At 53.4% G+C, this 60,948-nt stretch overlaps 3 protein-coding genes across 5 annotated transcripts; 2 read left to right on the top strand and 1 right to left on the bottom strand.

Moving 5' to 3' along the window:
* The first annotated feature begins 9,268 nt into the window (after positions 1-9,268).
* THRA (thyroid hormone receptor alpha) lies at positions 9,269-19,259 on the top strand. 2 transcript variants are annotated; one of them, XM_065897257.1, is made up of 8 exons: positions 9,269-9,457; positions 12,260-12,327; positions 12,877-12,977; positions 14,895-15,042; positions 15,654-15,859; positions 16,868-17,014; positions 17,612-17,870; positions 18,461-19,259. In XM_065897257.1, exons 1-8 carry the CDS (start codon positions 9,405-9,407, stop codon positions 18,709-18,711), a joined length of 1,233 nt encoding a protein of 410 aa, XP_065753329.1. In that variant the 5' UTR covers positions 9,269-9,404; the 3' UTR covers positions 18,712-19,259. The 2 variants fall into 2 exon arrangements, with proteins under 2 accessions (XP_065753329.1, XP_065753330.1); XM_065897258.1 differs by having other exon boundaries at positions 9,405-9,457; positions 12,266-12,327; positions 18,461-18,711.
* A 2,801-nt stretch (positions 19,260-22,060) lies between these two features.
* Positions 22,061-29,870, bottom strand: NR1D1 (nuclear receptor subfamily 1 group D member 1). Its single transcript, XM_065897256.1, has 8 exons — positions 29,308-29,870; positions 26,239-26,574; positions 25,854-25,942; positions 25,612-25,756; positions 24,623-25,266; positions 24,146-24,331; positions 23,201-23,411; positions 22,061-22,548 (listed from the first exon to the last, which is right to left on the bottom strand). Exons 1-8 carry the CDS (start codon positions 29,336-29,338, stop codon positions 22,349-22,351), a joined length of 1,842 nt encoding a protein of 613 aa, XP_065753328.1. The 5' UTR covers positions 29,339-29,870; the 3' UTR covers positions 22,061-22,348.
* Positions 29,871-49,899: 20,029 nt separating this feature from the next.
* Positions 49,900-59,578, top strand: MSL1 (MSL complex subunit 1). 2 transcript variants are annotated; one of them, XM_065897710.1, is made up of 9 exons: positions 49,900-50,667; positions 53,270-53,493; positions 54,794-55,176; positions 57,079-57,126; positions 57,579-57,643; positions 58,287-58,354; positions 58,749-58,873; positions 59,015-59,087; positions 59,488-59,578. In XM_065897710.1, the coding sequence occupies exons 1-9, from the start codon at positions 49,900-49,902 to the stop codon at positions 59,576-59,578; spliced, it is 1,845 nt and encodes a 614-aa protein (XP_065753782.1). The 2 variants fall into 2 exon arrangements, with proteins under 2 accessions (XP_065753782.1, XP_065753783.1); XM_065897711.1 differs by lacking the exon at positions 57,079-57,126.
* The last annotated feature ends 1,370 nt before the right edge of the window (positions 59,579-60,948 follow it).

Here is a 60,948-nt window from a genome sequence, read left to right as displayed (position 1 = left end):
GTCAAACGCAAATGCATTTACACATCAACACACGGATACACAACTTAGCAACAAGTATTTTCCTGGACTCTTACTGTGGCTCTCTGAGGTTCTGTATACCACAAAACCCCTGCTCCCATAATGGTGTAAGGCATGCATTCGCGATAACATTTTCCGCCTCTTTCGCTTGTCATCCCCCCCGCCCTCCCCCAGATGGTGAGCTCCTTGAGACCTGGGAGAATCTCTGGAATTGCTCTGGATCCCACCCAGAGCCTAGCATAGGAAGTGCTCTGTAAATACTCGTTAATTGATTGACTGTGGGAACTCCGGACACAGGTACACTCATTTGCACACAGTCCCAGGGCCTCAGGTGCAGAAGGCACTTACAAGGCTCAGGCCCACACAGTCACAGGTCTACAACTCTGGATGCGCACGGTGTAGCTGTGCAGTCAGGCACACCCCTAGATGGACATACAGTCATAGACTTTTCCCCTCAAGCTTCCTCCTGTCTTCTTTTTTGAAGTTCTTTTTTTTTTGAGGGACAGAGATATTAGAGCAAAGAGAGTAGGGGGTAGGGGAGTTCTAGAGGGCCGAGTCATGGACCTGAAGCAGTGCTCAGTGACTTCAGGGGCTGAGGTGATCCTGGCTGCTGGGGGGAGGGGGGTCTTGGGGAAGCCTGGCTCCTAGGAAGCAGCCTCTATCCCCACCCCAAAAGCAAATAAGGAACCTAGCCGCCCCTGCTGGGGTTGTTTGAGCCATTCCTGGGGATGCTCGTGGGCCCCCAGCTGAGTTCCTGCCTCCCACCGTGAGTCTGGCCCCTTTACCCACCTCTGCCCTCCTGTCTAAACTTGGAAGCCTGCCGTAGGAGGCAGTATGTTGGTGAGTGTCTGGGTGAGTGATGTGTATTTTTGACTTGGAATTTCGCTCCAACGCTCTGTCTCCGCTGTGTCTCCTCCCTCCTCGCTTCTCTGCTAGTCTGTAACTCTCACCTGTCCCTGACCCCGTCGACCCCTGTTCTGATCTCCGTTTCTGCCTCAGCCTCCTTGCTCAGAGCTGGGAACTGGTGGTGAGGTTCTTCATTCTTCTCCAGTTGTTCATACTCAAACCCCGCCCCTCGGCCCGCCTGCCCTGCCTCTGGGGTCAGCGGGAGGTTGGGGTGGGGGGCAGGGGGCTCAGCTGGCTGCTCAGGACATCCTGCGCTTCCTCAGTACTGCAGCTGCGGCCAGCGAGTTTGGGGGGCTGGGAGTGGGGGGGAGAAGGAAAGGGGGTCGGCCACTGCCCATGCTGATCTCTCAGGCTGGCAGGCTCAGCCAGGGGACACCAGCTGGGTGGAAGGCCTGGGTGTGCAGGCCATGGCTAGCTAGCTCCCAAATAGGCCGGTGAGGGGGCTCCCTCCACACTGACCTGCTGGAAAATAATTGCCCCCAGGGGCAGTGGCAGGAGTTGGCAGGACCCGGCTGAGCTGGGTCTTTGGCAGGACTCACAGTGGCCTTTCTCCACACCCCTGGCAGCTGAGACCTACCTCAGAGATGCCCAACAGCTGTGTCTGCTTTGCCCAGCCTCAGAGCCTGGTTCTGAGGGTACAGCTGCCCAGACTTCGTGAGGCCCTCTCCCATGCGCTGGCCCTCCAGCCCAGAGTGGCAAGTCTTCCAGAGAGGGAGTTTGAGCAGGGGACATCTACCATTTCTGGCCATGCTCCCCTCTAGCTGTGGCCCAGACCATGGATGAGGAGGCACTGGTAGGGATTCTACCATAGAGAATCCATGGCTGCTACTGAAAGGGAAACTGAGGCTGGGTCACAGGGAACACATAGCTGGATGAAAGAACAAGATATTGTTCCTCTAGCAGGTGATATGCTGTAATGGTTAAAAGCAGGGATATATATATATATATATATACATATATATATTGGAACTAGATTGCCTGGGTTTGAATCCCAGCCCTGCCACTTGTGCATTGTATACTCCTGGGCAAGCGATTTAACCTCTCACTTGCCTTGTCTGTGAATTGAGGATCATAATACCTACCTCATTCAGCTTTTTGAGGATTAGAGGAGTCAGAATACATAAAATGCTTTAACAAGCGCCTGGCGCATAACCAGCGCTGTATGTGTTAGCTGTTACAACAAGGAAGTCTGTAGGTCACTTCTTGGAGAAGCTCAGTGGAGAATTGGATCTCCTAGACATCACAGGAATGGGATGGGGATGGGGCGTGGTAGGGATAGTGGGTCCCTAATCACCAGCCTCCTCCGCCTCCACGTCCCCTCTCCCTCCCGCATGAGTTTGTGCAGCCTGGAGCCCCTCTGCCTTGCCCTCCTCTAATCACCTTTTAGCTGCTTCTTAAAAGGAGCTCTTGACATCTCAGCCTGGACACACCTCTCCAGTTAGGGGCAAATGCATGAATGTGTGGGCATCACTGCATCTCTGGTTAGGACAAGTCTGAGCACTGGGAACGGGGAGAGAAAACACAAGGAAAGCAGGCTCTCTCCATACCCCCGCTCCTTTCTTATGAGTAGAGAGTACGGCACCCTTCCTCTCTCCTGGGGACCCAGCATCTCAGCTGCCTGCCATTGATCAATCAACCAGGACCCAGCCCGGGCTGACAGACTCCCCAGCCCTGGATGGAGGGGGCATTAGTGTGGAGGACGGTGGCAGTGAATAAGGAGGGTGTTGGCGTGGCACCTCGAGATCCAGGGTCTGTCCTGGGTTGCCACCTTTCCTCTGCGTCTGGTGATAAGACTCCTCTCTCCCCCCAAATCCCTTTTACGCAGCTCCCCCAGGACAGTGGTGGGGATATGCCTTGTGGTGGGCCACTGGGGAGCCTCTGGAGTAGGGAGCTCATCTCAACCCTGGTTCTCATGGCTCTAAAGGTGCTTGGGGGACTTTTGTGCCTCTTGGGGAGGGAGGCGAGCGTGACCATGGCGGGAAGAGCGCAGGCTGAGAGTTGGAGGCTGGGTTTTCACCATTTGCCAGTTTCTGACGCTGGGCCTAGGTTTTCATAATCTGGAGACAATGATGCCCACCTCACGCAGAGTGAGGGTAAATAACATAACGTGGGGTGACACCTGTGGTCAGTCGGTATTGCATCCTGGCACTGGCACGGCAAACAACGCCTGTGGATTCTCCTCTCTTCCCAAGGCCTGGAACGCTCCAGGGTGCGGATACACACGCTGCTTGGAACCAGAGACAGTTCTCCGTCTCTCACAGAGGCATCTGGGGCTGCTGGAGGGAGGGGAGCATATGGTGTCGCCTGCCTTCCTGGCAGGCCAGGGCTGGGGCACCAAAGGGGACCTCCTGCTTGCATGCCATTGTGTGAGGTGGTCCAGAGGGAGGGGTCAGAAGTTCTCCGGGTAGACAAGGGGAGCAAGATGGAACTTATTGGTGCCCAGAAAATGCTATCCTTGGTCCCCTGCGTTGGAGGTGGGCACCCAGCGCTGGGGACTGGGGTTAAAGGTTAGGGCCAAAGGCACAGCCACACCTCCAGCAGTAGCAGAGCAACGTGATTGGCCCCAGCTCCCAGCCCTCTTCCTCCTCTCTTACTCTTGTAAGGAAGAGATGAGCTCTTGGCTCCTAGAGCCTTAGCTGCCTGTTTCATTTTCTCTTTTACCCAGGCGCGTGGGGCGTGGGCGAGGGAAGGGGAACGGGACCTGAGGCTTTGGTGGCTATCAGCGTCTTTGTACACATCAGTGAGTGGGTGTGTTGTGCGTGCAATCCATGTATGCGTGTTTTGGGCATGTGTGGGCTGGGGAGGGCTCTGAATATCTGCTGGAATGGGGTACCCAGAGCCCGAGGCTCTGCGCATGCGGGGTGAGTGTGTGTGTCTGCACGTGTCCGTGTGTGTGCGGGAGACTCAGCTGCATTTACTTGCTCGCTCTCGCCTGCTCTCCCTCCCTCGTATGCGCTCCCCTCCCTCCCTTCTCCCTCTCTCCCTCTCTCCCTCTCTGCCTCTCTCCCTCTCTCCCTCTCTCCCTCACTCCCTCTCTCCCTCTCTCCCTCTCTCCCTCTCTCCCTCTCTCCCTTCTCCCTCCCTCCCTTCTCCCTCTCTCCCTCTCTCCCTCCCTCCTCCCTCCTCCCTCCCTCCCTCCCTCTCTCTCTCTCTCTCTCTCTCTCTCTCTCTCTCTCTCTCTCTCACACACACACACACACACACACACAATTTTCAATCTCTCTCTCTCCCCATTCCCTCCCTCCCTCTCCTGGCTTCTCTCTCCCCGCTTCTCTCTTCGTCCCTCTCTCCCGCCTCCCCTCCTCGGCCAGTTCTGCTTGGGTGGGGGCTATCTCCCGCCTCTCTGGGGTGCCTGGGAGAACATCCCTGCTTTTCTTTTCCCGTCCACCATTCCCTTCCCTCCTGGGTGTGCTCCCCAGGGCTTGCAGACTCCTCTCTGCAGCCTCCTCCTTGGAAGAGGGGAGTGGGGAAGGGAGGACCCCAAGCCCTGTGCCCCTGATGCCATCTGCACTGAGCGCCTTGGCCCTGTGACATTCATGCCTCCGGCCTTCAGCTGCCCCACCTCCCAGCTCCGATTACCCGATGGCTGCTGGGGGGAGGGCAGGGAGAGTATGCCCAGCTTGTGGGTGCTCCTAACTCTGCCTTCTTGGCTCTTTGGATCTCCCCCTCCATTTCTGGGGGGAACTGGGGCAGGGGGCACGAAGTTCTGTGGGTTGACAGGGAAGGGGCTGAGCTCTTGAGCATGGATGTGGGCACAACCATCGTCAGTAGGCGTGGGGGGGATGGAGGTGAGCCCTAGACTTGGGCGCCCACCTTAATGCCTGACTGGAGCTGGCCTGGGGTGGGAGGAGAGCAGCAGGTGGGTGAGGTTATGGTGGGGCTGGGCGGGAAGCACAGTCTTTGATGTTAATACTGGACATCTGGCCCAAGTCAAGGCTACTGTTTATGTCTTTCTGTCTGTGACCTGCAGGGGGAATTTCCTGTTATATTCTTTTGGAGGAGAGGATCCTTCTGTTTAAGTAACCTATCTCCCCCTTATATTATATCCCCCAACCCCATCTCCCATTCTCTAGCCTCCAAGGCCCCACAGTGGCTAGGAGATCAGACTTAAGGGTCACTGCCCTTAAGCTCCAGAATGCCATCTCATGGGGGCCCAGCGAGAGCCCACCAAAGAGTGCTGCCTCAGCCCCTGCCCACCCCCGCCCCCCCCGCCCGCCGCGCTTGCCAAGCTGGTGCCTCTGTCTGTGTACTCCACTGCCATGTCACACCTGCCAAATAGTACCTCCCTTCCCGCCTTCACGCCTCCTCTCTCTGCTGGCACTAGGATAACAGCGGGGTGGGTGGGGCAGTCCCCTTCAGTCCATACCTGAGAATAGAACGGGGGGGGGGGGGGGGGATCTGGGAGAGGAGGAAGAGGTCCCAGCCCTGAGAGGCATCTACTCCTCAACCTGCGTGCCTGTGTTGCTGCCACAGCCTCCACCATCTCCAGACTCCCGGGGCTGTTGTGTTTGTGGCTGTCCATGGGAGCCCACGCTGGCACAGGCGGCAGTGTCTGCACACAGATGCCTGTGTTTGCCTGTGCATGCCCGTGTGTGTGTGTGTGTGTGTGTGTGTGTGTGTGTGTGTGTGTTTGGGCTACAGTGGCCACCTGGCCACCCTTCTTGGCCCCCATGGTGTGGAGTCAGGGCGTCAGTGCCAGATAATTGGGAGTGGGGGAGAAGTACCTCCCCCCACCCTAGCAGCAGGCAAAGGGGAAGGGGAGAGGGAGGTGTGAATCTCCCCACAGCACTATTAATAGCCCACATGCCAGGCCACCAAGAACCAGCTGTCACCGTGGAAACCATTTCTCTTCTCCCCTCCCCCCAGCCTCCATGAGGTGGGACTTAGGCGGGGCATGAAGCACCCCCCACCCATCTTTCTTTGTTACCTTTCTGCCTTTGTCTCCCCTTCCCTTCTCTGTCCTCTTTTCTCCCTCACCCTCCTCTCTCCACTCCCATCTCCTTGCTGCCTTTCTTCCTCTCCCTTGGCTTCATTGTCATCCCTGCCTCTGCCCCCACCCCTGCCCATCTCTTTGTTCTTGCCTCTCCTCATCCTTCTCCCCCTCTTCCCCCATCGTCCCTTTCACCCCTCTGCTTCTTCTCTTTCTCCCATTTTCTCAGCCCCCCTCTCTCTATGTGAGTCTTTCCCTCTGTGGTTGGCAAGGAGGAGGGCTGGGCTTTCCGTAGAGCATTAAGGACAAAGTTCATGGGCCCTGACAGGTGGGGCCAAAGCCAAGAGCAGACACTCAGGAGAGTGGTGGGTACAGAATTGGGGGCTGGATTCTGGGGCAGAGAGTCCCCTCTGGCAGCCCTAGGAGTCCTTCCGGGGAGTCCCTTGGGTCCACAGGACTGCAGAGTGGGACAGTCCAGCAGCAGGAACATGGCATGGTGCCCATGGATGCCGCATTGGCCTCTTGTCTCAGTCCCCCCATTGCAGAAGCACTTAAGCTTAATGAAATGCTTCCCCGTCCGCAGGCACCTTGCCCACACTGCCACCAGGCATCTCTTATCTGACAAAGAGGGAGTGGGTGGCCAGGCCAGCCAACAGGTGGGCCTTGCCTGCCGGCTGTCCGGCCTAGTCTCAGAGCCCCATAGCTCCAGCCCTCTGCCTCTTGGGGGGATGCTGATCCTCTTCCTCTGCAGGGGATGTGCCAGGCTGGCACTGGGGGAATTGAGGAGGACTCCAGGAGGAGGGGAGAGAGGCTGCCCTTCAGCATGGGTATCTCTGCCCCGCCCCCCTGCCCCACTGACTTTTTTCTGCCCACAGCTAACACAGGCTCATGTGCTATGTGCCTCCCCGCATGCTGGGCCCTCTGCCTGCCCTGTCGCCTCAGAGGCCCAGGTATGTCCCCAGAGAGATGACAAGGACTCCCCAGGGGTTCCAGCCTCCTGCTAGGTGCCAGGCAAGGGTGCCCTAAGCAGTGAGGGCAGGACCTTGCTTCCCTGCCCACTACCAGGGGCTCAGTGGAGCCTGGGTGGCATCAGGCACCGTTCGGCTCAGCATAGAGGTGAGGCAGAGTGGGGGCCTCCTCCCTCCACCCCCTGTAGCAGGCACGTGCAAGCCCTTGGCAGTGCCCAGCCACATTTGGAGTTAAGGCCAGGCTGGGTCGGGGGAAGGGAAAATAAACATGGTGGCTTAGGTTGGCACTGCCCCAGGTGTGCCCTGTAGCAACTGGCGGTAGCAGAAGTCAGGGCGAGGGGTCTTCCAGAGCTGTGGCCTGGGGCAGGAGCTGCCCATGCCATGCACTGCCACTAGTGCTCCCTGCCTGGTCTGGCCCGTAGCCGCTGATACCCATTCCCACACACCCCGGTTCCCTTCACCTGCCTCCAGGGCCTGCTCGCAGGGCTGCCCCTCTCTCAGCATGCCCACTCCTGTGCCTGCCTCCTCCCCTCCCCGGGGGCACTCGGGCCTCAGGCTGGCGAGTGGATTTTTCCAGCTTCTGTAAACAAGTGGTGGCAGTATGCCAGGTGGGCAGGAGACGGGCGGGGGCAGCACCGCAGCCAGGGTGTGCCAAGCACCGAGGCACAGTCTTGGGGGGAGGGGGAGACAGGGAGACACCCAGACCCAGAGAGAGAGAGAGAGAGAGAGACATTCAGATGCAGACAGACAGACCAAAGGAAGCTTCACTGGGCACAGATAGAAGTGGAAACAGAGGCGACAGAAAATAGCCCTCTATTGTCCAGCCCAAGGCCCACGCCTGCCTCGGCCCCCAGCTCCTCACTGCTCTGGATGAGAGCAGCAGGCCCCTATGCCCAGGCTCTGGGCATCCCCACCCACTCCTTCTCCCCCCATCTCCACCCCTTAGGGCTGGCTACGCCATTATAAATTTATAACAGGAATTTCTCCGCAAGCCAAGAAAAACTTGACCTACTTTCTTGACGGCTCCCTGGGCTAAGGCTCCCTGCTCGCACCCCTCCATCCCATGTCTCCTGTCCAGCCCCCAGTGCCCAGCTCTGGTCTGCAGGGGCATCGAAAGCAGAGTAGGCCACCCTTCTGTACTGCTGCCCTGCTCCCCAGGATGGGGACTTGTCTGAGTGCAGAGGCCCTGTCCCATGGTCCAGCCGGGTCCTACCCTGCCCAATGGCCTGACTTATCTCTCCTTTCCCCTCCCACCCTGGCTCCTTATCAGTTCCTAGGGGTGGGGCCAGGGGGGCCCAGGGGCAACAACTCTGGTGCAGCAGCCACTCGATGGAGGCTGTGTGCGGAGAGCCCCACCTTTTGTCCCCTCTCACGTGCCCACACCTGCCTTTTGTGTGCAGACACGGAGCCTCGGGTCTGCAGGCTGGGGTCAGCGGAGCAGCATGGGGGGAATGGTTGGCCCAGGTTGGCACTGCCCTGGACCCCAGGTAGCAGGACAAGACAAGCATTGGAGGCAGGCTGCTCACTAGCTGTGCCAACTCGAGTGAACGGTCGGGCTTTCTGAGGCTTTATTTCCTCACCTGTGCAGCTCTGATACCAGAGGGCCTATATTCTCTATTCCATTAACGCGGGTTAGTTTCCTTTCCCCTCCTCTTGCCATCCTGGTGGGTGGCAGCTCAGCTAAACCAACTGGGAAGTCTGGTCCTCAGACTGGGAAGTGTGATTCGGGACCTTGTATGGGAAGCTCCTTGGGGGGCCGGGATTGGGGAGTCGTAACTGAGCCAGCAGCCGGGGAGGTCGTCTCCCTACTATTTGCAGTGTCCCTCTCCGTGAAGGCACCCATGTGGGCATTCAGGATCCCTGCATGCAGCCCCCACAAACCACACTTCCTTCACCAGTACCCCCCATGCCTGGGCTGAAGCAGCTCATCTCTGGTGGCCTCTTGCCCTGTAATACTGATGAGTTTTAGGGAAACTGGGGGGTGGTAACAATAGCTGATGTTTAACAGACACATATTAAGGGCCAGACACTTGACTGAATGTGAGGACTGAGACGAGGTACATGGGTGACCTCATTCTTTCCCTCCATCCCTTTCCATGTCTGGGGAGCAGGATGTGGATCTCCAGTCTTGCCTGCTGTCTGTTAATCTGAAGCGTTGTCCTGGTGCCTGCCCTCCATGACTACCACCATCTCGTTACGAGCCCCCAAATGTTGGCACCAAAGGAATCCTATTCACCTAGCCCCACCATGGCGCCACCTCATCCCTGCCTCTTTCCTCTCTCTGCAGGGACCTCCGGACAGGACAAGATTCCGAAGCTACTCCCCCAGCCCAGGACCCCCCCACAGACCCGGCTTCCCCCACAACCCCACTATCTGCCACTCCCTGGCCCCTCTCACCGCCCGCCCCCCTTGGGGCGCAGGGCATGGTGTGAAAGGCCAAGTGCTGAGGCGGGCACCATGGGTGCTGGGCCCTAGGGCCTGGGTGGCGGGGGGTGGGCGGCCTGTGGGCGTGCCGGGGGGGCCAGTGTGCCCACCCCAGTCTCTTGGCGTGCTGGAGGGCATCCTGGATGGAATTAAAGTGAATGGAACAGAAGCCAAGCAAGGTGGAGTGTGGGTCAGACCCAGAGGAGAACAGGTAATGGGTCTGGCAACTAGGTCGTGCCAACTCCTAGGCAACAGGAAGGGTCACCTGGCTGGGCCCGAGAGAGTGGAGCTTGGGCCTTTTAAGCACCTCTGGGGGGATGGGCATGAGGCCAACAAGCCTGCTGCCTACCTTTGCCCAGGAGATGAGGTCATGTTCCCATGCGGCAGGGAATTAGGCACCTCAATGGAAAGATGCCCATTTTGAAAGGGGGAGGTGATGCAGAGCAGAGTAATTACAGGCAGCAGGCACGTGGCCCCTCCCTTGACAGTGCTGGGAGTCTCAAATGCCCCCCAGTGTCCCCTCAGCCACCCTCACCTGAGCATGTGGAATCCAAGCCTTGCCATTCCCCTCCTCTCCCTACCAGGTTGTTCACTTCTGACCACCAGCGTGTTGTCCAGAAGCCATGGTGCATGTGACATGACATTTCAGGGCACATGCACCAGTAGCTGGTGGTCACAGCTCACGCTTATATTTGGAACCTATTGGGAGCCTCACAAGCTCTTCCTTGTTCATGGGCAAGGGCGGGCATTGCCATGGGGCTCCTCCCAGGAAGTGAAAGTGAATGCCAGCTATGAAGGTTTTGCTCCCACGTGGAGGAGGCATCAGCCCTGCACACGCAACTAGGGATGGGTTACCTACTATCTGCATTGTGCTTCAGGAGCCCAGAGGGTCTCTGCCTCTCCCATCAGCTCCAAGTGGCACAGAGCTCAGTCTCAGTTGGCGTGGTGCCCTGGGAGCTGGGTACAGCCTGTGCCTATGGCCAGGGAGAGGGTGGGGGAGGGGGTGCTCTGGGGAGTAGTGTGGCCGTTGCCTAGGAGACCAGATCCTGAGCCAGGAGGCCGGAGGCCTGGCCCAGCAAAGCCCTGGGGCCCAAGACTGGGTCCCTGGAGGGGTAGAGGAAGTGGATGGGGCTGGCAGCGGGGTAGGGCAATGGGGGTATCCCCCCAACCCAATCCCCACCCCAGGGGGCTCTGAAAAAGATTTAGCCTGTCATTGCGTAGCTCTCACTTACAGCCTCTGTACCTCCCTGCCCAGACTTCTGTGGATCTGGGAAAGTCTGCTGCTAACTCTGAGAAAGGCGGGAATGCCAGTTCCTGGTCCCCCAGGACTGCAGCCCCTCCCCTGTCTGCCTCCCCTCCCCCATGTCCCTGCGCCACCTTGTGGCTGTCCCTGGGACTGCACCCAGAGGCTGTGAGTCTAGTTAATTGCTGAAGACTGCCAGCTCGACTGGGGCCTAGGTGGCCGGGGAGTTCCCCCCACACCCACCCCTCCAGAGGCAGGAGGGAGATCCGACCCTCGAACTGTTGTAGACATCAGACAGGGGTAATCCCCAGGGCGTGTGGAACACAGAGTTGTCTGTGGCTGTGACCCTGGCCAAGGTCACTGTGTCAGTGTGTTGGGAGCCGCATCAGGCCCCAGGCGGGTGGAGGGAGGGGGGAGGACCCTGCAACATGCCACACACAGGGTGGGTGTGGGAGGTTATACAATCCGTGCATGCATGTAGAAAGCTTATGTAACCTGTGTGTGCCGAGGTTATGTAACATGTATGTGGAGAGGCTGGCAACATATGTGTGCAGTGGCTGAGGGTTGCTAATACCTTACTTGGAGGGGCCCAGCGTCCTTGTCCTGGCTCTGACTCCAGCCACAGTGTCACCAGGCACAAGTGGGGCCTAGGTTTGCTGCTCTGTTAAAGGGAGGCCATGGACTGGGTGGCTCTGGGAGTCCCATCCTTTTCTCATATTCTTGGGTCTAGGTTCTAGTGGTCCTCTGTGGTTATTTAATTTACTTTTATTTTAATTTTTGGCTGTGTTGGGTCTTCCTTGCTGCACGTGGGCTTTCTCTAGTTGTGGCGAGCGGGGGCTACTCTTCGTTGCTGTGCGTGGACTTCTCATTGCGGTGGCTTCTCTTGTTGCAGAGCACGGGCTCTAGGTGCGCGGGCTTCAGTAGTTGTAGCACGCGGGCTCAGTAGTTGCGGCATGTGGGCTCCGCAGCTGTGGCAGACACGCGGGCTTCCGTAGTTGTGGCTCGCGGGCCGTAGAGCGCAGGCTCAGTAGTTGTGGTGCACGGGCTTAGTTGCTCCGCGGCATGTGGGATCTTCCCGGACCAGGGCTCGAATCCATGTCCCCTGCGCTGGCAGGCAGACTCCTAACCACTGCGCCACCAGGGAAGTCCCACTGTGGTTATTTAGCGTGTGTGCATGACCTGGAAATCAAGTCACATGTTCACTGGGGGGAGGGGCATGGTATTATTAGGTGCCCGTCTAGAGGGTTGTGTAACATGTGGGCATATCCTAGAGGTCATATAACACATTTGAGAAAGCCTTGAAAGTTGCATAGATATAGATGGTAGAGCCTGCTGCTTGTTTACCGTGCCTGGGTTTATACTGAAGGCAGCGTAGTTATTCGTGTGTGCTGGTCTTATGTTGCACACATTTGTGTGTATTCTAAAGGTTATATAGCTTTAAGCATGTCCTGAAGATTCTTTCTGCATATGTGTCATGTACTGAAGGCTGTCTTATAGATTATGGGCGTGCTCGTGTGTGTGTGTGTGTGTGTGTGTGTATGTTGGGGCCCTAGAACATGCTTGTGCCCCAGCCAAGCCCTTTATCTCTCTCCCCAAAGCTTCCAGATAGCTGGACCCTTCTCAGTTTTGTCAGTTGACCTGGGGACGGGAGGTAGGATGAGGACACAAGAAGGAGGGAGTCAGGCGTGGGGGATGACTTCAGCCTATGGGATGAGAAGGGGGGCTGCCCAAGGACTGCTCTCTGATTCGGCCCACTTTGCCCCCATCCAGTGCCAGGTCACCAGATGGAAAGCGAAAAAGAAAGAACGGCCAATGTTCCCTGAAAACCAGCATGTCAGGTGAGCCTGGTTGCGTGTGCCCTTCCTTCCCACCCTCAACCCGACAGAACCAGGCCGGGACAATTCCAGGGCCTGGGCCTATACCAGCAGTTCCTGTGTCCCACGGGGAGAGCCTCCTGGAGAGCGTGGGATGGACTTGTCTGGGGTGAGAGGGATGATGCGGGGCACGCTCCAGCCTTTGAGGATGGATTAGGTCAGGAAGGGCCTCTTCCCTTCCCCCATAACTCCCTTGCCCGAGGTCCCCAAGTTGAGCTGCTCTGACATTTGCTTCTCCTTCTCCCATATCCCCTGCCCCTGGCATGCAGCAAGAGAAAAGCCCTGAATGGGGCAGTCAGAAGAACTGGATTCTCCATATTCTTAGAGAAGGGGATGGACAAGGTGACCTCTGATGTGTCTCCAGGATTATACCTGGAGACAGAGAACCCTTCAGGGAGGTTGGGCTAGGGGATGGGCCAGGAAGGAAAAGCTGGGGGATGGAGAAAGTGTAGGAGCCTCTCTGCTGGGGACCCAAGCCATGCCTGCCTGCCTGCCTCCCTTCCTCCCTCCCAGGGTATATCCCTAGTTACCTGGACAAAGACGAGCAGTGTGTCGTGTGTGGGGACAAGGCAACCGGTTATCACTACCGCTGCATCACTTGTGAGGGCTGCAAGGTATGGACCAGCCAGCTCCTGCCCCTCCCCCACCACCTGAGCGCCACCCTCCCCCCCTGCCATCACATTCCCTTTAAGTCCCTCAGCACCTGGCACAACAGACAGCTCTATAAACATGTAAGCTAAAGCCCACCTGTTATATCCTCATTCCTCTTCTCTTATTCATTCATTCATTCATTTGTTCATTCATAATCCCTGTTCTGCCACTCATAGGTAAGATGCCTGATCTCTCTGAGCCTCAGTCTCTTCATCTATAAAATGGGGATAAACATACTACCTGCTTCATAGAGTTGCTAGAAGGATAAAATGAGATAACGCACATAGAGTACTTAAAACAGTGCCAAGGTCAAAAGAAGCACTCAATAAATGTCTGCTTTCATCCATCCATTCAGTGTATTAAGTGTGAGATGTGCAGTATATGTGCTTCCCTCAAGTTGCTCACAGCCTACCAGAGAAAGACTGACGTCAGTTAAACAGCATCAGTGTTTCTCAAAATGTAGCTCCTGGACCACCTGCAGTACTTGTTAAGTGCAGATGCCAAGGCCTCATCCCAACCCTACTCAATCAGAATGTTTTGTGGTGGAATCTGCCTTGGATTGCTTCCACTGCACCTGAAAGGGTGAGAACCAGTGCTGGGGGGCGTGGCGGAGGCCAGAGAAGAGGATGGCAGAGTCTCCCTGGGCAGAGCGGGTCTATGACTTGGAGAGGCTTAATTAGATCTCACTTTGGACATTTCAGCCTACATGGTTTTCCCAGGATCATCACTTCCTGACAATGTAAGACCTTTCAAGAAACAGAAAGCTTTAAGAATGTGTCAAGGCTTCAAGTTCCTCTCTTTCCTGGTGTCAATCAGACCAGGACCACCAGGGATATAGAGTCCCCTAGCAGTGTTCCTGCAAGCAATGCCAGCAGTGTAACATAGAACAAGGAACCTCACCCTCAAGGACATCTGAGTCCCAGCGGGGCATCCCGAAAGGACAGAGATGCCTTCTCACTCCTAGAGAGCCTGATGTTGCAGGTCTAGCGTGAGGCCCAAGAGTCTGTATTTTTGATGGCTACCCAAGGTGATTTTAATTGCACCCCAAAATCTGAGAGCTCAGACCTTGTGTCTTATACCTCAGGTCCAGTTCTGAGTCTCTGCTGCCCATTTAGACGTATGACTTTGAGCAAAGTGCTTAATCTCTCCAAGCTGCAGTTTCTTAGTTGGCAAAATGGAGATAATAACAGTTCCTACCTCACGGGGTTGACATGAGCGTTAAATGTGATGATACAGGAAAGAAAAGGCTTATAAGTGCCCGACACATAGTAAGTATGCAACAGACATTAGCTCTTCATATTATCACTGCCATCTTGAGTCTTGAGGTTTTTCCTTTAAAGCAAAGACTAAACTCTGTATATAAAATTGAAAATATTCTCTTCATGCTAGTAGAGTTCATACCCAATGCCTTTTCTTAACTTTTTGACCCCCCGCCCCCCATTTCATGAATTCCACCTGCATGGGCAACAGGCAGCATGTATGAGAATGGTTTTGGGGCCAGTGTTGTTTTTAGAGTCGTTTAACAAGATGGAAAATCAGGTATTAATTGGTGTCCAAAGCGGCTATTCCTTCAGGCCTCTAAGCACCTCACACCATCCCAGGCTCAAATCTCCTAACTGCGGTCACCATCCTTAACTCTGCCACCACCACTACCCATGTTCCCCGGCCCCTAGGCAGCTGGGGGGCTGAGGATGTGTATTTCTAAGTCCTGGCAGAACCCAGTGATGCTGGGCTTGCTGCATCGGGAGGATGCCAGGTTCCCTCACTAGTTCCCCAGCCCACCGCCCCCACCGCCAACCCCAGAGAACTGCACGGTTGATTCAGGAAGGGAGGGTTGTGATCACAACATGCTAAGTCTCCCTGCCTTCCCCCAACTCCAGGGCTTCTTTCGCCGCACAATCCAGAAGAACCTCCACCCCACCTACTCGTGCAAATATGACAGCTGTTGTGTCATTGACAAGATCACCCGCAATCAGTGCCAGCTGTGCCGCTTCAAGAAGTGCATCGCTGTGGGCATGGCCATGGACTGTAAGGGGATGGGTGGGGGAAGCGGGCCAGGCAGCTGTGGGGGGGGGGGGTGCGTTCAGACACGGCAGCTCCCTTCCAGGTACCCACAGAGCAGAGGGACAGTCTGGGTCAGGCTGGTGGCAGAATGAATGTTCAGAATCTTGGTCCCTGCTGCCCTCATCCCTGAAGAAAAGGAAACAGGATCCCTCTCTGGGCTCTGGACATGGGCCCCAGTGCCTGCCTGCCTTTCCCCACTCCAGGGCCTTAGAGTTGTTGGGTAGAAATAAGTCCTGAGTAACCCCCCCCAAGAGCACAGTGTCTCTGACTACTAGAGAAGGCACCCCACTTCTGGGTGAGAGAGGGCATTTTTCATTAGCTAGGGATTGGATGGCACAGTCTTCTAGTAACCACTGTCACCATAACCCTTTAGATCAGAACATGGTCTTCCTCTGGGTCAGCCCGGATTGGAGTTGATGTGGTCTCAGTGATCATTCAGGATCCAGGTTGTGCCACCCGACTGCTAGGTGTTTGGGAAGTCACTTAGCCTCTCTTGGCCTACTGGGAAGCATAGTTTCTGAGTGGGTTACGGAGTGTGCCATGCAAAGGGCATCGTATCTGTCTGTTGTTGACAGTGGTTCTAGATGATTCGAAGCGGGTGGCCAAACGCAAGCTGATTGAGCAGAACCGGGAGCGGCGGCGGAAGGAGGAGATGATCCGATCACTGCAGCAGCGACCAGAGCCCACTCCCGAAGAGTGGGACCTGATCCACGTTGCCACGGAGGCCCATCGCAGCACAAATGCCCAGGGCAGCCATTGGAAACAGAGGCGGAAATTCCTGGTAAGGAGAGAGGGAGCACAGGGGAGCGGCAGCCAGGTAGCCAGGAGAGGAGAGTGAACTCAGAGTCTTGCCTCCTCTAGAAAGCCGCCTTAGTCTAGTCTGACCCAAGGCTGATAGTCTCCACAACTTGACACTGCTGATTCGCACGCCTGTGTATGTGTCACCGCTATCAGGGTCCTGCCTTTTCCATCTGACTGGGAGCTCCATGAGGGCAGGGCCTTGCCCTCCTCATCGAATTTCCAGTGAACGGAGGTGAGCTCTCCTCTTTTTCCCGCCCACAGTGACTGGGAGGAAGGGTGAGGACACAGTCATGTAACAGTATCTTGGGGTACCTCTTGGTTGCTGGGCATTGTTTTAGGCCCCGGCAAAACTGAGTGCCAAGAAAATGGCCAGCTTGGGAGGAGATGGATAGTTGGTTGTGTATGGTGGGGAGGGCAGAAAACTCCTGGTGGAGTGTGTCCGCGTGTGGAACAGTACGCTGTTAGGAGCACTGACTCTGCTACCAAGCACGTGTGTGCGTAACTTGTCGGGGATCAGACTGCCCGGGTTCAAATCCTGGTTCTACCACTTACTAGCCACATGACCTTGGGCTTATTACTTAGCTGCAGTCTGTCTCAGTTTCCTCATCTGTGAAATGATGACAAGTATAACATCAACTAATGGTGATAAGTCGTGGTGAGGATTAGATGAGATAGTATGTGTAAAACACGCGGCTTAATGCCTAGTTACATGTTAAATATTCAGTAAATCTAGCTTCTATTGTTATGACATTACCTCTGCTGCTATTATGATCCTTGTGATTATTAGCCAACTTGGAGCTCTGATGCTGGTGTATTCTCTGCCCCAAGATGGGAGAAGCCTTAGACCTGGGTTGGGACACAGCTGTCCCCAGGTGCTAGTGGCCCCGCCTCCCCAAGCTGCCTTGGAGCTCCCCCTGGTGGGCAGGGAGCCTCTGTGAGAGGTTGAAAGGGGTCTGCAGCCCCAGCTGACCCCCATCTCTCCCTCTAGCCGGATGACATTGGCCAGTCACCCATCGTCTCCATGCCGGACGGAGACAAGGTGGACCTTGAGGCCTTCAGCGAGTTTACCAAGATCATCACCCCGGCCATCACCCGCGTGGTGGACTTTGCCAAAAAACTGCCCATGTTCTCTGAGGTGAGTGGCAGATGGGAGGAGAGACACGGTGCCACGCTGGAGGGAGACCTCGGGCTGCTCCCCAGGTCCCCCAGTCCCAGCTCGTGCTCATCTGAAGCTCTCTGGATGGGGAGCAATTCCTGTAGGTCAACACACCCAACACACACGCACGCACACACGCGCGCGCACACACACACACACGCACAGGATGAGCTGATCCCTAAAGAACCAGCAGGCTCCACGGGCCCAGCCTCCCCAGCCCGTCCCTTCCTGTCTCCCCTGAAGTCTACGCAGCCATCCTGACTCTGGAAGTTCTCCTTACTTTAAAGAGCACTAACTCTGGGAACAGGCTGCCCTACTGGCTTGTGACCTTGGCCACGTGGCCTAACTCCCTATACCTCCCTTTGCTCATCTGCGGTGGGCATGGAGGTACTGACGGGACCTAACTCAGAGGCACAGTTGGGAGAGTTAATGAAACAGGGCAGATCCATCGCTCATTGCAAGGGAGCTGTTCAGAGCACACGTTCCTGGCCCGTGGTGGCCTTGCGGCTCCCAGGGGGCCCCCCGCGGGGGATGCTTACGGGGAGGGGCCTGCTGAGTGTCCCTGTGGTTCTGCAGCTGCCTTGCGAAGACCAGATCATCCTCCTGAAGGGGTGCTGCATGGAGATCATGTCCCTGCGGGCGGCTGTCCGCTATGACCCCGAGAGCGACACCCTGACACTGAGCGGGGAGATGGCTGTCAAGCGGGAGCAGCTCAAGAATGGCGGCCTGGGTGTCGTCTCCGATGCCATCTTTGAACTGGGCAAGTCACTGTCTGCCTTTAACTTGGATGACACGGAAGTGGCTCTGCTACAGGCTGTGCTGCTAATGTCAACAGGTACCGAGGCCTGGCTGGGAGGGCTCGGGAGCTCCCAGGGGCCCAGAGTTCGGCTGGGCCCTGGGCCTGTCACGCTCCTTCTTTAACCCCGTGGTCTCTCTGCTCCACAAAGCTACCTCTCTGTCCCCTGCTCTTTCACCCACCCCCACTCCGTTCTGATATCCAGGCCCATCTCTTACCTCCCAGTCCCTCCTCTACTCCTATCCTGGCTTCATTCGTTCTCTCTGCCCCCACCTGCTCTCTGTCTCCCCCAGACCCCTTTGTTCCCCATCCCCAACTCTGTTCACCTTCTCTCCCCCATCCCTCCTCTGTCCTCAGTCCCCCTTTCTTGCCCCTAACTCCCTCTGTATTGCTCTCCCCACCCCATCTCTCTGTCCGCTAGTCCTGCCCTGTCTCCAGGTCTCCTCTCTTTCCAGGCCTACCTCTTGCCCTCTGTCCTCTTTACCTGCCCCTCCACCCCCCGGTCCCCTCCCTCTGCCCTGCGGTTGCCCCTCCACTTGCCCAGAACGTGTTTTTCTTCCCTCTCCCCCAGCCTCTCCGCCTCTGCCCCCCCTCCGCCCGCTCACCCGCCTGCCCCTCCTTCCCCGCAGACCGCTCGGGCCTGCTGTGCGTGGACAAGATCGAGAAGAGTCAGGAGGCGTACCTGCTGGCGTTCGAGCACTACGTCAACCACCGCAAACACAACATTCCGCACTTCTGGCCCAAGCTGCTGATGAAGGTGACTGACCTGCGCATGATCGGGGCCTGCCACGCCAGCCGCTTCCTCCACATGAAAGTCGAGTGCCCCACCGAACTCTTCCCCCCACTCTTCCTCGAGGTCTTTGAGGATCAGGAAGTCTAAAGCCTCAGGCGGCCAGAGGGTGTGCGGAGCGGGTGGGGAGGAGCCTGGGGAGAAGGGGCAGAGCTGGGGGCTGAGGGAGACCCCCACACCTCTTCTCTCCTCCCTCTTGTCCTCGGATAGATTCAGCTCCCCACACACACACACACACACCCCGCATTGCCCAGTCCCTCCTCAGAACCTCCAGCCCTGGGGCAGGGCAAACAAATGAACTTGCTATGAAAAGGACAGTGTGGGAGGCGGGGGGCGGGGGGCGGGGGGCAGGGGGGACCGTGTCCTGCAGTTCCCAGGACCCCATCCTCCGAGAAGGTAGGAGAAGGGAGGGAGAGCTAAGAGGGGACAAGCCATCTTGACCGTAGGGGATGGAGGGATGGGGGAAGATGCCCTCAACTCACCCCCTACACACATGCAAGAGAGAGTCCCCCGCCCAGTCTCTTGGCCTAGGTTCCCTCTCCAGGCTAAGGGCCTCTCTGCTTCCCCAGATGCCTGGGTGCAAAGAAAGGCTTGGCTTGGCCCCTCCCCTGGAGGTTAAAAATTACAGTCATTCTAACTGCACTTTGGAAACCAGGCACGGAGAGAAGATAAATGAAGAAGTACTAGACAGAAGAAAAAAAAGAGAAAAAAGAGAGAGCGAGCGATTGATAGAGAGATGATATTAAGTTATTAACTGAGGCTGGCCAGAGGGGAGGACCCCCCCCACCCCCAAGCACTTTGAGAGCTGCCCCTCCTCCCCCCAAATCAGAGAGAACTGCCCCCCGCACCAGGTCCCCAGGGGTAGGGCTGCTGATCAGAGCTGTGAGTTAATACAACAGGGTCCTGGCCACCCCCCCTTGCCTTGCCCCTCCCTCTGTGCCCCTTTGGCACCCCCGCGCCAGTACTCCCTCTGCTCTCTGCCACTCGTGCCCGCTGAGTTCCATCTACCTCTCACGCTGGATGCCAACTGGCCCCTCACCAGCCTGCCCTGCTGCCCGCACAGCTCCCCTTTCAAGTGCCCAGCCCCAGGGGCCTCTCCCTGTGTCCCCCACCAGCTCCTTCCGCATCGTGGCACCCACACAGGAAAAACTGTGGCTCAAGGTCCCGCCCTCCTCACATCCTGCAGTATTAGCTACGATCCAGATGCTGCTGCCCTGGGGGGTGGGGGGGGTGTGCGTGAGCTTCTCTGAGAGCCTGCACCCCCTTAGGCCCCTGTTTCCATCTGTCTGCTGGGCTCTCTCTAACCCCTGCCCTCCTCCTTTCCACTCCCACTCGATGCACTATCCCAGACTCTGGGCAGGCAGGCACCGGAATGGGGGTGCTTAGAGAAATGGCACTTAGTCGAAGCCCCGGGGGAGGGGGTGGTTGGTGCTCCTCCTTTTTTCTTTGAAGCTCTTTAGGCCAGCCGCCCCTGTGCCCCTGGAACCCCTTTCCCCTCTTCTTTTCTCTAATTCAGGGACTTTGGCTTGAGCCACCTCCCACCCTCCTGGTGAGGAGTGCTCTGTTGGTCTGCACTTGGGTGAGCTGCCCTCCTCCTCCCTTTGGCTATGGCCCACTCCGCAGGGGAGAGAGGGAGGGAGGAGGTAGCCCTCTGAGGGTGGGGGGAGGGGAGGGTGGGGGAGGGACGGAGCAGACCAGAGGGCCCTGGGCTCAGGGCTGCATGTCGGCAGGGATGGATGGGTGGACACAGATGCCCCCGGAAGCCATGGGGAATGGGGCAGGGGGCGGGGGGAGGGGTGCCAGGGCTTCCTGCGCTTTGCACTATTGGGGCAAAAATGTCTTAAGCAGTGGGGAACCTGCCACCCCACCCTGACCCTCAGCCTGCCACAGCCCCCTTCACACACACACACACACACACACACACACACACACACACACGGGAAGGCAATGCTATGATGCCCATCGGGGCATGTCCTTCCCCCACTGTTCAGGTGTTCCGACAGGGCTGGAGGGCCTAGAAGAGCATCTGCTATCACCTGTGCATGTGCCTGCCCAGCCTCCCTTGGGCTCGTGGGCTGCCCGTGCTGTCCTTGTCCGTCTCTACCCTCTCTCGCTCCTGGGGTACTGATTCCTGTATTACTCCAGTCCCATGGATAAGCCCTCTTGTACCTTCCTCCCACCCCCTGGGGGCCCAGTGGAATTCCTGACCTGTCTGCAGTCTCTCTATCCCTCCATCCCCACGTCCACCCCTCCGTTCCCATTCTCAGCCATGCCCATGGTGGAGAAAAGGCCTTCAAGAGGCCTGGCCTCTTACAGGCACTTGGGAATCCCCCCCTCCCCCTCCCATCATATGAGCTGTGATCCCCCACTCCTCCCCGTAACCCCCGACCCCTCCGCCCACTCTCAGTGACGTGGGGTGTATGTGTGCGTTTTCTCTGTGTGAATGTGTGAGCAAGTACACGTGGTGGGGGAGGAGCCGGGGGGACTCAGGAGCGCCACGCACCTGCTCTAGAGAGGCAGCTGTCCCAGTCCCTGCTTTGGAAGTGAGGGACAGGGCCCTCTCCTGGGGGCCATTGGTGCTAATGAGGGGGATGGCCTTGACGTGGGTGCTCAGCATGCCTCCCCCAGTACTGGCCCGGGGCACTAGGGCAGGCAGAGTGGGGCAGCAGGTGCAGCGTCGGTGGGAGGAGGGTGCCAGGCCAGGACAAGGGGGTGCCAGAGCCATGACCACTACCCCACCCCCACCACCCGCCTCTCCATCTCAGTATTCCCCCTCCCATCACTCATAACACACATACCTCATCCAGCCTCCTCCCTGCTCAGACTTGGGGAGGGTGGGGGTGGAGGAGCCCCTACCCCTTCCCCTGGTGGCGGGTCTACAGGGCTGGGAGAGGGCAGGGCGTGTGACACGGACACCGTCCATAAGGGGGACAGTAATTCCTGCCCTGGGAGCTCCTGGGTGGGAGGAGGGGGACACTTCCTTGCAGGCGCTACTGAATGTATGAGAAGCTGGTGCTGGGGTGGGGGGAGGGGGGGCTGTGGCCAGAAACAGGGAAGGAGGTAGGTCCCTTCCCCAGGGAGGGGTGGGGCCAGTAGGGGTGACTTGGGGGCTCCTACTCCTGCCCCACGTTGACAATCAGTATGTCTGTTTTGTGCGATTTTTCACCCCGTTGTGTTCTGGGTCAGGATTTTAAAGAAAGATATTTTTATGGTAATTGTTGCTCGTCTATTTTACTATATATTTATGTAATAAATATATGATGAAAATAATCCCCTTGGGCACCCCCCCCCCTTAGACTTGTGTGCTGTTTCCCTGTATCCTCCCATCTGCTGGCCAGAGGACCCACCCCACAAACTGACCAGGTGGAGAGGTGTGCCCCCAGCCTTGGCCACGTTTCCGCCCCGCCCCCCAGAACGAGCACACACCACAGCAGCCAGCTCAGCCGTGAACTACTGGATTTGAGACAGGAATAGAACAAATCGGGGGGCTAGAGAGTAAGAGGGGGCAGAGAGTGGTTTAAATAGGGGAGGCAGGGGAGGTTCAGTGATGGGGGAGGGAGGCAGGTATTTACAAGAAGGCTCGGGGGGCCGGAGGCTCATCTTGGAATATTTTATAACAATATAAATAAGATTCTGGTTTGCTTTTCCTTTTCGTCTCGTAAAGGAGAGAGAAGTGCAGAGTTCGATTCTGTACAAGGGGGCAGCGGCAGAAGGCCGGCCGGGCGGGTCACTGGGCGTCCACCCGGAAGGACAGCAGCTTCTCGGAATGCATGTTGTTCAGGGTCCGCAGGTCCGGCAGCTTGAGCAGCAGCTTGGTGAAGCGGGAAGTCTCCGAGGGCCGGTTCTTCAGCACCAGAGCCCGAAGAGCCCGCAGCAGCGTCTCCTGGAGCTGCTCCACCGAAGCGGAATTCTCCATGCCCGAGCGGTCTGTGGGGAAGACGACGGCAGTGAGGCAGGCTCCCTGAGCTCCTCTGACGAGGAGGACCCGGAGGCCTGCGAGGACGCGGCGGCGGCCATGCAGCCTCTCCCCGAAGCCCCTCAGAGGGCCGATGGGGAAGGAGGAGGAGGGGGAACATGACTCCCTCTCCTAGGCCTCTGACCCAAGAGCAGGAGGTGCCTGCGACCTGGGAGCCCAGGCTCAGCAGGGCTGGCCCCCTCCCACCCCGCCAGGCCGCTCTCCTTCCCTGAACAGGCCAAACACGCCCAGGCTCCCTTGCTTTTTGTTCTGTAGTTCCCTCTGCCTGGGATGCCCTTCCCCCTCTCTCTGCCTGGCAGTATCTTTACTTGTCCTTTGAGGCCCCACTCAAGTGTCACCTCCTTCCCCAGCTCCCCAGGCAGAAATAGTTGTGTGTGCTTCCAGAGCCCTTGGTTCATGCTTCTACTGTGACACTTATCTCACTGTTTTATAATTAGTCGGGCATGAGTCTGTCTCCTGAGCTAGACTGTGTCTGAATCATGTCTGTATCCCCAGTGCCCGGGTGCAGGGCCTGGCCTAGAGTAGGTACTCCATAAAAGGTGTGTTGAATTGAACTGCGTCCGCCTCCTCCCGGGGTCAGGCTCAGGCGAGAGCCTGACCTACCTGCAGAGACAAGCACCACCGCGGTGAAGAGGCCCAGCTCCTCCTCGGTAAGCGCCAGGGAGTTGAGCTTCTCGCTGAAATCGAACATGGCATTGAGCAGGTCTCCCATGCCCATAGCACCGAGCTCCTGCAGGCTGTAGGTGGTACGGCTCAGAAACATCACTGTCTGGTCCTTCACGTTGAACAGCGACGCAAAGCGCACCATCAGCACCTAAAGCGGGGACAGTCATCCTGGGTGGAGTGGGAGGAGCAATTGCCAAGTTGCCCCTAAAGTTTTTTTTTGTTTTTTCTTTTTTGTTTTTTTGCGGTACGCGGGCCCTCTCACTGTTGTGGCCTCTCCCGTCGCGGAGCACAGGCTCCAGACGCGCAGGCTCAGCGGCCGTGGCTCACGGGCCCAGCCGCTCCGCGGCATGTGGGATCTTCCCGGACCGGGGCACGAACCCATGTCCCCTGCATCGGCAGGCGGACTCTCAACCACTGCGCCACCAGGGAAGCCCTCCCCTAAAGTTTTGTGAAAGGGTTACTGGTGCTGCCTTAGATTTCTCAGTCAAGACTGGGGCTAGTTTCTGAGTAAGCAATGAGGGGGGTGCGGTGCCAGGTGTTAGGATGGGGAACATCCCACTGGCTTTGGAATCCAGCCTGAATCTGGGTCTCAACCTTGTCGCTCCCTGTGACCTTGGGCAAGGCACTTCACCAAAGTGAATGTGCTCATGCCTAGAACGGGAATAGCGCTGTACCCTAAAGTGTTATTTTAGGGTAATAGGATGTAATTAGACCCCAGCTGAGATGACAGAAGTCCCAGCCATCCATAGGCAGGACTGGGAGGGATTCTGCCCCTTCCTTCATCCGTCAAGAGTAAGGTTTCAGAGCCCCTGCCCACCCCAGACACCCTTTCTGCTGGATCCTTCCCAAGGTCAAGAGCAGGGAGCACAAAGGGTCACTCACCTCAAAGGTGCCAGCCTTAAGCAGGGTGACCTGGTCGTGCTGAGAAAGGTCACGGAAGCCAGGGATGTGCTTGGCAAACTCTACCACCTCCCTCACAGCGGGCGTGAAGCTCATGGAGAAATCCTCCCAGATCTCCTGCACAGTTCGCCCACTGCGTCCGTGCGGGTACATGTTCATGGGACATGCCTGGAAGAGGAAAGAATTTGGGGAGGGGAGCATCAGTCAGGCTGCCTCAGATAGGCTGCCCCAGCAGTGCTGGGCCCCAGATTCTGCTTGGATTAGAGTTGTGGCGTTGGAGGATGGGTCTTTCAGGTAAAGTAGCAATCAGGTGCCAGCTGGAGATCAGGGATTCCCAGGCAGAGCCCTTCCTGCAGGGCTGAGCATCCTCCCTGCACCTAGCCTTCAGGCACACCCAGCGGCCCTGTGCTCAATCCAGTCTCCCCAGTCCCCTGCCCGCTTCACCCCCAGTGCCCTCACCAGCAGAACGTTCTTGGAGTTGCCCTGCCGCAGACTGTTGGCAGGTGCTTCGCCTTCTGGGGCTGGGTACACGTGGGTGGGGCACAGATGGTGCCCATTGCTGTTTGGCTGGTGGCAGCTGTGATGGGCAGGGCCAGGGGGCCAGGTGGGAGGGTAAGAGGAGGGAGCCTGGCGTAAACTGTTCAGGGCCTCATTATGACGCTGGGCGGCCATGATGTTGTTGTCATTGGGGGCAGGCGGGCAGCCCTGACTTTCCCAGTGATGTGGGGTGGTGGCTGGAGGGTTGCCCGAGGCATGGTTGGCATTTAAGTTGCCAGGTGAGGTGCCCAGCTTGTCATGGGCGTAGGTGAAGATCTCTCGGTGGGCCCGGGCTACCTGGGATATTACATCCTCCACTGTGGGCTCAGGACTTGGGGATCGGGGAGGCGTCAGCTGCTGTGGGAACTGGGAGAAGCCCACCAAGGGTGAGGGGGCAGGGGCTGGGGGTGGTGAGGGGCCCATGGGGCTTGGGGTGGGGTGCTGGGTGGGCGGGGTCTCCAGCGGGCACTGGCTGCTTAGCTGGTTGTTGGCCAGGTTCATGGCACTCTGCATCTCAGCCAGCATCCGCTGCTTCTCTCGTTTGGGGATGCGCCCAAAACGCACAGCTGTGACAGGATGAGAGCAGTGTCAGGAAGTTCTAATACACACTCACGTGCTTCTCTTCCTTCCTCCTGAAAGGGCAAGCCCCTTAGAGCTTGGGGTTCCACATAAAACCCACAAGGCCACACCCATCGAGGGGGTTTTCCAAGTAGGCGTTACGGTAAGAGGTGACCAGAGAGACTAATGGGGAAGATGTGTGTGTTTACCTGAGACCCGATGAAATGTGGGCATCCCCTATGCAAATGAGATGCCTAGTACTGGGCCTTCGTAAGGGAGGGATTAATTCAGAAACCTCCAAGGGGAAGAAAGGGGGAGGGAGAGGGGAGCTCGTGGGCACGGCGCTGCCTCACCATCCCGAGACATGCCCACGGAGAGGCACTTCTTGAAGCGGCACTGCTGGCAGCGGTTCCGATTGATGCGGACGATGGAGCAGTTCTCGTTTTTCAGACACCTTTTGTACTGGATGTTCTGCTGGATGCTCCGACGGAAAAAGCCCTGTGGAGCCGGGGCAGCTAGTGAGCATCTCCGTCTAGGCCGGGCCTATGTGTCCTGTGGGAGAGGGTCACCTGCCCTTACCCCCACCCTGCCTCACCTTGCAGCCCTCACAGGCATGCACGCCATAGTGGAAGCCCGAGGCCACGTCCCCACACACCTTACACAGTAGCACCATGCCATTCAGCTCTGTGGGAAGAGAGGGGCAGTGGGTGAACAGGGCAGGTTTCTGAGTGGCCAGAGAGCTGGAGGTTTTCTGAGCTGGAGATTGGGCGGGGGTGGGGGGGGTGGGAAACTGAGGAGGAGCTTCAGTATCTAGGGGGCACCCGAATGAGCAGACAGGGCTGACAGCAGTTGGTGCAACTCTAGGAGAAATCCCTGAGGCCAGCGTAGGTCCTGGGAATAACTGTGTCACATGAATGTCAACTCCCCACCTCAGCCTGGACACCTTCCCTTGCCCCCAGATCGGCTGGAAATTTACTCACTGGTGATGTTGCTGGTGCTCTTGCTGGGGGACACTCGGTTGCTGTCTTCCAGGGCCACCTGTAGACCCCTGGGGGGGCTCCCGTTATAGAAGGAGGAGGATGACGACAACGAGGAAGATGAAGAAGGGGAACCATCGTCACCCAAGCTGGGTGGAGTGCTCCCAAAGGAGCGAGCTGGGTCCTGGGTGAGGGAGCCAGTGGGTGATGGTGGGAAGTAGGTGGGACAGCCTTGGGTCAGGGACTGGAAGCTGCCATTCGAGCTGTCACTGTAGAGGGACTCGGGGCTGGTGCGGTTTGGGGAGGAGCCGCTGGAGCCGATGTAGGTGATGACGCCACCTGGCAGGAGAACCCAAGGGAAAGGCGTGTCAACCGCCATATATCTTTGGTCCTAGGTCAGCACTCTGCCCATCTCTCACCTGCCTCCCAAAACACTGTTGGATACTCAGAAGTTAACCACGTGAAACACCTAATCCTGGAGTCCCCAGAAGAGCCACAATAAGCAACTCCCCAACACATACCAGACATGGCCAACCAACCACTGCAACTCTTGGCAGGTACACTCAGCTTCTGCCTGGCGTGTGAGTTACCTCTCTAGAGGCATGACCTCTGTGATGCTCTGCGAGTATCTCACATATGCACCAACCCCCCCACCCCCCCGCCCTGGATGCCTTCCTTTAGAATATCAACCGCAGCTAATGACTTAATTGTCAGCAGCTGACCTCGGGATAGGATGAGCAGCTGAAAACCATTCATAATGCCCAGGCTTCAAAAAAAAAAAGAACAAAAACCAGCTGCTGATTTTAATATCAAGACCATTCCAGTGATGAGACCATGGAGGGGCAGCTAGCCAACAGTGAGGAGAGTGGGGGTCTTACAAGAGCAAAACAATCACATTCCCTCAAAACTGGAAGATGTATTCTCCAAAGGTACTGTTCCCCTGGCCTCCAAGATCAAGAGTCAGAGTGGACTCTATCCCTGAACCCAGGAAGGGCTTAACAGTATGAGTTGCAGGAGTTGGAAGTGAAGGACAAACTGTCCAGCCTAAGGCTTTGGAATTCCCCCTTCTAGATCTCTCTGCCTGGTGACAATGACCTTGGCTCTCTGGCCATTCAGGGACTTTGGCCCTCTAGTTATATTGCCAACCAGGTGGCTGTGTTCCCATTGCATTAGCAGGAGAAGAAGGTGACCTGCCTGCCACACCTTTGCCAAGTACCTCGCATGGCCTGCCATGGATGGGGTGGGAGGAGGGAGGATCCCAGGACACGTGTGAGCTGACACAGGGCATGCCACCGTGTCTACAGAGGCACATGTCTTGCTCACCCACTGACACACACTAAGCTGGGCAGAGCAACCCTAAAATAGCTCAAGGTTGGTCAGGGTGAACCGAGTTCCCTGTAAAATAATTGCACAATAGATCAGCTCCTACAGTTTCAGGGCTGAGGTGGGGGAATGGGATATTTATTTGGTGGTAAATGAACCTGACCCAGTTCAGCCATCCCCCAAAGAGAAGTAAGACTCATCCGAAGAGACTTCCACCTGGAAGTGTGGGGCACACTCAAAAGAGTCTAGTTTTAGATCTGGATCTATCACCACCAACTTGATTTGTGACCCAGAGGAAATCAACTCCCCTCTCTGGGTCCCAGTTTTCCTTTCTGTGGAGAAAAAAAAAAAAAAAAAGATGAAAGAGACTTAATATCCTTTCAGCTATGTTTCTGGGATGTAGTTGTTCTGCGGGAAGCCCTTAGGAGACAAACTGCTCCTTGTTTGGTGGGAGTAGGCGTAAGACAGTGTTTGCAGGACTAAGAAACGAGATGCTTGGGGAACAGAAAGAATTTGTAATGTGGAGAAGCTGAGTCTAAAGGCAGTACGGTGAGGCAGGTGCAAAGAGAATAAAGAGGAAAAGAGTGAGGAGAAGGGTGGCTAGATGTGAGGTCCCCTTGAGGAGTGTAAACATGAGGCCACGAGAGGTCAGGGATGGCTCTGTCTTACTCTGCATCGGTTATGGGGAAGGAGGAGGGGGCCGGGCAGGCGGACAGGAAAAGGAGGCAGGCGGGGGCGGTGAGTCAGCCCAGCTTCACCCAGATCTCGGCGGGGCGGGGCGGGAGCCGGGCCCTCAGCCGGCCTCACGTCCCGGCTCCACGTGTGCCTCTTGCACGTGGCTCCCCAACGAGGAACCCCAGAACCCGAAGTTCCGCCCTCTCCGCTTCCCGTCAATCGGGAGCAGCAGCCCCGCCCCCAGCCCCGCCCCTCCTCGGCGTCCGGGGTCCCAGTCTAGGGCTGGGTCCCTCACGCTAGCTGGGTCAGGACTACTAAGGGGAGGAGAGAAGGGTACACGCGTTGCCGGGGCAACGGGGGGGCGGAGCTCATTATGTAATGGGGCCGGGAGGCAACCGCCAATGGGGTGGCGGCGACGGCTTCTGCAGAATGAAAACAAACGCAGCACGTGGGCCCGGCTCCGCAGCCATGTGAGCGCTCCGGGCTGCTGGGGCGCTCTGGGTGTCCTTCCTGGGGCAGAGCACCACTCGTGGGGCTCCTCAAGTGCCGCTCCCTACTGAGGATTCACCAGTGAGATCCGACCCATCCCCCCAGCCCCTCCTGCCTGGAACCCAGGTCGCCCCACTGCTTCTCGAGTTCCCTCGAGCCTGCAGGAACTAAGGGAAGAGGAAGATGGGAAGGAGGGGGTCCTCCTTCCGAGAAGTCCAGGCATGCCACAGCTGCAGGGGGTGGACAGATGGGGGCGTTTCGGGGCACTGCTCCAAAACTCCCAGTTCTTGTAAACTGTTCATCTCACCACACGTACCCGCTCTCCATTTCCTCCTTCCCCGCGATCCGAGTCCTTCAGGCTAAAGAGAGGGGCTCTGAGGGGTGATGGTGGGGTGCCTCCGGGCGCATTCCCAGGCCGAACAACCCACTCCGGAAATCCCAGCCTACGGCCCCCAATCACGCTAGCAAATCCCCAGGCCGAGGGAGTCTCCAGTCCCTTACAAAGTTCCTTACAAAGGCGTACGTAGATGGAGGAGAGGAGACAGTGACAGAGAAAGAATGATGGTAGCAAAGGAATCTTAGTACCTGTGTTGTTGTTGGAGTCCAGGGTCGTCATGTCTTCACCAGCTGACAGCGGTCATTCAAACTGGACCTTGACACAAACTGGAGATTACAATTGCCGCTGTCGCCCCCTGGGAACTGACCGAGGACGGGGAGTGGACCCCGCGGCTCACGATAAGGATCCTAGGCACCCTGCAGCAAGGTCTTGGGGTGGCCGACTGCAGCCCTGCAGAAGGGTAGGACGCTGAGGCAACGGAGGTCGGCTTTGCATGGGAAAAGCAAGAGAGTGTGGGGGAAGGGGGCGGAGGGAATCAGCCTGCAGTAGTTCTGGCTAGAAGGTAGCAAGGAGGGTCGGGTCTCTGCAGTGCCCGGGGTGCCACTGCCTGAAGGCTCCGCAGCGCTGCAGGGTAGGGAATCTGGAGCTCCCGGTGCAAAAGTCCCAGAGGGAGAGAGGTTGCAGTCAGGAAGTAAGTACGTGATGGGAGAAACGGGGCACCCAGGCGCAAAGAAGCGAGACGTGTGCCCTGCTACGTTCCCTCGGCAGCAGTATTTCACTCTGCCAATCTCAACGGCCTTTTGCCCCAGCCTTTTTCTCTGGGACAGAGGGCTCTGCGCAGGCGCCAGCAACCCAGGGTTCCCGGGCCGCACGCGGCACTGGAGCAGGTACCATGTGATCCCAGGGAGCGCCTCGTGCCCCAGTGACACACTTTTCCAGCAGCAGGCACGTTGAGTTCCGTGCGCCTGCGTAAAGCCAAGGCTGTCGGGATATGTAGTCCATTGGCAAAGTGGGCGGACTGCGTATATTTCCCCGTTTCTGCCTCGCAAAAGCTCTTGCTGGAACCGGGGAGGAGCTGAGAGCCTTGTGGGGTGGAGTGCGCTGAGAGTCAGGGTGGCGTGTTTGGAAAGCCTGTATGGCAGAGGCATGTGAATTCCTGGGGAGCGGCTGGCAAGCTTGGCCGCTCCCTGGGAGATCAAAGCTAACAGCCCCTTTCTGCAAACCTTGCAAACGTGAGGGCTTCACGTGATTGCAGGACTGACTTCGCCTTGAAGTTACTGGTGACACGAGAGAGATGACAAGTAGGAATATCCCCTCGGTCAGGAGCTTAAGCTGAACTTCTGCTGCAGAGCCAAGTCCTGAGATGGAAAGGAAATGTGGCCCCTGTTCCATTCTACTCCCCTAGGGAAACGAGTTGCCATGGTGCGGGGGGCGTGGTGAGGATGTCCCTGGGGACTCCCTGTTTGCGTGTATGACACCACCCCACCCACTGAAGGTGACTTCGGGGTGAGTCATTTCCCTTTGTCTAGGAAATAAAAAGGACAAGGGAGGAGAACTTTGTGGTGAAAGTGCTTTGAAGTCCTAAAGGGGCCAGAGGTGAGGCAGGGCTTGGGGGCAGAGTGACAGCCCCCTCCCCACCCTCAGTGCTTCAGGGTAGCGTGGATTCCACGGAAGGGAACACAAAGACCATCTTAACCCTCCCTCCTTTACTGATGAGGAAAATGAGTCTTAGAAGAAGTGATTGGCCCAAGGTCAGGCATCCATGGCTAGTTTCATTTGACCACCATCAAGGAGGTGGGCAGACATGGAAGTGAAACGCTGAATAGGGGTTAGAAACAGCCCGCATCTCCCTTCAGAGGAGCAACTCTGCCCCATTGGCGAAAAAGCGTCTCCAGTCAAGGTCTATCCTGTTTTGGGGTTTTTTTTTTTTTGGCCTCGCCGTGTGGCTTGTGGGATTCCCCAACCAGGGATTGAACCCGGGCCTTCGGCAGTGAGAGCTGGGAGTCCTAACCACTGGGATGCCAGGTATTTCCCGAGGTCTATCCTGTTTGAGGACTTGGCTTGTGGGGAGAGCTGCGAGCCTCTTCTTGAAGCAGCCAAGTGAACCTGGGCCACCTGCTGCTTCCTGCTAGTCCCTCCTCAGTCCCACTGCTCCTAGGGAGGGTGTTTTTTTTGTCTTTTTTTTTCCCACACAGGAAGCCCTTCTCCACTTGTTCACAGATAGGTCCTGGGACAGCATTGATGGATGCCTGGAAACAGCTACCGAAAAAGTAAAGAAAAGGAAGCGTGTGGACACCAAGGAAGGAGTAAGCTGGGTGGTGAGGAAGTAAGCAGAGAGGACTGTGAAGATGACTGAAGGGGAGGCGGCTGGGCAGCTGGCCTGACCACTCGCTGGCCCTCTGACTCCCAGGGGAAGACAGATGGGCTCCCTAGAACGGCCTGGGCTTTAGCTTTGTTCCCTTGCCCCCAAGAACAGTGGGAGAGAGAGGGCAGTGGGCTCTTCCCTGGCCTGCCCTGGCCCCTTGGCCCAGAGCTGGGAAGCTGCAGCAGAGGGTGGGAGGACCTGGGAGGGGCTAGGACAGACAAGGAAAGAGGCTTTTCAGGAAAACTTGGTTCTGAACTCAGCCTCCACCCCCTCTCCCTCCTCCTGCTGGGCTCTGGAGGGAAAACTGGGAGGTGAGCTGTCATGTCCGGCACTGCATGCTCTCTGCGCCCTTCCTGAGTCTCCATCAGAGCCAGGGCCAGGGCCAGAGCCCAGGGACCTGCCAGGGCTAGACTCAAAATCAGGGACCTTGGTATGACGGCTAGCTCCCCACCAGCCCAGCACCCCCGTCAGCACACTCCCTTTCGTTGCCCTGTTAGGCAGCTACAGTTCTGCTTGCTGTTGCGGTCACCCTGCCCACCCCTTGTTCTACTTGCTGGTGTTTATCCCTGTTCGGGGAGGGCAGGGGTCAAGACTCCCTCCCTGAGTTTACAGCCAGTGAGAGGGAGGAGGAAGCAGAGGCAGCCAGAGCTGAAATGCAGTCAGCCTGACTCTTGGCAAGAAGCTGGGTTGTTTTGCAGTCTGTGTGAGGTACGAAGGCGGAGGCTGGGAGGGAGGAGGCAAAGGAGGGGGGTTACTTCTGCGCCCTCCTTCCTCTGCACTTCTTATAGGGCCCCTCCTTTGCTCCCTGACAAAGAAGTAACTTTGGGATCTTCCTTCTACAACTGGAGAGAAGGATACAGAATAATGACGAGGCAGGACTCTCCCTTGGCTCCAGAAGCTTCTGTCTATCCATCCTGCTCCTCTCTCTGTCAACAGCTGCTGGGAGAAGGACAGAGACTATGGGACTAAGAGCCACCAAATGGAGGGAGAAAAGGCTGGGTTGTCTGGCCTTTGGGGACCCGGAATAGAATCTAGCTTTGGCCTCTCTATGACCTCAACCTTGACCTAAGACAACAGGTGTATCTCAACACGGCCTCCCACCCCTCCTGCCAGCTGGACATTCCAGTTCACTTCTATACACACACACACACACACACACACACACACACACACACCTGTGCGTGCTCACGTACCATATCTCCCATAGCGAAATTCAGCCCAAGAACAACTTGGACCCTTAATAAACAGTGCCCAGATAGAACCATGGGGAATGGATGCATATCCAAGACCCAGCACAGCAAAGCACACCTGGCTCCATGTGGCCCACACTTCTGCTCAGATTCCTCAGAGTCTGGGATTCTAGACTGACCTCACCATTTAGGGGCCGGGTGGAATCCCGTGTGTGTGTATATGTTTCCAACTATGTGTTAACTTCTCTTGAATTTCTTTGGTCTGGGGAGGACAGCAGAGATAGGGTAGAGGAAGAGAGGAGAGTGAGAGCTCCAAGCTCTGGCCAGAGTGTGATCCTAGGATTATGAACGAGAGACTGCATGTGTGAGTGTGTGAGTGTGAATGGCAAGAATGTGTGTGGATGTGTGTGTTTGATCCAAGACCTATTTTCCTCATCGGTAGGATGCTCTGGGTAACAAGGCAACACCCTGTGCAAATCCTGGGTGGCCTAAATCTTGGGCTGACTGCTTGACTGACTGACTGACCGGGGTGGGTCCTTGCTGGAAACCAGGTCAGCCTTCAGTAGGAAGGAAGTGCCTTCCTTCCCCGCTCCTTTCTCACGGAACGAACCACTGCCCCAGGAAAATAACCTGCCTGCCCAGGTGATGCAAACCCAGGACAGAAACCCAGGCAATGGGTTTGCCTGGGAATGCCCCAGACCCAGGCAGCAAGCCCTGGGCCTGGGAGAGACTCATTCCCAGCCCTCCTAGATCCTTTTTCTGTTCTCTGAAAGACCAGCCAGCTTTCCCTAACCCACCAAAAGCTTTGATGTCTTGGGGAGAATTTCAGGAGAATTAAGTAGGAAGGGTTAAAGTCCGAATTAATTTTTTCTCTGGGGGTGATAGAAAAAGGGAGGGTGAGGTATGCTCCAAGCCTGGGTTCCATGGATGTGTTTTGTCTCAGATTCTATCTTTACCTCACTACTCCTTTTTCCAAGGAAAGGAAGTAATAAATATGTATTAAGTACCAACTTTATGCCAGGTACCGGGCTAAGTGCGTTACACACATCATTTCATTGAACGTCCACGACAGCCCTATGCTGTAGGTCTCATTCTTAGTTTATTTATTTTTAAAATTTATTTATTTATTTTTGGCTGCGTTGGGTCTTTGTTGCTGCACGCGGGTTTTCTCTAATTGCGGCGAGCGGGGGCTACTCTTCGTTGCAGTGCGCGGGCTTCTCATTGTGGTGGCTTCTCTTGTTGCGGAGCACGAGCTCTAGGCGCGCGGGCTTCAGTAGTTGTGGCTTGCGGGCTCTAGAGTGCAGGCTCAGTAGTTGTGGCGCACAGGCTTAGTTGCTCCGCGGCATGTGGGATCTTCCCGGGCCAGGGCTCGAACCCGTGTCCCCTGCATTGGCGGGCGGATTCTTAATCACTTGTGCCACCAGGAAAATCCTCATTCTTAATTTAGGGATGGGGAATCTGAGACTTAGAAACATTTATTAACTTGCCCAGGACGCTCCAGAGACAAGGCAACTTGTCTTGAAGCTGTATTTGAAGTGAAGCGCTTAAGATTGAGAAGGTGTCACATTAAAGAATGGTGGAGTTAATGGACACTTATGGAGGAGCTAAAGCTCCCCCAGCTGTCTCTTGGAACTACTACTATCAATGGCACAATGAAGATGGCGATGTTGGGAATTCAACCCCAGGCCTGAGGGTAAAACTCTTCCCACTAGCAAGACTGCCCTTCCTTGAGAGAATGATTACTCTGGGTGGAATGTCTGAGCTGCAAGCTCATCCTGGTGTTTCCTAAGCAACGACGGTGCTGGAAATGAGGTGTGTCACCAAGAAGGGGAAGCCCGAAGTACCCCTTGCTCCTGTCTCCACAAGTACCTTAGTTTCCCAGAACCTCTAACTCCACCCTCATTTCTTCTTCCCTTAAACTCCTCCCTCTCTCACTCCTACATTCCCCTCCTCTGGTTAGGTAGAAGGGGGCCAGATTAGGGTGCAAACAAACACACAAAAAAAACGAACTTCCACATACATTGCTACAGAAGTGAGTAACTTAAGCAGGCATACGAATTCTCTTCTCTGACCCCGTGACTCTGGGATATGCAGCTGGTGATAAAGGGAGAGGGACACATAGGTCTGGGCCCCTTAAAGGGCCATGGTGTAGGGCTTCCCTGGTGGCGCAGTGGTTGAGAGTCTGCCTGCTGACGCAGGGGACACGGGTTCGTGCCCCGGTCCAGGAAGATCCCACATGCTGCAGAGCGGCTGGGCCCATGAGCCGTGGCCAGTGAGCCTGTGTGTCTGGAGCCTGTGCTCTGCAACGGGAGAGGCCACAACAGTGAGAGGCCCGCGTACCACCAAAAAAAAAAAAAAAAGGATTGGTTGCGTGGTGTGGTCTCTATCTTGCTGGAAGACACCCTCGGTGGGGCCACATGAATGGGGGTTGCGTGGATGCCCCCCTCCCGTGGGAGCCTTGTGCATGCAGACCCTTTGGTGAGAACCATATCTACATGTACCCCTTGGTAGGAACCAATCAATATGGGCCCATTGCCAGTAATGACCTGTTACATACTTGCTTACCTTTATAATTCATTTAGTCGATTGACTTTTCCAGTGAACCAAAGTTCTCCTTCCTTGTTAACACTTCAAATACAAGTTTCAATTAAAAATAAAAAAGAATGGATTGGTTAAATGAGAGTACGGAAGACCACCAAGGACAGACACAAGTTGTATAAAAAGCCATAAGGAGGGACTTCCCTGGTGGCGCAGTGGTTAAGAATCCGCCTGCCAATGCAGGGGACACGGGTTCGAGCCCTGGTCCAGGAAGATCCCACATGCCGCGGATCAACTAAACCCGTGTGCCACAACTACTGAGCCTGTGCTCTAGAGCCCGCGCGCCTAGACCCCGTGCTCCGCAACAAGAGAAGCCACCGCAATGAGAAGCACGCACACCACAACGAAGTCCAGCCCCCGCTCTCTGCAACTAGAGAAAGCCAGCATGCAGCAACGAAGACCCAATGCAGCCAAAAATAAATAATAAAGTAAATTTATTAAAAAAAAAAAAGCCATAAGGAAACAACATCCTTCTTCCCCATTTACCTGCTTGAGAGATGAGCATTTTTGAAAACAGCCCTCTGAAAGCCACCCACCATCCTGGGTCAGTGCTTCTTCAGCAGATGCTTTGGGGAATCCTCCTTTGGGTTCCCCTCTCTGAGCCCAGGATCCCAGCAAAATTACAGGATCAAGGAGGTGACATGGACTGCCCTTGGCAGGAGAAAACTAAGCCCCAGAGTGCCCACTTTCTGGCATGGGGTTCCTCCTCCCGGATTGGGGGGCAGTGACATCCAGCACATGCTATGGCAAGGCCATCCTGTCCAACCTTTGCTTTGCTGCTGCTGGAGCCCACGGGTGGTGTCACCTTCCAGGTCCCTGCACCTGCCCCTTGGCTGTCCTTGAGCCTCTGTAGGACTAAGATGCAGGGGAATGTATGGGGAGTGGTGAGGCTGGCATACCTGTGTGCCTGTCCCCATCGCCATCCCTTACCCCAAGCTCCATCTCAAACCCCCTCTGTGTCCAACATCTCCTCATTCCTTGGGCCTCTGCAGATCTCCATGCAGCTGCCTGGGGAGGCCGGAGGCTCATGACAGTCCTCGTGAGCAGGACGGACCTTGGAGGAGCTGCGGCCTGGGCAGGCATTAGGGGCTGTGTGTAGCTTCTGGGAGGCTTACATAAACACTGGCTGGGATGGGGAGGGAAAGAGGGATGCAACGGGTTGCCCAGGAAAAAAGCAACCCCGCCCCCCGCCAGCTCAGTCTGAGTGGAAAGGAGGAACAAGGCTGATTTTTCCCACCTCCCGTCCCTCTCCCCTGGTCTGCAGCTGTTAGTTGGGCTGGAAAGACTGCAGTATGTTGGGGGAGGGGAGCAGGGGAAGGAGAAAGGGAGGATGCGACTTCACAAATTTGGGATCCCTCCTCCTTTTCTAAATTGGGGGTGGGGGTGGGGAGAAGCAATTTGCCAGAGATTTTCAATGCCGCGGGAAGGAGCTTTGGCTCATTAGAATGCGCAGTTTGCACCCTGAAAAAAAAATCTGTACTGGTTGCAAAAATGCAGACGCGTGTAGGGGCCCAGTGGAGAATTAAAAAAAAAAAAAAAAGCGCTAGCTCTGCAATGCAGGATCTGCGAAGTTTTGGTGCGGTGAGGAAATGTGGGTCGTGCTCCTTTCATTTGCTTGTTCCTGCTAACCTACTGTCCGCCTGACTCCAGCACAGTCTCACATCCCAGCAAGAGGCACTGCTGCTCAGAAACAGGGTCACGGGTGGGGGGCCGGAGCAGAGGGCTGGAAGCAGGGATCTGGGGTTAGAGTGCTGACAGAGGTCTCTAAGGGGCTGGGAGGGCCAGATGGATGAGAGGGGACACTTCCATGAGGGATGGAGGCTGAGCTTGTCTCTCGCGTCACAAGGAAGAGTTTGTTCTCCAGCTGGACAGAGTTTGTGTTCTTCCAGATCTCACCCCCCATCCCCACCCCATCCCTCAGCTCTTCCCTATCCCCAGTTGGCAGAGGGATTTTGCCCTTCCTGTCCACTAACCCCACAGACCACTCACTGCTGCAGAAAGAATCCTTGCTTCCAGTCCCTGACCCCACAAATCCCTGAACACTCCTGGTTCTAATTCTGGACCGGGCACTCACTGCATCTCTGTGCAGCATCCTCCTTCCTAGAAAGAGGGGACCAGGCGGCCCGATTTGGGGAGCCCAGGCTGCAGGGAAACCAAGTCTTGGCTCTGGGCTGCCATTAGCACATCAGCTGGAGGACTGGGGCTGGCATTCTGTGCTCTTGGCTTGGGGAGGTCCTTTGTTCATTTGGGGCTTAGGGCTCTGGGTTGTGTAAATGCCAAGGGGCTGCCTGGGAGGAGAATATGCCTGGGGAAACCATGTTCCTTTCCTGGGTGTTTCCTCTCCTGGTGGCTTGGGAGAGACAGAGGAGACAGAAGCAGAATAAAGAGCCAGGAGACAGGGGGAAGGGAGCCCAGTGCCCTTTCACTCCTTCCCCATCTTTCCTCCTGTTTCTCCAGCCGGTGGAGGACAGGGCCGAGTGTGTGTGTCTGTGCCGACTCGAGGCTCACGCGGGCTGCTGGGGTCACATGGCCCGGGCATGTGCAGCCTGCTCCATTTCTACCACAACAACTCGCTCATAAACAGCCCGGCTGCTGCGGCGGTGGCGGTGCAGACATGTGCAAGCGAGGGGGTGGGGCACGTGGCCCTGCCCGAGCCAAGGGAAGGCGCTCGCTCAGCAAGGCCTCTCCCCTCCCCATGCTGGCGCTGCCTCGCCACAGGAAATTCCTAGTGCTCTGTTGCTGCTGCAAAACATGTTTTGGGAAGTGACTTTAAAAAAGGATGGAGTCGACGGACTATTTAAAAAGAGAACGTCTAATCAATCGGAGACCGACTTCTGCTCACCCTTGCCCTATCTTTCTGGGATCCCTGTAGGTGTTGGCGTGGAGGACTGAGCAGGAGTCACGTGTTCCCAATTCTCACCTGTTCCTTCCTCCTAAACTATATGACATTGGGACGAACCAGGTCCCCATGGTGAGCACTGGGGTGAGGGGCTGTGGTTCCCTAAGACAGTGATTCTCAGGATTAGTGGAGGGGTCAGCATCACCCAGGCACCTGTTAGAAATGCAAATTTTCAGGCTCCATCCCGGCCCATTGAATGAGAAACTCTGGCGGTAGAGCCCGGCGATCTGAGTTTCACCCAGCTCTGCCGGTGATTCTGATGCAGGAGAACCACTGCTCTGGGTCTCTGTTCCCTAGCAATCAGTCCTGTAGGAGAATCTAGCCCAGGATCTGGAGAGGGTCTACCTTCTCCTTTTGTGCTTTTTCATCTCAAAGTTTAGCCAGAGAGCATAAGCGGATTCAGTTTGACTCGGTGTAAAAAGCATTTATTGAGTGCCTACTGTGTGCAGGGATTCTGGGAATGAGAGCAAACGAGTAGTAGGAGGATAAGTAGCTGAGACGCAAAAGGGGAGGGTCAGGGTTTGAGGGGAAGAATGAGGGGAAGAGAATGCTAAGACTGATTATTTATCCTTTCTCCATCTTCCCTACTTTTCTTCCTGTCCTGAGACTCCTGCAGAACAATTGATTGTGGTTTAAATTGTTTTGAGTCTAGAGGTAGAAATTGGTCCCTTGTCTATTTTTCCCGGCCATGAGGACCCCAAGCTCATTACAGCCATAGGTCCTTGACACCCCATGCAAAACCAAGACAGTATGGGCACCATGCATGTACACAAAAACACACACTCCTTGGGATCTTGGCGGGTAGGGAGAGCCAAGAAAAGAAATGAGGCCCCAGAGGGTTGGAAGTACCCTGGGCAAAATGAGTTTAACAGATAACAAGCAGGAAGAGTCTTTCAATGGGGCGGGTGGGGACAACCCTGGCCTACTCTAGCTTCCTGAGACACAGAAACTGTGACCAGAGGAAGCAGAGGGTCTCTGAGGCAAGTCACAAAGGCTCCAGAGAATGAAATCTAAGCCTTGAAAGCAAGGCGACTGGAGAATGGGGGATGGACAGTAGATCAGAAGGGTTCCCTTACACAGGCAAAGAGAGCAAGGGTGGGGCATGGGAGGCAAAGCCAGGGAGGGGGCCATGCTCAGCCCCTCTCCTCTCCCTTTTCCTCCTCCATCACATGCAGCCTCTTAGGAGCAGAGCTCCCATCACTGTCTCAGGTGCGACCAGTTGACTCCTGGCCTCTCCATGCTTCATTTTTTGAGGAATGCTTTCCTCTGTTACAGAGCGCTTTCTCTCACTTCTCTGCAAGGTTTCCTCTCTGTGCCTGAAAGGCTCTGCGCTCAAGGAGCAAACAGCCCCGCAGGCTCAGCTGCAGTGACCTACATCGGCTCTCCTCTAGGCCCTGGGTGTAGGGGGCTGAGATTTCAAGATAGGAACTTGGGAATCTGGCACAGGTCTACAGATGATGACTTCAGGTAGACAGTCTGCAAAATCTGCACCGAGGGACCGCGAGGCAGGGGATGCCACAGGACTGAGTTCTCACTTTGTCACTTGTGGACAATATCAGAAGATTCTCCAACCCCCTCAATGCAAAAACATTTCTGAGCAGTGACCCCTTGGAGAGGAGGCAGAGGCCTCTGACAGGCCTGGTCTCTATTCATTAGATCTGGGAGTAGTTTCTACCTGTTCCCCATTCTCGCTGAACCCATCCCAGTCGGCTGGGTGGAAAGATTTCCTTGGCCTTGATGTAGACCAGCAAGTTCAGATTTCAGCTGATTTATTTCAGGAACATGGAGAGTGAGCAGAGGTAGTCAGATATGCAGAAATTCACTCCCAAGCTTTACTACAGAGAGACGTACTTCCTTAGACCCAGTGGTCTTGAGGAGGATCCAGAAGGAGCCCCAGGGCCAAATGACCGCTTACAAAACCCTTACCTTCAGGACCTGGCAGCTGAACCACTCCTTCCAGCTACATGCCTTCTGCAACAGGGAAGGCAGGTTCTGTAATAGGTTTTTTCCGCCTCTCTCACTATAAACCAGTGTTTAGGATGGCCACCGTCTCCATATTGTGGATGTTTTGCCCTGGCAAGGAAATCCTATTGTGGGGGTAGGAAATTAGGTGATGGTGACAGAGAATGATAGATGAGCCTTTTGCTTGGGGCCGGGGGGCGGGGTGGGGGGGGGAGGGCGGAGGGAGAGAGAGACACGGAGAGAGCGCGCGAAAGCAGGCTATGCAGGATTGGGTGGCTCTCCTGTCCAAAGGGCTTCCCCTTGGCCAAGCCCCACCCCAAAGCCCAGGAAGTCCAGAGCTTGGCACCCAGCCAGGGTGAGAGCATTCCTCAGGACTCTGACAGGCTGTGGGGGATGGCGGTGGTGTTCCTACCACAAGGATGGGGGAGGGGAAGGAAACGCGCAGGGGAGGAAATGACCTCGGAGGGTAAGAGGTGGGGAACTAGTCCCAGTCCCACGAGAGAAGGGCTGAGGCTGGATGTCTTCCCAATGGCCATGCGAAGGGTCTGCAGCTTCAGAGCAAATGTCCCCTAAGTCACCTCTCTGCTCAGGGTCACCACTGACGTCCCAAACTGTCCTCTGAAGGCTCTCTCTCTCTCTCCCCGCCCCCTCCCCCTTCCCCGTCCCCATCCCCGTCCCCGTCCCTAACTCTGGGACTGTGATTGAGCTCGGGAGCCCCCGAGTGGCGAGAATCTAGAACTGCAGCTGGGCTGGGGGAGGAGCCCATCGGGTCTCCCTCTGTCTCTCCACCAGGGCCCCTCCCTTTTCCTCCACTAGACCCAGGACTCTGGAAATAGCACCTGGTAATGAGAGCGCTGACAGATGCTGAGTTATAGGAGAGCAAGTGTCCCTAGTCCTTAACGTTCTAGCTTGATTGCTTTGGAGCTGTTTCCCTTGAAAATAGGTGCCTTAGGACTCCTCCCATTCCCTTTGACACATCTCTCTTTAACATGCCCCTGGGTGGTGTGCTTCTTGGCTACAATGGAAGTCCCCTTGTTTGTGCCCCAAGATTTGTAGTTCTTGGGCTATCTACTATTCATGACCTCTGTGACTTTGGAGGGACAAATGGCACCCAACTATTCTGATTTTAAATTTACCCTTCCCTACCCTTCCTTCTCTGATCACTACCTGATGTACAACCCTTTCTCCTAGTCAGCCTCCAACCACATAACTTCCGTCACCCCAATTTCCTACCGCATCTCTCAACACCACATCTCATGTGGGGAAAGGGAGTGGGGCGGAAAGTGGACAAAGACCCGGTCAGAATTTGTCCCAACGAAAACAGTTCCTCTGTTTAGCTTCACTTAACCTATTTTCTAGCTTTTCCTCTTTAGTCCCCTTGCTCTGCATCAAGCCTTCCCGCTGGACTAATTTTTGCTGTCCTGCCCTCTCCCCCTTCCTTCATCATGATCTCCCAGGGCTCTTCCCATCCAGGACAAATGTTCCCAACGTTGAGAGAGGAGTATTCTCCATTCTGGAAGTAATTTGCAGCTTGAGGAAACTGAGCCCAGAGAGGAAGAACTGTTTCCAGTGTCGTTGGGGAAGAGGAGGTGACGGAGGAGGCAAGAAGCAGAACGCTCACCCTAGGAGAGGCCACGTTCCCATCATCCCGCCCGTAACTGAAGAACTCGGGTGGTATTTGGGGATCTCAGAGAGCTCTGCCAGCATCATGAAGAAGTCTAGGGGAAATGGAGTAGAGGTAACCAACTTTGCAGCTAGGGATTAAAACTCTACCCAACTCCACCTCCAAAGCAGTTTTCTTTTTTTTTCTAATTAATTAATTTATTTATTTTTGGGTGTGTTGGGTCTTCGTTGCTGCGCGGGGGCTTTCTCTAGTTGGGGTGAGCGGGGGCTACTCTTTGTTGCAGTGCGCGGGCTTCTCACCGCGGTGGCTTCTCTTTTTGCAGAGCACGGGCTCTAGGCACACGGGCTTCAGTAGTTGTGGCACGCAGGCTCACGCAGGCTCAGTGGTTGTGGCGCATGGGCTTAGTTGCTCTGCGGCATGTGGGATCTTCCTGAACCAGGGCTCAAACCCGTGTCCCCTGCATTGGCAGGCGGATTCTTAACCACTGAGCCACCAGGGAAGCCCCCAAAGCAGTTCCTTAAAATGATATCCTTCCTCTTGAATTTGCCTCATCTTTTTTTTTTTTTCTGCAAAACAGCATGTTTATGAAAACTCATTTGATCCATTTGGTGACGACCCTTGAAATAGATTTACTAATTAAGACAACCAACACTCTTTTACTTTTATTTGCATTTAATTTTTGCAGCATTTATTCCCGGGCCATAAGTTTTTGTTTCTTCAGTTTCTTCTGGGCAACCTCCTCGTCCGGTTTAGGAGCAATCTGTTCTTTTCCAGTAAGGATCATCTCAATGTGGCAGGGAGAGCTCATGTATGGGTCGATCCGACCATGAGCTCTGTAAGTCCTGCGCCGCGTCTTGGGGGCTTTGTTCGCCTGGATATGCTCAATGACCAGGGAATCTACATCTAAGCCCTTAAGTTCAGCATTACTCTCTGCATTTTTGAGTTACGTGCAGTAAAAATTCAGCACTCTTTTTGGGCTACAGACCCTGCGTCCAGCCCCACTGTTTGGCCTGGTCACACCTACCAACTCCAACATTGTAACGACGGAATGGCACACATTGCTTCTTTAAAGTGACATCCTTCAGATACTTGGTGGCTTTTCGGATATGCATACCCTTAATGGCCTGGGCAGTTTCACGAGTGTTCTTAAAGCGAACACGAAGATTTGAACCTCTTGACTTGCATGATTTTGTGGAGTTTTCTGGGTCAAGTGAATAGCGAACCATTTTTACCATTTTTCACCTCAGGCCGCTTACCGGAAAAGCTGCCTCATCTTTTAATTGTATGATCCTTAAAGTTATTAACCAGGGAGTTATGGTTTTGAAATCATTTTAAGCAGAGGCAGTCACGTTCCCCTATTGTACTCCAGTCCTCAGTCAACTTTCCTCTTCTCCCCAGGCTGCTGCTCCACATTCACCCTGAAGGGGGCACTTTTGTTCAGTCGTTAGTTGGTGCCAGCGAAAAAGGACCCCAAGAAGGAAATATAACAATTGGTCACGTGTTGGGGGTGGGGTCCTCGCAGAGCTTGCTGGGCCAGGGAAGGGAGGTCCACGTGGAGTGGGCGGAACTCGCTGAAAGTTTTGGCGGGGCTGGCAAAACGAGAAAAATAGCCGAATTTGAGTTGTAATTTTATTAAAAAAAAAAAAAAAAGAAAGGCAGCAGGGAGGGTGTGTCCTGCGGAGAGGCCCCCGCGGAGGGGAGAAGGGGAGCGGCAAACGAGCATCCTGCTCGCGGAGGCCTGGAACGCAGGGCAGGGTTTTTGCCAGAAAGCTCTGAGCCGGGGCAGGGCTTCAGAGCCGGAAACCTTTGTGGCTCCATGCTGGTTCCCCATCCCCCATCCTCCCAAAAAAGGGAAAGGTGGCCTCTCCACCCGTGGTCTCATTTCAGTGCCATGTGGAGCTGGGTTAATGCCAGCCACGCAACCCGTCTTCATTTACCTTTCCAAGAGCCTCAGGAAGCCGCCAAGATGAGTACTCTGTCTCCGGGAAGAAGCCAAAACAAGTCTCTTTTTACTATACCTAGTTCGGCCCCACTCTTAGTAGGAAAACACAGCTTCATACGGTCTTAAAGATGATCTATTTCAATTTTCTTTTTGGTCTGGGGAAACCAAGACCCAGACTGTTAAAAGGGCTTGCTACATGCTCTTTCCACACTATAGGCATTCCCTTCAAAGAATGTAGGTCATAGAAACGGAATTCTGTCATTCCAAAAAGTCTTAGAGGAATGGTGAAAGTGTTGCTCCAGCCATACACTTAGCCAGAGGGCAAATGGGAATGGTCATTATCCCATTAGGGATGAAACAGAGATTTGTTTAGGGACTTGATTTATGGGTCCTATGGTTTTCCTAAGCCTCCTCAGCCAGTAGGTCCACTTTCTCCCTCTTGTCCTTTACTCTTTGATATCTCACGTCCTTATATATGTCCTAGTTCAGGGATTATCACAGTTTAGAACCTAATGGTTTGGCAGCAAGAATTCTCTTCCCTTTTTAGAGAGCTTCTCTTCCCAGGTTTCAGTTTCCTGGTGGTCTATCCACCTCATCCTGTGAATTGAGATCAAGAAGATCAGACCTCAAATCCAAAATTCCAGCCTTTTCGCTTTGGGAGAGAAAAGCATGTTTACTTAGTCTGGAGCAGTGAAATCCTAGACTTTGGATTTCAGAGCTGTAAAGTTTTCAGGAAAAAAAATTGTGGGGGACTGATGTAAGCTTTTTATTTTGCCAAGTAAGGACATTAAAAAACTACCCACCACCGATTGCTGTGTACTATCACTATCATTTCACGAAAGTACATTTTAACATACACAAAATAGGAAGTATGTGATCTCTGAGTAAATGACAGTATTCAGCCACCCTGCATAAATTTACATGAGTGCATTTATTTGTAGACTTTTAAATGATGGCCATTCTGACTGGTGTGAGGTGGTACCTCATTGTAGTTTGATTTGCATTTCTCTAATAATTAAGCTAAGTTTGTGTGTGTGTGTGTGTGTTGTTATTTATTTATTTTTGGCCACACCCAGAGGCATGAGGGATCTTAGTTCCCTGACCAGGGATTGAATCCTTCTCCCTCTGCATTGGAAGCATGGAGTCTTAACCATTGGACCGCCAGGGAAGTCCCACTAAGTATTTTTAAATAGTTGAAAATCTAAAATAATATTTCATGAAACATGAAAACATATGAAATTTAAACTTCAGTGTTCCTAAATAAAATTTTATAAAATGGTGGGAATGTAATCGCTGGTTGCAGCCTCACCCCAGAGCCTTTGCTTTCAAACAATGAGTCTGCCACCTGTCATTCCCTCTAAATCCCCGTACCACTGGTACCTTAGATTAACCACTCATCATCAGCCACCACTCATTCATTTACACATTGTCTTTTGTGCTACGGTGGCAGAGTTGAATAGTGCAAGAGACTCCACAGCTGTCAAAGCCTGAAATACTTACTATGTGGCTCTTGAAGAATAGGTCCTGGTATAGACTCCAAAGCAGTGTTTTTCAAATTTGAGGTGCATCAGAATCACCTGGAGGGCTTGTTAAACCACAAGACTGCTTGAGTCCCACTGCAGAGTTTCTGATTCATTAGGTCTAGAGTGGGGCCTGAGAATTTGCATTTCTAACAAGTTCCATCAGCTGATGCTGATGATGCCAGTCCAGGACCACACTTTGTCTAGTGAGGAAGAAAACATATGCAATTTGTTCATGGAATTGCCATCTGCCTGACCTTAGAAATCTTGACCACAAAGTCCTCCTTCTCCCTCACCCCCTCCTCACACTTTCTATCGATCAAGAAATTCTGCAAATTACTAATCATGTGATAACTATACTCTCAAGCCTGAGATTAACGATTCATCATCTCTCACCTGGACTAACAGCCTGCAAGCTGGCCTCCTGCCTTCCGTGCAAAGGTATATTGAAGTTAGCTTTCAAACACAAATCTGATCATTCCACACTTTGGTGGAAATCCTTCGATGTTTCACCTTGGCTGATAAATTAGTTGTCCCTCAGTATCCAAGGGAGATTGGTTCCAAGACCCTGCTCAGGATACCAAAATCCTCGAATGCTCAAGTCCCTTATATAAAATGGCGTATATTTGCATATAGCTGATGCACATCCTCTAAATCATCTCTAGGTTACTTACAGTAACTAACACAATGTAAATGCTATGTAAATCATTGTCGGGCTTGCGGCAAATTCAAGTTTTCCTTCTTGGAACTTTCTGGAATTTTTTTTCCTGAATATTTTCTTTTTTTTTTAACGGTCAGCTTTTTAAATTAAATTTATTTACTTATTTATTTTTGGCTGCGTTGGGTTTTCGTTGCTGCGTGCAGGCTTTCTCTAGTTGCAGCAAGCAGGGGCTACTCTTTGTTGCAGTGTGCAGTCTCATTGCGGTGGCTTCTCTTGTGGCAGAGCATGGGCTCTAGGCGCACGGGCTTCAGTAGTTGTGGCACACGGGCTCAGTAGTTGTGGCTCGTGGGCTTAGTTGCTCCCCGGCGTGTGGGATCTTCCCAGACCAGGGCTCGAACCTGTGTCCCCTGCATTGGCGGGCAGATTCTTAACCGCTGCGCCACCAGGGAAGTCCCTTCCTAAATATTTTCAATTTGCAGTTGGTTGCATCTGCAGATGTGGAACCTGTGCATATGGAGGGTCGGCTGTATCCATTTCTTTTTTTTTTTTTTTTTTTTTTTTTTTTTGCGGTACGCGGGCCTCTCACTGTTGTGGTCTCTCCCGTTGCGGAGCACAGGCTCCGGATGCGCAGGCTCAGTGGCCATGGCTCATGGGCTCAGCCGCTCTGCGGCATGTGGGATCTTCCTGGACTGGGGCACGAACCCGTGTCCCCTGCATCGGCAGGTGGACTCTCAACCACTGCGCCACCAGGGAAGCCCTGTATCCATTTCTTAACTGGGCCTTCAGACCTTAACAATCTGGTCTTAACACACCTTGCTTGCTTTACCCCCTGTACTCCCCAGTATCCAAGCTAAAGTCCAGCCAACTTCTCCTATTTACTCCAACACATCCTTTTATCCCATGCCTAGGCAATGTTCTCACCTCTGTCTGAAATGTCCTCCTATGGCCTCAAACTTTAAGACCCACTTCAGTTGTCACTTCCTCAATTCCCTCCAGATAATATGTTCTATCTTCTCTGTGCTTCTAGACAACTTTATTCTTCCCTAGGTTTCACTAATTTTTACACTCTATTAATGTTACAAGACTGTCACTCTCAACCAAGCTAAAGGTCAAGGGTACATGCTTTCTCTTAATATAAACAGCTCATTTACTCATTCAATGAATATTTATTAACTGCCTACTTTGTGCCAGGTATGGTTCTAGGGGCTAAGGATACAGCAGTGAACAAAACACAAAGCTCACATTCTAGTGTGAGAGGACAATAAACAAGGTCAATTACATCTTAGATGGTAATAAGTATATGAAAAATATAAAGCAGGAAAGGCAAGGGAGGGTATTTGGAAGAGGTTGTGTGTTTACACAGGGTAGCCAGAGAGGAAGGCATGATGAAAAGATGATATTTAGCAAAGAGCTGAAGGAGATGAGAGAGGAAGGTATGTGACTATCTGAAGAAAGAGTGACCCAGGTGGAGGGAACAGCAAGTGAAAGGACCTGAGCAGACACATGTTGGGTGTGTTTGAAGGACAGCAAAGAGGCAAGTGTGGCAGGAGGGGGGTGAGTAAGGGGGAGAGTAGTAGGAGCCAAAGTCAGAGAGCAGTCCCGGGGACCAGATCCTGCAAGCCACAATGATGATTTTGTTTTTACTTCAAGTAAGATGGTAGGTAAGTCATGAGAGGGTTCTGAGCAGAGAAAGAACATGCTCTGCCTCATATCTTATCAGAATCACGATGGCTGCTGTGTTGAGAACAGACTTAAGTGGGGGAAGGCAAAGCTTGAAACTGAGGGACTAATTACAAGGTTACTGCAATAAGTGAAATACGATTATGGCACAGATTATGACTCAAGGTGCAAGTTGTGGAGATGCTGCAAAGGTGTGTGATTCTGGATATATATATATTGAAGGGCAATGGGATTGAAGACTGATTGGATGTGGAGTGAGAGAGAAAGAGAGGAAGGCTGTAGAAGAAGCAGGATTTGGGTGAGGGAAATTCAGGAGTGTGATTTTAGATGTACATTTGAAATGCCTGTTACACATCCAAGTGGATATGTCTCCTAGGCAGCTGAATATATGATTTTGGAGTGAGAGGATGATCCCAGAAGAAGATATAAATTTAGGAGTTGCCAGTGTAGAGATGGTATTGAAAGTCTCGACACTGAAAAAGATCACCACTATTCTATATGCCTCCTGCCACACACCTCCTTCACTGGTATCCCTAACTCCAGTACTCCCCTTGCAGATCTGAGGCCACACAGTCTGGTAGAAGAGGGCTGGGGCTGCCTTGGCTTAGCGTATTCGCACCCATTTATTAAAATTTCCAGTGCTCTGTGTTTTGGGGAGGTTTTCACATTAGACCAAAAATGTTAAGTCATCTCCATCTTCATATAGACTGGAAAAAAAAAAAAAATCCCACCTCAACACAAAACAATCAATTAAAACTACTTAAAAGTTTTTCCAGGAGAAATTCTGTGAGGACTTGTTGGCTAAAGTTGCCTTTAAGTTAAGACAGACAGACAGACACACAAAATGAACACTGAAGAGAGAGGACAAAGTGCTCAGCATAGGAGAATACCCTAAAGTATTCCTATTCCCGGTAAAGGTAAAGGTCCCTTCCGAGACCTCCTTTGCCTCAATCCTTCATGAACCCCCAGAAGATGCTAGAAGTGACTTAAGAAGGCTGGGGAGATGGCCGTTGGGAAAGAACTGTCGGTAGTTGGCAATACTTCATTCCAGGGAGGTGGTGGCAACAACTCCCTAGACAGCAGACATCATGGATTTTCCTCCCTCGGGGAACCAGAGGTCCCCTCCGTTTCTGGCCTGGATCCCTTAGAGACAAAGAACTTCATTCTCTCCCATACCAGTGTGGGGCTGCTGGGGAGTGCTGGGGGTGGAGGGTTAGAATTCTATGCCCAGGAAACACCCATAGGCTCAAACAGGAGCCTGCATCCTGACTGGTCCAGGACGCGTGCGGGGCCGCTGGGCCCCTCCGGCGAGGGCCAGGCCGGTTGCCAAGGTGCCCGGGGAAGGGGTAATCCAGCGCAGGCCGGGTACGTGGACCGCTCGGTACACTTCCACGGAGGGCGCATCTGCCTCCCGAAGACCCCTTCCTTCCTCTCAACTCCATTCTCTCACGCTCCTCTCTCCCGAGGAGCCTCCGCATTCGCCTTCTACCCGTCCTGGCCCCAGCCCTTTCTTCACTCCTCCTGACCCTCCCCCGGCTCGCCCCTCCCCCGGCAGCCCACCTTCACCCCGCCGCTCCGCGGGCTCCTCGGTCCTCGCCCCTCATCCCCGGCCTCCCCTCGCCGGCCCCCCGCGCCCGGGGCCCCCGTGGCCCCTTGCCCGCCTTCCTCGAGGTGGCGGCGGCCCCTTTCACAATAGCGCGGCCCGCCTCCCTCCTCTCAGCTCCCGGTTCGCTCCCGCCCGCTTCCCTCCCGGCGCATGCGCCCTCCGGTCGTCGGCGGCTGCGGTTGTGGCGGCTCCGAGCGGCTCCGTTTTTTTTAAAGGGAAACGCTGAGGCGCCGGGGGTGACTGTGGGGGAGGGGGACCCCGAGCCCGGAGACCCGCGGGGGAGGCGACAGACCCCCCTCCCGGAGTAGGAGGGCTTTGGGCGGACCCATCCCTCCCACCCCCTCCTGAGGAGGAGGGGGGGGAAAATGGAGGCTCGGGGCGGCTGAGGCGAGCTCCGGGGCGGGGGGCCGGGGCGGGGAAGGGGGTGTGTGGGGTGGGGAGACGAGGCGGGCCCGGCCGGGCCAGGGGGGGCCGAAGCGAGCTCCGGGGATGAGCTCGGGGGCGGCTGGGTGCGAGCTCCTGCCTCTGAGGCGAAGGCGGCGGCGGCGGCAGCAGAGGCGGCGGCGAGGCCCCCATGGGCCGGCGGCGGGCCTCAGCCGCGGCCTCCACTTCTCCGCACGCCGGCGGGATGGCGCCCGGGCCCCGGAGGAGCCGCGCTAGCCAAGGCCTGCTGCCGCGCTGCTGAGGCGAGCCCGCCAAACTCCCCTCCCCCTCCTCCGTCCTCGACCCCCCGCACCTCACCCCTTCCCCACCCCCTCCTCCGTTTCGGTCCCCGGCGCTGCTCCGGACCACTATGACCATGAGATCCGCAGTGTTCAAGGCGGCCGCGGCCCCTGCCGGCGGCAACCCTGAGCAGCGACTGGACTACGAGCGAGCTGCGGCGCTGGGCGGGCCCGAGGACGAGCCCGGGGCGGCCGAAGCCCACTTCCTCCCCCGGCACCGTAAGCTCAAGGAGCCGGGGCCTCCGCTGGCCTCCTCCCAGGGCGGGAGCCCTGCGCCCTCCCCGGCCGGCTGCGGCGGCAAGGGCCGGGGCTTGTTACTCCCGGCCGGGGCGGCCCCCGGGCAGCAGGAAGAGAGCTGGGGCGGCTCGGTGCCCTTGCCCTGTCCGCCCCCGGCCACCAAACAAGCTGGCATTGGGGGGGAGCCAGCGGCGGCCGGAGCCGGCTGCAGTCCCCGACCCAAGTATCAGGCGGTGCTGCCCATTCAGACGGGCTCTCTCGTGGCGGCGGCCAAAGAGCCTACGCCCTGGGCTGGGGACAAGGGTGGGGCGGCTCCCCCAGGTGCCACCGCCTCGGACCCGGCGGGACCCCCACCACTACCTCTGCCCGGGCCGCCACCCCTCGCGCCCACCGCCGCCGCCGGGACCCTGGCGGCCAGCGAGGGCCGATGGAAGAGTACGAGGAAGAGCCCTCTCGGGGGTGGCGGCGGCTCGGGAGCCTCCAGTCAGGCCGCCTGCCTCAAACAGATCCTTCTGCTGCAATTGGACCTCATCGAACAGCAGCAGCAGCAGCTGCAGGCCAAGGAGAAGGAGATCGAGGAGCTGAAGTCAGAGAGAGACACGGTACGGGAGGGGTTAATCTGCGTTCGGGACGAGGAGCGAGTTGTGCGCATGCTCGGGGGAAGGGGGCTGTAGGAGGTTAAGGTATCCCTGGGTTAGGGGTAAGGAGGTTGGCCACCGGCGTAGGAGTCTTCTTAGTTAACGGGTCCTTGGGAGCCAGGCCCACAGACACGTTGGGTTGGAGGGAGGGGTTAAAGGGCAACCTCCCAGGGGGAGGGGGAGGGGAAGTTTCAGGTGCCAAAGGGTTAATTTAAAATGACAGCCCCAGACGTGTGGGAAAGACGTTTAGAGTGGGAAAAGACCTGATTTGTGAGGGGTTGAAAAATGAAAAGGTGGGATACATATGTGGTGGCTTTATGGAAGGGGTTAACTTAAAGAGCTTTGCGTTATAAATGTATTCTGGAGGAGAGGGCCATAGCAGCTGTTGCTCTAAGCACTGCTGTAGCATCTTTAGACACAGTAGTAGGCCTTTTAATTGGCAGAGGGGTCGAGGTGATTCACAGTGGAACCCTATTACAGCTTTTTAAAATGATATTAAGAGAATCATCACCTTTGATTTCAGACAGTTTTTCATAGGAATCTGAGTTATAAAACATGACCTGCTAACCAGCTCCCTTGTATGAGCATGGTGTTTAGAGGCTGGAAGGTTTTTAAGGCATCAGGGGAAATTAAGCTTATTAAATGTATTAAGTAGACCAAAATTTTTTCCCCTATATTAGAATCTTAAGGTAGTAGAGAAGTCATTTATTATTTCTTTGTACTTCTGAGGAGCACGACTATATAGGGTTATTTTTACTGCAGCAGTAGTTAAGGGCACCTTATGTGTTAAAACATATTCCTCCAGATATCAGGAAAGCTGTGGTGGTGGGATATTACTGTGCTAGCCTACCTTACAGCTGCCTAAAAATAAACATGGTTTCTACAATTGTTGTGTTCAGGCTGCAGCAGTCTCTCTCTCTCCCTCCCTCTCCCTCTCCCTCTCCCTCTCCCTCTCCCTCTCCCTCTCCCTCTCTCTCTCTCTCTCTCTTTCTCTCTCTCTCTCTCTCTCTCTCTCTCTCTCTCTCTCTCTCTCTCCCCCCCCCCCCCTCCCTCTCTCCCTCCCTCTCCCTCTCTGGCGTTGTGTGCGCCAAGGGCTGAGCAGGAGAGCAGAGGGCTGTTCATTTTGTTTGCTTTCCAAATGAATCTCTCCAGGCAGCGACTGTTTTATTGGAGAATGCATTCTGCAAGGTGGAATGGGAGCTGGGGCCGGTCTCATTAAAATATCTCATGGTGTTGATTTGTGGAAGTTACTCAACATGGAGGTGGCACTGCTCAGCTACTGTACTGCAGTCTAGGGGTGTGATGGTACTGTAATTACAACACATCGTGTCCTTATTTGGGGGGGGGGGAGGCGGGAAGAGAACGACCAGTGAAGGAGAAGAAATCAAGGAAATGTCACCCATAAACCGTGTTTAAGTAATGTTAAGGCTGTGAATCAAAACAGAAGATGAAATGAGAATGTGGCTGACAGGGGGGGCTCTCTGCTGATTGTGGAGGTTTCTGTTCAGTACCTCAGGTAATGGCCCCTTTGCAGACTTTCCTAGGCAGGAAAAGCGGGGTGAGTTAAGGATAGAGTGTCAGTCTGAACTTGGCATTCATTGCCTCTGTTGTGTATTGCAGTCTTAGCGATGCTTAAGCTTGTTTCTCTTATTCCAGTTGTTGTTTGGCCTCTCATGAAATCTGTGCAGCTAAGTGGATGTATTGAAGTCAACATTAATATCACAGTCTAACCAAACAAAATTCTTATTATAGGGTGTAAGTAGCACATTTGGCATCTTTTCTCAGAACATTTTAATGTGAACTTTTCAATGATAATAGACTTCCATTTTCTGTTTGATTATGTGGTCCTCCCTTTAACTAGAATTAAAAGACTTTGTTTTCAATATTCAGACAAATAGGTATAATTTTTTTGTTATCTCAAATGCAAAGCAATATGTATATTTGATGATTGATGGGATTTATGGGTACTGGTTCTTTTATAATTCTTCCAAATTGAGTGTTCATTATTTAGGTGGCACCTCCCCACCCCCACCCCACCCGCCTTCAAATAACACTGCAATCCCTAGTGGCACTGTGATTGTGTGAGCTTTTAATTCCTTCTCAATGTACTGTCTGGACTTTGTCCTTGTGTATAGTGTTTTAGAGTGGAAGTAGAGAGGATAGTGTTTGGAGAACCTTAGGGCCTCCTAAAAGAACATTAAGGTTAATTCTGGAAACTCCCAAACTGACTTGGAGCCACATGGTTAGCAGTAGCAGAGACCATGCCATTTAAAAGGCATGTTGTGGCCCCTCCCAGTGAAGAGGATTTTCTTTCAGAAGAATGAAGTACAAATTCCCCCATGCCCCTCCCCAACTAGTTTAGCCCCTAAAATCAAGCAGTGTACCTTGTCTTCTCTATTGTGTTTAAGAAAATCTATTCAGATTAATGTCTGCCTGTTAAAAATAAGTTGAATTGCTATGGTTCATGGAAAGAGGCAGAAGACCATACTGATTCGCAAATAGGGCTAAGCACCTGTGTTTAATTTTTTTGTTTTTTAAGTCTGCATTTTGCCATTCTCTCTTTTAGCTCCTTGCTCGGATTGAACGTATGGAAAGGCGGATGCAGCTGGTAAAGAAGGATAACGAGAAGGAAAGGCACAAGCTGTTTCAGGGCTATGAAACTGAAGAGAGAGAGGAAACGGAGATATCCGAGAAAATTAAACTGGAGTGCCAGCCGGAGCTTTCCGAGACATCCCAGACTCTGCCTCCCAAGCCTTTCTCCTGTGGGCGGAGTGGAAAGGGACACAAAAGGTGTGCTGATAACTTTGTTACACTGTCTGGACATGAGGTCACCTGTTTCCAGTGACTGAGAGTAAGGGATTAGGACTTATGAATTTGTTTTAATAGAACTATATCTTGAATCATGAGGTCTTCTGTGCTGAGAAACTGTCTTGAAACATTCTTGCACAGACTATGTACGTCTGTTAGGAACATTTTGGTCACCGTAGTAACTACAGAATGCAGAGTACATCATAAAGAGAATGGGCAACAAATGTGACAGCTGAGTTTCTTAAAGAAAACTATAGCCCTTCATTTCAAGTTAGGAAGTGTTAAATTCCTTCATTGCATCAGGCACTGGTAGACATTAAAATGTAAGCTCTAAGTGTCCTTGGACTCAAAGAGATTAGTCTAGCTATAAGGATGGCATAAGTTTTGAAAACTCAGAATTCAACTGCAATAAAATATGCAGATAGACAACAGCGATACAAACTATTCAGAGATTAAAGATTATTGTGCGTTAAAATAGTGAAACTTTAAGGAGGAGATGGATCTTGAAAAAGAAGTATAGAATTTAGATTGGTAAAAAGGAGAGGAGATGGCATTCTAGAAGTTGTGTGTGTGTGTGTGTGTGTGTGTGTGTGTGTGTGTGTGTGTGTAGACTGGTGGGAGAAAGAGAGCCAGAAGATAGCAAGAAAAAAGAAACAGAGATTGTAATTAACATGTAGGTTTGGAGGGGTAGAATAAGAGACTGGTCTCTGGTTGACGGAATGAAACAGGCCACAAAGTAGAGGCCTCTAATGTTAGCTAAAGGGTCTTTTTATTTATTTATTTTTTTTTTTGCGGTACGCGGGCCTCTCACTGTTGTGGCCTCTCCCGTTGCGGGGCACAGGCTCCGGACGCGCAGGCTCAGCGGCCATGGCTCACGGGCCCAGCCGCTTCGCGGCATGTGGGATCTTCCCGGACCGGGGCACGAACCCGTGTCCCCTGCATCGGCAGGCAGACTCTCAACCACTGCGCCACCAGGGAAGCCCCAGCTAAAGGATCTTGAATAGAATAGGGACCTTTTTAGATTTAGTAGGCAGTAGGATACTAGTAGAGGTTCTTAAGCATGGAAACTCACTTGTTCAACAAACATTTACTAAGGGCCTGTTATATATACTGTTAAGCGTGAGCCTTTTCCTGCGCGTGACAGCCAAATGAACACAGACATTTAGATACTTGAATACTGGTTATTTTGAAGCAAGCTAGTTCTCTTGCCCCAAAATGTAATCAAATTAGATTTTATTCAAGAGTCAGTAAATTCTATAATGTTTTCTTCCCTATCTAATAGGAAATCCCCATTTGGAAGTACAGAAAGAAAGATTCCTGTTAAAAAGCTGGCTCCTGAATTTTCAAAAGTCAAAACAAAAACTCCTAAGCACTCTCCTGTTAAAGAGGAACCCTGTGGTTCCTTATCTGAAACTGTTTGTAAACGTGAATTGAGGAGCCAGGAAACTCCAGAAAAGCCCCGGTCTTCAGTGGACACCCCGCCAAGACTCTCGACTCCCCAGAAGGGACCCAGCACCCATCCCAAGGAGAAAGCCTTCTCAAGTGAGATAGAAGATTTGCCGTACCTTTCCACCACAGAAATGTATTTGTGTCGTTGGCACCAGCCTCCCCCATCACCGTTACCATTACGGGAATCCTCTCCAAAGAAGGAGGAGACTGTAGCAAGTAAGGCATAGAGAACACTTGCTCTTATACCCTAGTGGTGGCGGTCAAGCTAACAAGTGTGAAAATGCCTTTGGCATTTTTAAAAAAGTGCAATCAATAAAGCAGAGTTCTGTCAAGAATGAGTAAGTTAACAGCCAGAGACAGACACTGTGCAGGCATTGCAAATAGGTGGAATTACAGCAAAATGTGCTCAATGTATTTGCCTGCTTACAACACTGGGAGATGTGTTTGCCAGTAAGTTGCTCATCACAAGAGCACCAGACTTGGGGGTGTAATCTCCGGCAACTTGCATGCCCTCTGAAAGAAGGGTTTTCTGTGCTGTGAAATGCATAGAACTTACACTTTGCCATGCACGACTGTTCCTGCAATTGATATTGTGTGAAACCTGGGAGGGTGGTCTTTGGGTGTTCTCAGGGGCCAATGGTAATTTTTGGGTTGGGGAGCCAGTTTGGGGTGGGGAATTTCACCTGGGCCTCCGCTCTTTAACTATATAAACATTTATCTGTATCTCTATGTCCCGGTCTGGGGGGCAGGAGGAATCTGCCAAAGACCAACAGTCTTACTTTATCTTACGATACTTCACAAAGGTTCTAAATGTGAAGAGTTTACTTGGATTGCAGTAGCCCATTGGTTGTTCATATATTTAAATAAAATGGTCTACAAACTATTTTTCAAACAATAAGGACTATCTTGGGATATCTGAGCTGCTTGGGATGGGTGTGGGGTATGGGACCTTGGTCTTCATTCCCTTTTTTTTCTTCATGGCTTCCACACAGAGATGCTCCCCTATCTCCTACATCAACCAGTAACTGGAATGTGCCTTCAATCGTGTAATGTTAGTCTGTGACAGTCACAGCGGGTGCTCCGGGGTGACGGTGGGGAAGCCTTGGATAGAGTCACAGCCCTGAGTTTCTGATGCTGTGTCTTGCCCTAGTAGGGATGGGGATGGGAATCCATTCCAGTAAGACAAGAGCATTCTCCAGGCTTTGTTTGGCTGTTCTGGTGACAAAATTAAGTGGGGAAGATAGATTACTCTTCTTAATTATCTAAAATTCATTAGGCCTTACACTTGAGTCCATGCGATAGACCAGGACCCTGATCTAGGCTCAGGTTTTTTGTTGGTTCAGTTAGTTGAACAGGTTCATCCTTAATGGTTAACCTTCTTGCTGCCATGGCAATGCTGTGTAACAAGAGAAACCGTGAAGCAATTTCCCATCCGGGATTGGGAAATGGCTTAGTCCGGAGCTGTTCTGTGTGACTGGCTATTTTTGAAAACCCTTTCTGCCCTAGTACAGAAAATTCCAAACACCTCTAATATTGTGGGCCTAGCAGTACAGAAAGAGTCTGATTGGGGGGAATCCCAGTCCTTTGAGGACCCTGAGTTGTGAATAAACGTGTGAATCCTTATTCTTGACGCCCCTATCTCAAGAGGAAGTCTCAATGGCTTGTTCTAAGGAAGCCAAAGTCTTTGTGCATGTTGTTCAGGCTGGACCAGCAAGGTAGTTTGTTTGGAGGGAGGAGGGAGCTGTTTAAGAAGACTACATATGTAAGTTTTGAGAACACTGATCTTTTATTTGAAAAATAGGGTCAACTTTTACTCACCTGCCATGTTCTGAGTTTAAGGTTTGATATCCTTGGCCATCAACTGTTGCAGGGAAACCACCCTAAATAATGAAGAAAAGAAGTCGTCTCAGTGTAAAAAAAAAAGTGGTGGGCTTATTTTCTTTTCTTTTGTCTGTTGTTCCCTCTTCCCCTCCCCCAGAGAGAAATTCTCAAAAGAACAACTCAAAAAACCAAAATGGCTTCCTAGTGAGAACTTCAGTGATGATCCTTTCCTCCATTTTGGGTATGGGCTTTTTTTCTTTTTACACTGAGGTGATTCTTCTTTCCTGCATTATTTAGGGTGTCTGATGCCATCAAGTGTTGCAGGAGAAACTTCAGTCTTGGCTGGTGAGTAGAATAGGAATTGTGCTGGCTGGGCCTGGGGTGGGGGTTGGTGGGATGGTGGATGGTTGGGAGCTGCATTCCCCATCAGTTGGATGGGGGAGAGTGAGATTCCTTGGTGTATGATTACACTATAGACTTCAAAATGACTACAAATTTCAGTTGTTTTTCAGGAACTGCAATAGCATCCATTATGTGAATTGTCAGGTATTGGTTTAGGGTTTTTTGTGATCCTGTGTTTGGCAGACTGCAATGGCATTTTAGGTTCTTTTAATACCGTAGCAAGGACACTGAATATGGCTTCAGGTGAGGCCATAGAATGGATTCCTATCACTTGGTAACTTTGTCTTATCTGGGAGAGATCTCTTGTCCTAGTGAATAGCAGGTTGTGTGACCTTGGATTTAAGGGTGGTTCCACCCCTCCTCCCTTTCTTTCTCTCTTTCTTTTTTCTTTCCAGTTCCTTCTTGGAGGGACCACTCAGTAGAGCCTCTAAGGGACCCAAATCCTTCAGACCTTTTGGAGGTAGGTACCCTAAGACCTGTCAGTAGAAGGGAGTGAGAGACAGAAATGGGGCTGTTACTTGAATCTGTCATTGTAACTGTATGGATGGGTTAAATAGAACTTTGAAGCAAGAAGGTAACTTGAGAGATTATCTAGTCCAACTCCTTTGTTGTATAGATGAGAAAACTGAGGTCCAGAGTGGCTAAGTGATTTATTAAAAAATAAATAACTAGGGAATGTTCAAAACAAAGCTAGATGTCATGCTAAGTAGAAAAGTTAGCGTGTACCACTCAGCAACAGAACTATATATTCCAACCTCATTTGACTCTTATAAGTTTGATACTTACTTTAAACTCAGACTCTTATAAAGTATAGAGGTAGGGAGGGTTTGTGGCAGTCTCGAGGGTTGTTTCAGTTTGATGTGACTTTCATCTTGGAAAATTATAGAAATGATTTTGGAATATGGAGATTCTACAGGGTAGGGGTGGGGAAAGGAGTATGTGTTTTGTTGATTTTGTTACCAGGAGGTTCCTATGATATCCATAGAACTCACAGACTCAGGTGGGACCTGAAGGTGAAAGATTTTACATTCCTGGAAGCTGGAAATGAGAATACATGTGTCACACGGTGATAAGTAGCTTATCAGCTGCTATTCTTTACACAGAACCTGGATGACAGTGTGTTTTCGAAGCGGCATGCAAAACTGGAGCTGGATGAGAAGAGAAGGAAAAGGTGAGGCTGGAGATGTCCATTCTGGAGACAACTGAGCCCTATAGGACCCTAACCTCTCTTATCTATGCTGAGGGGAGCCCTGGAGCTCTTAATACTTTTCAGTTACTCAATTGGTTGAGTATCAGAGTGTTAAGTGGTTGTTGTTATACACGTTTGGCCTCTTTTTCTTCTGGGGAACACCAACACATGATCTAGACTGCCAGACCTATACAGCTCTTCCCTAACCAAGCAGGCGGTTCTCTTTACCCCCCTCCCCCTCCCCACCCCCCATCCCCCATCTAGAAGACTCAGCAGAGATCTCCCTAGCATCTGGATTGTGTGAGTTGCCTTTATAGAGCTGGTTTTCAGTAATGTTGGGTTTGTTTGTTTTGTTTGTCTGGTTTGTTTTTCCCAGATGGGATATTCAGAGGATCAGGGAACAAAGAATTTTACAGCGACTGCAGCTCAGAATGTATAAAAAGAAAGGAATTCAGGAATCTGAGCCCGAGGTTACCTCATTTTTCCCTGAGCCAGATGATGGTAAGTTTTGTTTATCTAAAAGAGTACAGGGCTCCAGGATACAACTTGCTCTGAATGAATGCGGTATTTTGGAACAGGTATAGTTGCTAGACATTTTCCATCTGTGTCACTAACAAGGTCCCGTTTGGCTTTCTTCCGTAGTTGAAAGTTTGATGATTACCCCCTTCTTGCCTGTTGTAGCATTTGGACGACCATTACCAAAACTAACTCCACAGTAAGTATAAAGTTTTTTTCCCCTCCTCTCTCAGGTAGTTTGTGCTTCACCTCCCTTCCAGACTTCATGAAAGCCTAGATATAAGGTGGAATAGCTGGCTTAGGGATAGCCATGGCTCTTTGACAGAAGTGAGGCTGCCTGGGCCACTAGTTTTTGCAGTGATAAGATTCCCAAGCCAGGAATTAGGAGGATTGCTTTTTGAATTAGGAATAGATTATTCAGTCACTTTAATAGCACACCATTGCTCTGGCTTTGAGGCAGGCAAGACACTCTAAACCTGGGACTTGGGAGTCAGGGCTAGGAGTGGTAAAGGGCATAGTGTCTTTTTCTGAGTTAGTCTCATGTCCATACTGAGTTTCTTCTAGTCTTGCAGGTTGATTTCCGTATCCTTTTTTGCCAGGAATTTTGAGCTGCCCTGGTTGGATGAGCGTAGCCGATGCAGGTTGGAGATCCAGAAGAAGCAAACACCTCATCGGACATGTAGGAAATAGCTGTGCTGGCAAGAACCTTCTGTCTTCAGATAGTTGTAGCATGCCATTCCCAGAGAGTGGCAGAGACCTGTATATGTGACCGATGTCCTCATGTATGTTATCATTCGCTGGTAATGCCCTTCCATACTCCCCTGATCTTGGTTTTGTTTTCATCACTCTGATTTCACAAATACTCTTTCACTGGGCTAATTGTGAATTATGGAGGGTGATTGGGATTTCTTTTCCCTTTTTGGGGAAATGAACTCTCAAGCTAAATCTGTAGGATGGCAGATTTGGAAGCTTCAGGGGTCTGCTTCTCTACATTTGCCTATGTTAAAAGGGTGAAAGGGCTCTCTTCATTAGACTTTTGGAAGATGAAGCAACCCCTGCCTTTAGAGCTGTGCCTGCATGGCACTCTTCTTGCCCTGGTATACCCTTCCTTATAGTGTGAGTATAGTGGTTTTTACCCCAAAACAAAACAAAACTAAAAACCTCACCATGAGCTTAAGGACCAGATGAGGAATAACAAGTGACGTGATAAAGCAAGTCATCTTCACAGGGTAGAAAAGAGGTTGGAGTTGGTAGATAAATATCTGAAAAGACAGTTCTCTTAAAACTATCCTGTGATATAGCCACGTGGGAGGGGATGTTTGGCTGTGATTATTTTCTTAGTTAATGGGTAACTGAATTTCTTCCCCCACCCCTCAAAGAATAAAATCTTCTGAAAAGAGAATGAGGATGGTAAGTTTGGGACCAGTTATGGCTCTAAACAAAAGCCGTTGGTGTTTGGGGATGGCATGCCAGATCCTGTATAGATGTCTTTGTGTCACATCACTTCTCCAGTATTCCTTAGTTGGGTTTTATCCTTTTAGCTGAGCTCTTGGTGGTGGGATAGAGATTTAGGGAGGGTGGGGGTGTGTGTGGAAATATGTGCTTCCTTTGGCTGGCAAATGTCTACATCTTGAAACAAACAGATGTACCTAATGAGCTTCTCCATTCATTTTGTAAAAATAGATTTGTATGTGTACCATCTTAGTTCCCCCCTCCCACCCACCTCCCACCCCACCCCCATTTTGTTAAAAGAATTTCAGGACAGCACTCCAGGCCACTTTGGTCTCAGTGTAAGATCCCTGTAACTATCTGGAAGGAAAATAGAGCCAAGACCTCTGGTCTTAAATATATAGGAATTGCCTTTCTTTAGTCTTCAGGACTATTGTATGAAAACAAGTAGGGGTCTAATCTCCTAGAAGGTAGGGGCTTTTATCCTTGAAGAGAATATGTCCCCAGATTATTAGCACTTTTAGAGGAGAAGCCAAGGTATGTAGGATGTGTGGCCGGCCCATCAGTGGAGCATGAGAGAATGGGATACCATTGTGGGAAGGGAAGAAAAA

Source organism: Phocoena phocoena, chromosome 19 (assembly GCF_963924675.1).
Source record: "Phocoena phocoena chromosome 19, mPhoPho1.1, whole genome shotgun sequence".
In the NCBI taxonomy this organism is placed as follows: Eukaryota; Metazoa; Chordata; class Mammalia; order Artiodactyla; family Phocoenidae; genus Phocoena; species Phocoena phocoena.
Note: the sequence above shows the minus strand (reverse complement) of the source record. Positions and strands in the feature narration are given on the sequence as shown.

What these genes read in the sequence shown, in the direction of transcription:
- THRA (XM_065897257.1), top strand. Translation starts at nt 9,405, where the DNA reads ATGGAACAGAAGCCAAGCAAGGTGGAGTGTGGGTCAGACCCAGAGGAG. An exon ending in TCACTTGTGAGGGCTGCAAG is followed by an intron (nt 12,978 to 14,894) that starts GTATGGACCAGC and finishes CCCCAACTCCAG; the next exon opens with GGCTTCTTTCGCCGCACAAT. An exon ending in AACAGAGGCGGAAATTCCTG is followed by an intron (nt 15,860 to 16,867) that starts GTAAGGAGAGAG and finishes CTCTCCCTCTAG; the next exon opens with CCGGATGACATTGGCCAGTC.
- MSL1 (XM_065897710.1), top strand. Translation starts at nt 49,900, where the DNA reads ATGACCATGAGATCCGCAGTGTTCAAGGCGGCCGCGGCCCCTGCCGGC. An exon ending in TGAAGTCAGAGAGAGACACG is followed by an intron (nt 50,668 to 53,269) that starts GTACGGGAGGGG and finishes TCTCTCTTTTAG; the next exon opens with CTCCTTGCTCGGATTGAACG. An exon ending in GAAGGAGGAGACTGTAGCAA is followed by an intron (nt 55,177 to 57,078) that starts GTAAGGCATAGA and finishes TGCATTATTTAG; the next exon opens with GGTGTCTGATGCCATCAAGT.
- NR1D1 (XM_065897256.1), bottom strand. Translation starts at nt 29,338, where the DNA reads ATGACGACCCTGGACTCCAACAACAACACAG. An exon ending in GAGCACCAGCAACATCACCA is followed by an intron (nt 25,943 to 26,238) that starts GTGAGTAAATTT and finishes CTCTTCCCACAG; the next exon opens with AGCTGAATGGCATGGTGCTA. An exon ending in CGTGGGCATGTCTCGGGATG is followed by an intron (nt 25,267 to 25,611) that starts GTGAGGCAGCGC and finishes ATCCTGTCACAG; the next exon opens with CTGTGCGTTTTGGGCGCATC.